Below are 68,611 nucleotides of genomic sequence, written 5' to 3'. Positions count from 1 at the left end.
ATTGAATACATATTTTATTTTATTTAAAGATTAATTTATTTGAGAGAGAATGAGAGCAAGAGAGATTGGAGAGGGAGAGTCAGAGGGAGAAGCAGGCTCCCCACGGAGCAGGGAGCCAGATGTGGGGACTCAGTCCCAGGACCCCGAGATCATGACCTGAGCAGAAGGCACATGCTCAACCGACTGAGCCACCCAGGTGACCGTAAATACGTATTTTAAAAGTCATCCGTTAGCACCTCTCACTCATTAGGGTGGCTACCATCAACAAAACAGAAAATAGCAATGTTGGCCACAATGCGAAGTTAGAACCCTCGGCCTCCGTTTGCGCGACTGCAAAATGGTGCCCTAGCTGTGGAAAACAGCTTGATGCTTCCTCAAAGAATTAAATATAGAATTACCACCTGACCCTTCTCAGTGTGCACCTCAAAGAATGAACAGCCAGGTCTCGAGATATTCGTACACTTACGCTCATGGCTGCCTTATTCACCAGAGCCAGGATGGGGGAAACAGCCTATGTGCCTGCCCATCGGTGAATGAACGGATAAGCAAACTGCGGTCTATCCGCGGAGCGGAATATTACTCAGCCTTAAAAAGGAAGGAAATTCTGACATATGCCAGGGTGCGGATGAACCCTGAAGACATGCTAAGCGAAATAAGCCGGTCACAAAAAGACAACTCCTGCCTGATTCTCCTTGTAGGAGGCCCCTAGAGTAGCTGAATTCATAGACACAGAAAGCAGCATGGTGGTTACCCTGCACTGGGGGAGGGGAAGGGGGGGTGATTGTTTGATAGGTGTAGACACCCACTTTTGCAAGATGAAGCATTCTGGAGATAGATGATGGTCATGTTTGCAAAACAGTACGAATGTACTTAAATCTACTCAAAAACGGCTAAGATACTAAATTGTACATGATGTGTATTTGACCACAATAAAAAAAAATGGGGGAAAAAAGTGTCACTTGTCAAATGTAGAAAGTAATAAAGGTGCTGACTGTCGCCTGGGATTGTAGAGAGAGTAAATGACCCAGTGAAGGCGGAAAGGCTTAAGGTGTGCACCGGACTGGGGGTGGGGTGGGGTTGGGTTCGGGTGGGGTGGGGTGGGGTGGGAGGGGCTTGTTGGTCTTTGGCAAAGGCCTCTCGTCCTACCTCGGAGCCACTGACAAGGCTCCCCCTGCCGCTCAAGGATCTTGGAAGGGGGATGTGGACTCTGGGAATTCTCATGCCAAGACACTCTCCTCTCTGGCTCCTAGGTTTTGAGGTTCCTGGATCTGAAACAAACACAGCCCCGGCCAGCAACCCAGCCCCACCAAGGCACAATCAGTGAATGGTGCCCCGGCCCCGTTTCCAGCCCGCCCCTTGGCTCCACCTTTATGAAGAGGTGGGGAGGGGGCCGTGTCGCCACTCCGGTCCTGGGGTCCCGCCGTCCTGCCTTTACCCCTCTTGCAGGTGATGAACCCTTGGAGAAGCTCTTACCTTGGGAGGCCGCAGCTGGGAGGCTAACGTGGAGACCGTGTTCACTCCAGGCAGAAGTGGGTGGTGATGGCCCAAAGCCCCACCCCCTCCCCAGGAAGGGGTCTGATTGGTGGAGGGCTTCGGGGGCGGAGCAGCGCCAGGAGTATATAAATCCCGGCTGCGGGGCTGGAGTCATGCTGTAGGTAATCCCCTAGCTCAGGTAAGGCTGTTTGGAGAAGGGTGGGCGGCTTGGCTTGTAGGAGCCTAGGTGGAGGTCCCCAGGTTGGCCACAGGGTGGTGCGCGGCAACTTCTGAGCCCCGGAGTTGGTGCCTCTCCCCGTAGCGTGAAAATTTTGAGGTGACCCCACTTCACATGACTCTAAATGCAATTATTGGTCTAATCACATTCCCCACTCTGGGCCTCACTTTCCTCTCCGTGAAGAAGTGGGTAGAGTCCGTAGTAGTCCTTCCAAGTATGCTGCTTTGGTGAGGGGAGAGTTGGGGGGCCAGAGGAGCAATTAAACTCCTGGGCTTTGAGGGTCAGGCAGGCAGCGTATTTAAGTGGCCATGAGACTTCCGCTCTTCACTTCCATGTTTGCGCGATGGGTATTGACCTAGACCCACCTACCCGGAGGAAGAGAGATAATGCTCTTAAAGAATTTAGCACAGCTCCAGGCACTTAGGAAGCCCTCCACGGGGCCCTGTTGCTGCTCGGCTTCCTCCCTGGCCCGGCCTGGGGTGCCGGGATGGAGTGGGGTGGGGGGTGCTGCTGCTGCTGCGGGCTCCAGGGACTCTGCTTCTTTTCGGGCCTCCTCACCCCACACAGAGGCCAGTTTCTGTCTGCTCCTGGCACCGCCCCGCCCCCCATTCCAAGTCTCCACGCCCATCTCCCCACCTCCTGGAGGTCCTCTGTCAGGCCAGCCTCACCAAACCCCTGGATTTGTGGGGGGCGAGGAGGGTAGGTGCTAAATCCGGAGGCTGCTTTCTCTGCAGGCCGTCCTGCCCCGCCGCACCTGCTCCCACCCGCTTTGAGATGAGCGACACTCAAGACTTGGCCACTTTGCCCGAGGTTGCCACCCAGGTGAAGCTGGGGGGCTGGAGCCATCCAGGTGGGGGGAGTGGGTCTGTCCATCAGCGCCCGCACCAGGAGCTCCAGGCCTTTCTCAACCTGCTGGGTGAGTTCACTTGGGGGCCGGCATGGAAGGGGCTGTGGGGCCTGGCACTGACATTAGGATGAGAGGTAGGATCTCCCTTGCCCACGCTTGCCTCTGAAATCTCTGTCCCTTCCCTTTGCAGGTGACCCCAGTGTGGCAAGGGGAAGGGAGGGGTCCTGGCAGGATGTGGGTTCAGCCGAGGCTTGGGCTTTGGAACCCTGAAGCCGCTCTTGTCTTATGGGGGCCGATGGTAACCCCAGTCCGCCATCTCTCTTCTCTACCGCAGAGCACAGCTTCCTCCAGGAATTCCTTTCCAAAGATCCCTGTTTCCAGATTTCAGATAAGGTGAGGTGACACCGTGGGAGTAGAGCCCCCCCTCCCCTGTTCCTCCCTGTAACCTCTCCCCCTTTCTGGGTCTGCAGTATCTTCTGGCCATGGTGCTGGTCTACTTCCGGCGCGCCAACCTGAAGCTCCACGAGTACACCCACAGCAACCTGTTCCTGGCTCTGTGAGTGGCCAGGGCGGGCGGTGGAGACGCTAGATGGGGGTTGTGGGATGTGGGGGCGGGGGGGGGACCCACAGGCTTATGGCCTCTGCTCGCTGCCTGCCAGGTTTCTCGCTAATGACATGGAGGAGGATGTGGAGGACCCCAAATGCGTGATTTTTCTGTGGGCCCTGGGAAAAGACTGGCATCTCCGGGTGGCGGATTTCCTGCATCAGAGGGATAAGCTATGGGCCCGGATGGGCTTCCGGGCCATGGTGAGCCGCGAGTGCTGTGAGGAGGTGAGGCCCCACCATCGTTCTGGGGTGGGGGGCACAAGGCTGGACCTCCCACCCCCTATTTACTACGGACTCTACTCACGGCAGGTCATGGCCAAGGAGCCGTCCCACTGGGCCTGGACTCGAGAGCGGCACCCCCAGCACGGTGGGGCTCAGAGGGGTCCAAAGGCCCAGGTCCTCCTTCCTGGGCCGCCCAGCCCCTCGCCACCTCCCTGTTCCCTCCACGGCCAGCCCCCTTCCCACAGCCAGTGCTGCCACCAGCCCCACCCGGTGCCTGTCTTATCCAAGTGCCCTTCCCCAAACCCTGAGTGGCATTGCGCTCCCCTCGAAGCTTGCCTCTCAGTGGCTGAAGACCCCTTGGCGGGCGGCTTCCTCATCATCCCGCCCCCCCAACTGCAGCTGGAGCCGGGCACCTACACTCTCCACAGTGAGTTGGGGACAGCAGCTGGGGCTGGCCTTGGGAGCCTAGGAGGCAGGTGCGGGGCCTGATAAAATGGGAAGAAGGGACCCAGGACCTGGGGTCCAGCAGGCTTGGGCCCCTGGCCCAGCCCTGCCACCTCCTAGCTGTGTGCATGCGGTAAGTTTCTTCTCTGATGAGCCTCTTCGTCCTTTCTCCGCAGTCCTCCCGAAGCCTCCACCGTGCCCTGGGTGCTGACACTCGCTGGGTGAAGAGTAGCCCACCTGCTCGCCCGCTGACCCAAGGTCCACTAGCTGTGGGCCCCCCACCCCAGCCTTCTGTCCTATTGACGTCAGGCTGGCTGAGCTGCCCAGGCCCCCTGTCACCTCCTCCCAGATGTACCCACTCTGACCCTGGCCCCTCTAATAAACTCGTGTCCATAGGACACCGACTGTGCTTAGGCCCTGGCCTGGCTCCTTGACCCAGGGCAGGGCTGGGGAGGGAATGGGAAGAGAAGGGGGTCTGCCAACTTTAAGCGCCAGTGATGGAGACTCACGAGTAGAGGCTCTGATAACAATTCCCCTTTCCAGTGACGACCAGTCACCCAACCTCACTTTCCCTTCTATAATATCACCTGTGCATGTTGTCTGTGAGGTTGAATGACAAGAGGTATTCTTTTTTTTTTTTTTTTAAAGATTTTATTTATTTATTTGACAGAGAGAAATCACAAGTAGGCAGAGAGGCAGGCAGAGAGAGAGAGAGAGAGGAGGAAGCAGGCTCCCTGCTGAGCAGAGAGCCCGATGCGGGACTCGATCCCAGGACCCTGAGATCATGACCTGAGCCGAAGGCAGCGGCTTAACCACTGAGCCACCCAGGCGCCCAAGAGGTATTCTTTTTTTAAAGATTTTATTTGTCAGAGAGAGAGAGAGCACAAGTCAGCCGAGTGGTAGGCAGAGGGTAGAGGAAGAAGCAGGCTTCCCACCGAGCAAGTGAGGAGTCCCATGTGGAGTTTGATCCCAGGACCCTGGGATCATGACCTGAGCTGAAGGCAGATGTTTAAGCGACTGGGCCATCCAGGTGTCCCTGTTGTGAGGTTTGAGCACAGTAATCCTAGAAGTGTTTAGAAGTGTCTCAAGAACAGAGCTCAGAGGCAAGCCCTGGGTGTCACCAGTAGAGTGAATGGCTACCTAGGGAAAGTCTGGAGGGGAGGGTGTGTTTGGGGGAGCTGCTGGTCTGAAGCTGGTGAAATCCACCAGCGTCAGACAAGGGGATCTGCACACCATTTCCCTGCACACCGAGTGGCTCCCAGGAAGCATGGAAATGAGAAAGCTGGGGGATTGCAGGCATTAAAAGCTAAGACATGGGCTACAAAGTCCTTTTCATTTGTTTTTCAGAGAGGTAATATATTCACGTGTACATTTTACATTTTTTAAGGATTTTATTTATTTATTTGACACACACAGAGAGAAATCACAAGTAGTCAGAGAGGCAGGCAGAGAGAGGGGGGAAGCGGGCTCTCCGATGAGCAGAGAGCCCGATACAGGACTCGATCCCAGGACGCTGAGATCATGACCTGAGCTGAAGGCAGAGGCTTAACCCACTGAGCCACCCAGGCGCCCTAGACTTTAAATTTTGAACTAAGAGTTACCTCGTATCCCTGGTTCCCCTTCCAGAGAAAGAGTATAAGCAGACCTAACCAAATGTAGTATGATTAAAAAAAAAAAAAAATGTATGGATTTGGTCCTTGTCCCCCGTCCCTGGTTCCTGGCCCGGAGTTACTAAAATCCTTACAATGTTCTAAGTCACAGGAGTGAATTTGGTTCTCACCATGAGCCCCTTTGAACCACACCTGAGTTCATGCTAATGAAGTGACTCCATGTGGGACCCCTCCTTACCCCAGAAAAACCAATCAGGAGCAGGAATTTTCAGCTTCCCCACCTCCTGCAGGGAGGAGAGGGGGTCAGGAAATCGGAGCAGTTCTGGATGGGTGGACACAGAGGTGCTGGGTTGGTGGGCTGCCGAGAGAGGGCACAGAAGTTCTGTGTCCTTCCCTGCCATTCCTTGTCCTAGGCACATCTTTTATTTGGCTGCTTCAGAGTTGTGTCTTTTAAAATAAAACTCCTAAGTAAAGTACTTTCCTGAGTTCTGTGAGTCTAATACCAAATGATCAAACCTGAGGAGGGGGTTGTGGGTACCCCAGGTTTGAAGATGGTTCCTTATCCATACATTCCTTTTGATGGCTGTATAGTATTCCTCTTCATAGCCATACCAAAATATAGTTTGTTCCTTATCCATTGACATTTAAGTTGCTTCCAGAATTCTGCTATTCCAAGTCGTCCTACAGAGAGTCACCAAGACTTTGTAAGGACATCATTATTCAAATATGAAAAGATACCTGTAGTAGGAATTCCTTGAAGAATTGCCCCAAGGCCATGTCAAAATAGTCATTTTTACAATTTTTGCCAAATGTCCCTTTATAGAGGCCGTGCACATACCGATCGCCACCTCTAGCAGTACATATAAAGGCTGTTTTCCAGAACATTCACCCATCAGTGACATACCAGATTTTTTTTGGGGGGGGTTATTTATTTGACACGGAGATAGAGTACAAGGAGGCAGAGCAGCAGGCAGAGAGAGAGGGAGAAACAGGCTCTCTGCCTGATGTGGGGCTCGATCCCAGGACCCTGACATTATGACCTGAGCCAAAGGCAACTGCTTCACCGACTGATCCACCCAGGCGCCCTGACATACCAGATTTTTTTTATCTTTGCCAAACTGTTAAGTGAAAAATGGTCTCTTGGTGAAGTTCTAATTTGCATTTCTCCTTAGTGAGTTAAAGTTCATACAATTAAGAGCTGTTTGTCTTCTCTGTGAACAACCCTATTCTTTGTCCATTTCTCCCATTTTTTTTGTTTCTGATTGACGTACAAGGGTTTGCAGGAAAAACAGCTCTTCAAGAAGTCAGTTGTAAGTTTCTTGCTGACTTTGCTGGGTAGGTTTTTTAATGCAGTAAAATAAGGTGGTTTTTTTTTTTTGTGGCTTCTGGATTTCATATCATAGTTAAAAAGAACTTTTTCACACTGAGATGACTAAAGAATCTTTTTCCTTAGCTCTTGGCTACATATAAAAAAATATTTTATTTATTTATTTGACAGAGATTTCAAGTTGGGGGAGAGGCAGGCAGAGAGAGAGAGAGAGAGAAGAGGATGCAGGCTCCCTGCTGAGCAGAAAGCCGCATGAGGGGCTCCATCCCAGGACCCTGAGATCATGACCTGAGCTGAAGGCAGAGGCTTTAACCCACTGAGTCACCAAAGCACCCCTTGGCTACATTTTTATTTTCGTTTTTTTACATCCAGATCTTGAGTTCATCTGGAATTTATCATATGCAAAATTCCTTCCCATTTTCCTATTGCCTTTCATTTAAACTCATCTTTTCTCAACAGACTTGAAATGCTACTTTTATTAAAAACTAAATTCCCATGTGAATTTAGATCTAATTCTAGATTTTTCTTTCTTTTTTTTTTAAAAAGATTTTATTTATTTATTTGACAGACAGAGATCACAAGTAGGCAGAGAGGCAGGCAGAGAGAGAGGAAGGGAAGCAGGCCCCCCGCCGAGCAGAGAGCCCGATGCGGGACTCCATCCCAGGACCCTGAGACCATGACCCGAGCCGAAGGCAGCGGCTCAACCCACTGAGCCACCCAGGCGCCCCTATATAGATTGCTTTATGGAAAACTGACATCTTTATGAAGTATCTTGGTATCCAGAATAGAGTGTCTGTCCCCTGACCTCTTCTTTCAGGTGGCACGAATGGCTAATGACTTCCAAATTTGTACCTTTCTTCTGAGAGCTGTTCCCACTTTGGGCTTGTCTGCTTGGAGGAGGTGTTCCCCCAAAGTCTTGTACTGTTGTCCCCAGCTTGATGAGCCATCCCCCCCTTTTATTTACTCAGGTGGTCAAGCCAGGTCAAGGGTTTGGAGTTGTCTTTGATTCCCTACTGTGTTCCAAGAGCCATGTCTAACCCTAAGTCCTATTCGTGTTTGTTTGTTTGCTTTTCTTTTTTTTTTTTTAAGACTGATTTTCTAGGGGCACTGGGTGGTTCAGTTGGTTAAGTGTCTGCCTTTGGCTCAGGTCATTATCCCAGGGTCCTGGGATCGAGCCCCACATTGGACTCCCTGCTTGGCAGGAAGCCTGCTTCTCCCTCTCCCACTCCCCCTGCTTGTGTTCCTGCTCTCGCAGTCTCTCTCTGTCAAATAAGTAAATGAAATCTTTAAAAAAAGAAAAAAAAAGACTGATTTTTTAAAAAAAGACTTTTTTAAGAAAGTAGTCCTATATTCACATAGGGCTTGACCTTACAACCCTGAGCTCCGGAGTCACGTGATCTACCAACTGAGCCATCCAGGCACTCCAAATCCTATTGGTGTTTTCAATAGGTTTGTTGAGGTCTGGCTGGCATACAATAAACCACACACATTTAAAATATACATTTTGTTTTGACAGGTATTCACCCCTGAAACCGTTACCATAATGGAGTAATGAACATGATCCATCCCTCAAAAGTTTCCTCCAGCCCCTTTGTAATCCTCCCCACAATTTCCCACCTGCTGGCGCCCTCTCCCTACCCCCAAGTAACCACTGATCTGCTTTCACTAAATTGGCATCCTTTTTCTAGACTTTTCATAGAAGTGGAAGTATATAATATATATTTTTGTCTGGCTTCTTACACTTGTTATAATTATTCCGAGATTCATCTGGTCCTTTTTATAGCTGGGTAGTATTCTACTGTGTATGTATACCACCTTTAGTTTATGTATTCACAATGCACAGATGAAGATTTGATTGGTTCTAGTTTGGCCTGCTATGACTAAAATTGCTGTGAATAGCTTTCTGCTCTGTGCTCTTAGGGGGGCCCGGTGCAACTTCCTGGTTCGTCCCAAATCTGGCTTCATCTGGCACTAGCTGCCTCCACCCTGCTGTTTAGGTTTGACCCCAAGGCAATCAGAATTGTACACCTGAGATGCACTGGCGGAGAGGTCGGGGCCACATTGGTGCTGGCCCCCAAGATTGGCCCTTGGGGTCTGTCCCCCCAGAAGACTGGAGATGACATTGCCAAAAGCAACAGGTGATTACAAGGACTGAGGACACAGACAGGACCAAATGGGGGTGGCACCTTCTTTCTTTTGTGTGTGTATGTGTGTGTACAATAAGTTTTATTTAATTTAGTGAGTCACATGTAACTCAGGCTATGATATTCCTTTGTTCATTGGTTGGGGTAGTACTTTTTGCCTCTGCCCTGATCATCAAAACCCTCAAGGAACCACCAAAAGACAGAGCAGAAAAGAATTAAACCCAGTGGAAACATCTCTTTCGGACACTATCTATCCATCAACATTGCCGGACAGATACCACACCGATCTTTAACTAGAATGCTTGGGAGCCATTACAGAAATCGTAGGGCTTGCCCAGTCTGTGGGCAGCGGGGTTGACGGCTGCCAACGTCATGACCATGGATGATGTCAGCAGTGGTGCGGTAGGATGCCCGGCTACAAAGGAGAAGACTGGGGGCGCCTGGTGGCTCAGTGGGTTAAAGCCTCTGCCTTCAGCTTGGGTCATGATCTCAGGGTCCTGGGATCAAGCCCTGCATTGGGCTCTGTGCTCAGCAGGGAGCCTGCTTCCCCTTCTCTCTCTGCCTGCCTCTCTGCCTACTTGTGATCTCTCTCTCTGTCAAATAAATAAATAAAATCTTAAAAAAAAAAAAGGAAATATTAGTAAAGAAAAAACAAACAAACAAAGGAGAAGACTCCATGATCTTTTGACCACCAAAAGGAAGAAAAATCTATGACTATTCACACACTAGTCTTGGTGTGGACCTAAGCTTTTATCTCTCTTGGGTAAATGCCTAGGAGAGGAATAATGGGTCCTATATGGCAGGTTTATGTTTAACTGTTTCCTTTTTTAAAGACCATTTTTAAAAAGATTTTATTTCTTCATTGGAAAGAGGCAGGCAGCGAGAGAGAGGTAATGGTTTATGTTAGGATTTACTCTTAATGTTGTACATTCTATGGGTTTTGACAAGTGCGTAATGTCATGTATCTACCATTATAATATACAGAACTTTTACTGCCCTAAAAATGTCCTATTCATCTCTCCCCTCCTCCCGCAAACCCCTGGCAACCACTGGTCCCTTATTTCTCTCTCTAGTTTTGGCTTTTACAGAATGTTATGTAGTTGGAATCACATACTATACAGCTTTTTTTTCTGGCTTCTTCTACTGAATAACCGGCATTTGAGATTTTCTACTGTCTTTCTGAAGCTCTATAGGTCACTTCTATTTATCGCTAAATATATGTTTAGGAAACATATTTTGAAGAAACTGTCAAACTGGTTTCCAGAGTGGCGATGTCATTCTGAATTCCCACCAGCAGCATTTGAGAACTTCAGCTCTTTCACATCCTTGCCAACATGGTCAGTATTTTTCTTTTCTTTTTTCTTTTAAAGATTTTATTTATTTATTTGACAGAGATCACAAGTAGGCAGAGAGGCAGGCAGAGAGAGAGGGGGAAGCAGGCTCCCTGCTGAGCAGAGAGCCTGATGCGGGGCTCAATCCCAGGACCCTGAGATCATGACCGAAGCTGAAGGCAGAGGCTTAACCCGCTGAGCCACCCAGGTGCCCCCCTCTCTCTGGTCTTTTATCTGCGCCCCCTGCTTCCTCTCCTGCCCCCTCCAACCCACTCCCTTGCAGCCTCCTTCTTCATCTGCACAAATCTGACAGCCTTCTACCCCTAGGAGAATAAGATGGAAACTCCTGTGGTTCACCTAGTCCTGCTATAACTCTCTCTCTCTCTCTCTGCTTAAGTTACATTATGCATATTTTAGTTTCTCCACTGTGCCAACACAGTTCCCCAGCCTGGCATCTCCCCTAGCCTCTCATACCTCCCTGTGTCTGATTTATGCCCACTCCTAACCCCTGGACTAGATAGGACTTGGCATCAATTCTTCCTAATTATGGGGATCATAATTACATGAGTGAGCCCCTCCTTCAGAGGGGGTGTGGCCATGGGGTCTTCACCATCTTAGGCTCAGGTGAGCCCAGTCTGTGCACATACAGGAGATGGTCGGTGCCTAGTTCATGAACAATCAAATACAGTAGCAGTGATAGCTTTGTGAAGGTGATTCTGGGGACTGTGGGATATATAGGTCGACCCACGTACCTCTCCAGAGCTTCTTTCTTCTTGAAGGCCCCCTTATTCCTGGTCATCTAGTTACAAGGAACACCTGCTGTTCCCCTCATTGCCATGTCCTCTCCCAGCCTGCGGCCCTTTGCATAAGCTGTGTTCCCCTGGGACACCCTCTCCAGCAATTCATTGCCTAGTTAACTTCTACGTGTCCATCAGGACTCAACTTCCCAACCACCAAAACCAGGGGACCAGGAGAGCCCACTCCCCCAGAGGGGGCTGGTGTGTCTTAGTCATGGGTCTCTGCTGCGCAGAGAGGCTTTGGCAAGAAGGTTTAGCCAAGAGTGGACACATGAATGCTGAAGGGAGAAGAGCAAAGAGCCCTGGTTCCGGCCCCAGGTGAGGGGACTCGGCAAGTCGCATCCTTCGGCCTCAGTTTTCCTCATCTGTAAAGTGAGGCTGTGAATGAGGTCGGGTTAAATCAGGGGCTCTCACCCTTCCGGGGTCCATGTGTCCTGGAATTCTAGGAAAGGTAATGCACTGTTTCCCCAACAAAATGCTCGTGTATACATGCTAGGAGAGCGGCAGCGGCTGCTGGGCCTGGCCCCCGTGGTCAGCGAGAAGCCCTGAGCTGGGCGAACGCCGCAGTCCTCCACCCTCGGGCTCCGGGCTCTCCGACTTCTCCCAGCACAGCTCGGGAGGCGGGAGGCGGATCTGTCGGTCCCGCGTGGGCCCGCCGACCTGCCTGCAGCCTCTGCCGCCCCCTCCCGGGTAAGGCGGCACAAGGACGCATCCAGGTGGGTGGGCCGAGGACTCGGGGGCGCGGGCACAGACGCCCACCTCTCGCCGGTTCCGGGTCCAAGAAACCCCCGAGCGCAGGAGGAAGATGGGTTCCCGCCATTGCCGGGCTCCGTCCCATTCTCGCCGCACACACCCGGGAAACCGAGGCCGGGAGGGGCCGGGACTCGCTCAAGGTCGCGCCGCGAGCCGGGGCCGGGGGGCGCGCGGAGCCGCTCGGGCCGGGTTGGAGGCGCCCCGAGCTGGAGCCGCGGGGGCGGGTAGCGGGGTGGCGGCGCGGAGCCGGGCTGCGGCGGGGCCCCGGCTGCCGTGTGGCCCGCGTCCGGCAGGGGTGCGCCCGCCGCCAGCCCGGCCCCTCCTCCGAGCGGCCGCCGCTGCCAGAGGCAATCTCTGCCCCGCGCTGGGGGCGCGGCGGGGCTGGCGGGGGGCGGCGGGAGGCGAGGCGAGCTGAGCCCCGGGGAATGCCCTCCGGGGGCGCCGCCTGGGGTGGGGCGGCCCGGCCCTGCAACCCGAGCCGCGGCCCCGGGTTAAAAATACCCCCGGCCCTGCCCTCCCCCGCGCTCCCCTCCCCCGCCCCCGCGGTGCCCTTCCGTCTGGGCCGCAGCGGCCCCTCCCCGGGCACCGCTGTGCCTTTCAGTGATCTGTCCTCGCGCGGGCGCGGCGGCGGTGGGAGGGGCGGGGAGACCCTGGGAGAGAGATAGTCGGAGAAGGGGACGCCGAGATAAGGGGGAGCCGAGGGGAAGCCGGGTAGGAGGCCGAGGAGGAGCAGGAGGAGGGAGGGGGAGAGGAGGGCGGAGGGGCAGCGGGAGGAGGGCGGGGAGGAGCGCTCTTCCTGGTTGGGCCCTGCCCTGAGCCGCCACCCGGGAAGGCAGCCGCAGGGACTGCAGCGATCCCCCAAACACTGCTCCCCCAGGTAAGGAGCTGGGTGTCCCGGCCAGGATTTCCCGACCTCTGGCCACTGCTCTCGGGCTGAGGGGCTGCCCCCCTGCGCCGGGTCTTCTGAGTGCCCGGGACAGGGGCGGCGGCTCGGGAAGCCGCTCAGCCCAGGCAGCCGGCCCAGCCTGCGCTCACCACTGTCTCCAGGGGCTGGGCTGGGGGAAGGCCGGAGGGGTCGGGACGGAGGCCCGGCAGCCCTGGATCACCCAGCCCGTCTCAGGGCGCTGGGGAGGGGGACCCTGGCTGCCTGGAGTTCTCAGCCTCCCAGTCCGGTAAAGGGGCCAGTGCCTAGGGAGCTTGGCTGTTTGGGGAAGGGGTTCCTGTGTTATCTCCCGGCTCTGCCTTGCCCCACCTGCCTGGCCCGCTGAGCCCAGCACTGCGGGCCCGCGACCATGGGAGTCTGGGAAGGGGAGGGGTTAGCATTATGTAGAGTTGGGGAGGGGGTGGCCAGTGCACCGAGGGGCGGAACATCCCTCCTCCTGGTTTCTGGGGGCATAAGGAGGTGGCAGAGAGTCCTGGGTTCTATGAGCGGAGCGGTGAGGTGGGGAAACCCCAGGTTTGGAAAGTAGGGGTGGTCTGGGGCAGGCAGGAGACCCAGTTCTAGCTCTGGAAAGGCCTGGGTTCTGAGCACGCTGGTCTGTCCTGCAGGATGGCTGAGGAGCTCATCACCCCCGTGTACTGCACCGGGGTGTCTGCTCAAGTGCAGAAGCAGCGGGCCAAGGATCTGGGCCTTGGGCGCCATGAAAACGCCATCAAGTACATGGGCCAAGACTATGAGCAGCTGCGGGCTCATTGCCTGCAGAGTGGGGCCCTCTTTCGTGACGAGGCTTTCCCCCCGGTGCCCCAGAGCCTAGGCTACAAGGACCTGGGCCCCAACTCCTCCAAAACTTATGGCATCAAGTGGAAGCGCCCCACGGTGAGAGGAACCCCCTCCCCGGGGTGGGCTCAGTTTACCCCTGTCCTGGGGGAGGAGTGGGAATAGGACTCCAGGTCCCTGGTGGGGAGTGGGCTGTGGGGCGGCTGGGTTCCAGTTTCGGGGGGGGGGGGCTGGCCCAGAGACAGGACTCGGGTCTCTTGCAGGAGCTGCTCTCGAATCCCCAGTTCATTGTGGATGGAGCCACGCGCACAGACATCTGCCAGGGAGCACTGGGTAGGCCTTTGGTTGGGGGGGGTGTTGGGATTCTGAGTGTTTTTTCCAGAGTAGTTCCCCCTGCCTGTTCCTTCCGGCTCTGCCCTAACCCCTCCCTCCCTCCTGCAAGCTCAGGCAGGTTCTGGCTATCAGCACTGGGCTGGTTTGCCTAGATTCCTAGGTCAGGTCTCTTTGTTGAGGGACAGGGTGCCCAGGGAATCCCAGGTTCTCCCAGGAATGGGCATCCATGCTTCCCGGGGAGCAGATGTGCAGAGCAGTCCTGATTGGGTCCCTCCCATCCCAGGGGACTGTTGGCTCCTGGCTGCCATTGCCTCCCTCACCCTCAATGACACGCTTCTTCATCGAGTGGTTCCACACGGCCAAAGCTTCCAGAACGGCTATGCCGGCATCTTCCATTTCCAGGTGAGGAGCCCCGGATCCACCTAGGACCAGGGGAAAAGGGGGTAGCAGGCCCTAGAGGAGGTGAGGACCGGTGACTCACAGCACTCTGATGTTAGGGCAGCTTAAGTCCACACCCTGCGGGGATCGGTCCTCCCTCTAGAAAGAATTTGACCTCTTGATGCCATCTCAGATCTGTCATGTGTGAAACGGCTGGGCAAGGCAGGTATTTCGGCTGGCGGCTTTCCCGTGTGGTTGTGGGTATCAGGAGGAAAGTGCTCGGAGGAATCGAAAGATCTCTGTAGTATTTCCTGGGGGACAAATGCTTTTCCTCCACAGGGTCTCAGTGTCCCATCTGAAGAATGGATAGTGATCCCCTGTGGGAAAACAGACCAGCACAGGTGGCCATCCCCACCGGTGGCGCAAGTGGCCCCTCTCCCCCACCTCCTCCTGCACTTTGGCAGCCTCTAGCCTCTGACAGAGCCCTGCAGAGAAGAAAGAAGGGATTAAATCTGTTTAAACCTGCTACCCCGCTCCTTTCTAAAATATTTTACTTATTTATTTGACAGAGATCACAAGTAGGCAGAGAGGCAGGCAGAAGGAGAGGGGGAAGCACGCTCGCTCCTGAGCAGAGAGCCTGATGTGGGGCTTGATCCCAAGACCCTGAGATCATGACCTGAGCCAAAGGCAGAGGCTTAACCCACTGAGCCACCCAGGACACCCCCCCCCCCATTCCCTTTTTGCACACAGAGCCCATTTCTCAAGTCACACTAAGGAATTCTCAGTCAGCTGATGCTGGGAGAGAGAAACCCCCCACCAACCCTGGATTAGACCCTCTGGCCCTAGTGGCCCCAACCCTGCCCGGGGGATTCCAGGGCCTTCTCCCCTCTGGCCTGTTCAGGGGGTCCTTTTCCCTGTTCCATCCTGCCCTGGGCCTGAGCAGAGCAGACCAGAGGGTCCTAGGGTTGCACCTGCAGGGTCCCGCTCGCAGGGGTGTGGCCTCTCTACCCCGCCCCCTTCCCGCCCTCCTCCAATCCGCTCCTCCCTGGCCTCCTGATTGGCCTGTTCCATACGCCTGCCCCCAAATCCTAACTACTTGGGCCCGCTTCCTCTCCTTGCAAGGCTGTTCTGCACTCCTTCCCACCTACCTGGCACTCCATCGCTTCTGGCCCCAGGCTCTTGATGTCTCTGGTCCTGGGAAGGTCCTGGGCCTGTTTCTCCCGCCATCTCTGAAGCAAACCCATGAATGCAGAAACCGCATCCATCTCGTGGTCTAGATGCCATGTTTTTTGATCCACACTTCCTTTACATGTGTATCCTGTCGCGCACCGCCTCCAGACACACATCCGGACCTACAATGACCTAGAATAAGACCTAGAATGCAGAAGGGAGGGGACTAGGTCCACGAGAGCCAAGCCCCCAGGGCCTTCCAGCCTCTCCATACCTGAGAAAGCACCTTGGTCTGTTTCCAGAGTATCAGTAATGCTGCCCTAAAAACTTTTTAGCTCTGTGAGCATGGTTTGTTTTCCCTTGAAGAAGGCTCCACTGTTCCCTTTTCTGGCCAGGGAAACTGAGATTCAGAGAGGCCACCTCGTTCAGGCTCCTAGATCTGGGGTGCGTGGTCCGGCATCTAGCAGATGGTGGGGCTCAGGTGCTCACCGTGCTCTCGTCCCCTCCAGCTGTGGCAGTTTGGGGAATGGGTGGACGTAGTCGTGGATGACCTGCTGCCCATGAAGGATGGGAAGCTGGTGTTTGTTCACTCTGCCCAAGGCAACGAGTTCTGGAGTGCCCTGCTCGAGAAGGCTTATGCCAAGTGAGTAGGGGCCATGGGCCATGGCAGGGGACCCTGGGGCCTTGTTTGCTGCCAGAGCGCTGACCTGGGGCTGCCCGCAGGGTGAATGGCAGCTATGAGGCCCTCTCCGGGGGCAGCACTTCAGAAGGCTTCGAGGACTTCACAGGCGGGGTCACCGAGTGGTATGAGCTGCGCAAGGCACCCAGCGACCTCTATCAAATCATCCTCAAGGCCCTGGAGCGGGGGTCCCTCCTGGGCTGCTCCATTGACGTGAGTGCACCCAGCCTTGACCCCTGAGCACCCCTCCCCCGCATGACCTGTCTTCTCTTCCAGCGGTTTCCTTTTCCAGCCCAGCCCGGGGCCTTGTCCTGGCCCCAGACTTGGCTCCAGACCCATCACCTCACCCCATCGCTGGATTCTCACCCAGCCTCATCTGTCACCTCAGTCCTGTCTGCCTCCTTCGAGGCTGGTGTCGTTCCTGTCCCCCAGACCTCAGACAGACAGCTTGTTTTCCTGCCCTTCTGCTGCCCGGTGCTGTTGGCCAGTGCTGTTCATCACCTCCCCTGCTGCTTTTCTGTCCTCACCACTTACCCTTGACCTCGGGCTCCTCCCCCCACATCACTGTGTCCTTAGCTCTAACCCCATCCCTGCTCTTGCCCTTCTCCCCCAGTCCTCGCTGACTCAGTTCTGTCCTCACCCCCTTCTCCACCTCACCGCATCCCTCTCCGTGAGGGCCTTGGGGCTCTGGGAGAGCACACGCTATGTGTGTGTGTGCACGTGTGTGTGTGCATGGGTCTGGCCAGCTCTGGCCAAAGCAGTGTCAGTGGGCTGCCCAGGCCCCCCTCCGCCAGTGGTGGCATTGGAGGAGTGACCCTCCCCTTTCAGAGGTGCAGTGTATGTGGGGGCGTTAGGTAGAGTCAGGGTCCCTGCTTGCCACTCTCAGTGGCCGTCGTATGTGTTTGGGGGATGTCTGGGACCTGTGATGCTTGGGACTCACCTCCTGACTGGGGATGCGGGTGCCTGTGGTCCCTGGAACCTGGCCCCTGACCACGACACTTGTGTTGCTGTGCAGATCTCCAGCGTTCTGGACATGGAGGCCATCACCTTCAAGAAGCTGGTGAAGGGCCATGCTTACTCTGTGACAGGGGCCAAGCAGGTAGCAGCCCACATGGGGTTCTTCCCTGGAGGGTGGTTCCCGCCTCCTCTCTTGCCTTTGCCTGTTTGGCTTGCGCCCAGGGCTTGGGGGAAGGGCTGGCTCTTTGACCTCCCAAAGCATGTTACTCGTGGCCCCTGATCCTGAAATGTTTATCTTGCTCTGCCCTGGTTTTCGGTAGCTTGTGTGCATAGCTGCCTCCCTCCACGGTAAATTCCTAGAGAACCGGCTGTATTCCCCCTGCTGCGGTGCTGGGCGCTGAGCAGGACTCCTGAGGGTGACGGGGCGGGAAGTGACTTTTGCTCGAAGCGGGCACTGACGGGAGCTCTGGGGAACAGGTGAACTACCAGGGCCAGATGGTGAGCCTGATCCGGATGCGGAACCCCTGGGGCGAGGTGGAGTGGACGGGAGCCTGGAGTGACGGGTGAGGGGCAGTGGACCCTGGCTGGGGAGGCTGGTCGGGGCTGCCCGCGTCTGTGCTGGGGCTGTGCTCAGGACTGACCGGGGAGGGGGGTTTTGGAGGGCATCTCTGTGTTACTGGTTCTGGGGGACTGTCCCGACACAGTTCAGGCCGAGCATCCTTGGAGCTGGTCCTCCTGTGACAACCCCTGGAATTGGGACATTGGGCTGGACCACACGGAGGCCTTCTGACCGGGGCTCAGGGAGGATGGGCCCCAGGGACGGAGGTCGCGGGTCAGTCCTGCCGGCACCTGGCAGCACCCTCTCCCCCCAGCTCCTCGGAGTGGAATAATGTGGACCCTTACGAGCGGGAGCAGCTCCGGGTGAAGATGGAGGATGGAGAGTTCTGGTGAGCGGCCCCTGCCCTGTCCGGCCCTCTGGGGTTTGCGCTCCAGTTCCCGAGCTCCACAAACCCCACACCTGCACCCTCCCTCTGTGCCCTGGCTGGGGACCGGGGCTCAACTGTGTTCCGGGACCCCAGGATGTCCTTCCGGGACTTCATGCGTGAGTTCACGCGCCTGGAGATCTGCAACCTGACGCCCGATGCGCTCAAGAGCCGGTCCATCCGCAAGTGGAACACGACGCTGTACGAGGGCACCTGGCGGCGGGGGAGCACCGCGGGCGGCTGCCGGAACTACCCAGGTGACCTGACCTCGAGGCCCGCGGGGCACCCAGGGGTGGCGTCTGGGCCTGGCTGCCTCCTGGTTCGCTCACCTTGCTTCCCGCGCGTCTCCTCCCCAAGCCTCCCCGTTTTTCTCATTTGTGAGATGGCCTGGTTGTGCTGACCTCTGAGATTTTCCTCGGGGAGTATCCTTTACTCCTCTTTCTGGAACCTTCCCTCCTGGCTTGCTGTCTTCCTGCCTGGGCCTCCCGCCACTGTTCCCTGAACTTCTGAATCCATGCGGGTGACGTGGGCCACAGCCTGGGCTCTCCATTCCTCCCCACCCACACCCGCAGAGACCCTTTCTTCCACCTTAGTTCAGGCACCCCCCCGGAGGCCCACCGGAGCCTGGCCAGACCTCGCACCCTGACCTCTGCCCTGACCCTTTGGGCCCCCTCCTCCGGCAGCCCTCAGCCTCATCTGACCGTCTGGTCTGTGAAGCCCACTGTTGCTCTGTCCTTCCCCAGTCATTGTGCCTTTTCTTCTCACCAGTTAGAGTCACCATGGCATCTTGTCCCCGCAGACACTCTGGCTCCTGGCTCCCTCTGCTCCTCCCCCTCCCCCGAAGAATCCTAGCTGAACCCTCTCCATCAGCTGCAGGACCACTGAGAGGGGCTGCATATTCCCTGTCACGCAACGGGGGCAGCATTTTCCCTGTAAATTCACAGCCGTGGCCCTCAGAGGACCACCTTGCATGGTTCCCGCCAGTTCCCTTGCCAGTTAGGAACATCTCCACTCCCTCAGATCTGCCTCCGCGGTTACTCCCATCTGCGGACCTGGCCTTGCACTTGAGGGATACCTCTACTTCCCGCAGGGCGCCTCTGGTGTTCGTCCTGCCTGTCTTGGCCTATGCCCGTCATTACTGCTCTCTTGACTGTGACAATGACAGAACTGCCCGTGCTCATGGGGGGCCACCCTTGCCCCTGCTCTGGCTCCTGTTCTCCCACGTGTCTGAAAGCCTTAGGCTCCATCATCCATCACCCCCGGCCTCTGTTCTCCGTTTCCCCCGTCTGAGAGCACCTCTCGTAACCAGACTTCCCCACCCATTGCTCTGCTCCCCTTCAAAGCAAAATGTTCCGGTTCGCTACACTCCCCGTTTCCTTTCAGCTTCCAGTTCAGATTTTTAACCCGCTGTGGTCTAGCTTCCGTCCTCACCGTGCGATCTCTTTGGAAGGCCACCCGTATCTTTGGCTTACCCAGACCCTCCCCCGCCACCGCTCTGTTCCCATGTCCCGTGTCCTCCGTGTTCCCAGCATGGCTCATAGCCCTGTTTTGAAGCATTTTTTCCTCCTTGTGGGGATCCAGTTCCAGTTTTTCCTCAAATAGGCAATAGCTGTGCCCTGCATCATTTATTAAGAAAACTCTCTCCTTTTCTCGCTGCGGTGACGCTCCGTGCGATTGTTCCCGTATCTGTGTGCGTCTCCTTCTGGACTCACCATTCCATCCCTTGGTTTTCTGCTTCTGTGGATAGCACGTTGATTTCATTGCTAGAGATCTGCGAGAAGTCCTTTGGGGGTGGGACAAACGCCTTCAAGAGTCTCTTAGCTATTCGTGCCCTCTGTTTTCCTGTACGAATTTTAGAATCAGCTACTAAGCCTTACAGAGAATCATTTTGAGACTTTATGTGGAATTGCGCTGACACTGTGAATCGATTTGGGGAGAACTGACATCTTTAAAGCTTTGAGTCATCTTATCCAAGAATGTGGCATGTTTCTGTTTTGGTCTTCTTAGTGTCTTTCAATGAAATTTTATAATTTTCATCTAGAAGACTTAAATATCTTTGAGCTTAATTACTAGGTACTGTATCATCTTGTTGCTATTATAAATGGCGTCTCTTCAAATTCTCTTTCCCAAATAACACAGTAACATGCACTTGACCTTTTAAATTTATTTTGTATCCAGCAATCTTTTTTTATTTTTTTTCCCAATAGTGCATGGGGCAAGAGAGTAGTTGGCGGTGGGAGGGGGACACAGGAACAGAATCTTAAGCAAACTTCATGCCCATAGGGCTCCATGTCCTGTCCCTGAGATCATGACCTGAGCTGATATCCAGAGTCAGACACTTAACGGACTGAGCCACCCAGGTGCCCCTCTAGCAAATTTTTTAAACTATAATTTTTTAAAAGCTTTTATTTATTTGAGAGAGAGAGAGAGAGAGACAGAGATAGTTAGAGCAAAAGCAGGGAGGAGAGAAAAGCAGGCCCCCTGCTGAGCAGGGACACCTATGCGGAACTTGATCCCAGGACCCTGGGATCATGACCTGAGCTGAAGGCAGATGCTTAACAACTTAGACACCCAGGCACCAGTGATTTTTTTGTATACCTGCAGTGTTGGGCCATCACCACCACTATCTAATGCCAGAACCTTTTCACTACTCCCCAAAGAAACCTTGTATCCATAAGGATCACTCCCTCTCTCCCTCTCTCTCCCTAAGCCCCTGGGAACCACTGCTCTACATTTTGTCTCTGTAGATTTGTGTCTTCTAGGCATTGTAAATGGGATCATACAACATGTGGCTTTTCATACATGGCTTCTTTCCCTTATTATAATGTTTTCAAAGGCTGTCCCTGTGGCAGCATGCTCCCAGTACTGGATTTCTTTTTTATGGCTGAAAAATACTCCACGGTGTGTATAACACCACCTTACGCTCATTCAGTCATCAGTTGTTGGACATTGAGATTGTTTCTAGTTTTGGGCTCTTATGAGTCGTACTGCCACGAGCATTCATGTACCTATATTTGTGGGAGCAGATGTTCCCTTGGGTCTCTTCTTAGGAGCGAAATTGTTGGGTTGCATGGTAACCCCATGTTTGACTCTGAGGAACTGCCACCTATTTCCTAAAGTGACAGCACCGTGATACATTCCCGCTAGCGCTGTCGGACTTCCGGTTTCTCCACATGCTTGTCAACACTTGTCATTGACCAGGTTTTTTATTGTAGCTGCCCCTGGTGGGTATAAAATGGCATCTCATTGACAATTTGCATTTCCCTAATGATGAATGATGTTGAAAAGAATGTCTTTTCATGTATTCATCGGCCACTTATGTATGTTTTTCAGAGTTGCTATTCAAATAGTCAGGTCATTTTAATTTAATTTTATTTAAGATTTTAATAATTTGACGGAGAGAAAGAGCACAAGCAGGGGGATTGGCAGAGAGAGGGAGAAGCAGTCTCTCCACTGAGCTTGGAACCCAATGTGGGGCTTGATCCCAGGACCCTGGGATCATGACCTGAGTTGAAGGCAGATGCTTAACCGTCAGAGTCACCCAAGCGCCCCCTAGAAGAATTTCAGTTAACTTTGCCAAGATCCATCAGAGGAATCACTGTCTTCTTACAAAATGTATTTCTTAAGTAGTAAGACTTGAAAAGCGTAAGCAGAAAGACTTGAAATTACTCCTTGATCCGGCAGCTGCATTATGGGTACTATGCTAGGCATGAAAACAGCATTAATATCATTGTGTGTCCCCATCAGAGTTCTTGGGTGACCAGGTGGATTGTCAAAGAGCAGTCATATTTCAAAAGGAATCTTATGACAGGAGATCTCAGCAATGGTCTTGAAATGTTCATAAAGCATGTTATAAACAGATGTGCTGTCACAGAGGCTTTGTTATTCCATTCAAAGAGCACAGCTGGGGGCATCTGGCTGGTTAAGTAGGAGGAGCGTGCAACTCTTGATCTCCAGGTCATGAGTTTGAGCCCCAGGTTGGGTGTAGAGATCATGTAAAAAAATTAATAATTTAGAGGGCACAGACAGAGTAGGTTTGGCATAATTCTAAAGAGCCCTAGGATTTATGGAACAATAAATGAGCACTGCCTTCAACTTAAAGTTAACAACTGTGTTAGCCGCTAATGAGAGAGTCAGCCTATCCTTTGACGCCTTGAGAGCAGGCATTGACTTCTCCTCTCCAGCTATGAAAGTCATAGATGGCATCTTCGTCCAATAGAAGGCTGCTTTGTTTACACTGAAAATCTGTTGGTTAGTGTAGCTGCTTGCATTCATGCTCTCAGCTTGATCTGCTGGGAACTTGCTGCTGCCGCTCCTACTTGCTGTGTCTCCTGGCACCTTCATGTTACGGAGTTGGCTTCTTTTCTCAAATGTATGAACCAACGTCTGGTGCCTTCAGACTTTCCTTCTGCAGCTTCCTCACCTCACTCAGCCTTCCCAGAACTGGAGAGAATTAGGACCTTGCTCTGGATTAGGTCTTCGCCTAGGGAACGTTGGGGCTGGTTTGATCTTTTGTCCGGACCACTAAAACTTCTTATCAGTGATAAGGTTATCTCACTTTCTTATCATGTGTTCACTGGAATAGTGCTTTTATTTATTTATTTATTTAATTTTTTTTTTAAGATTTTATTTATTTATTTGACAGACAGAGATCACAAGTAGGCAGAGAGGCCGGCAGAAAGAGAGATTGGAGGAAGCAGGCTCTCCGCGGAGCGGACAGCCCGATGCGGGGCTTGATCCCAGGACCTTGGGATCATGACCTGAGCCGAAGGCAGAGGCTTTAACCCACTGAGCCACCCAGGCGCCCCAGTGCTTTTATTTTTTTAAAGATCTTATTTATTTTGAGAGAGAAAGAGAGTGCACACAGGCCCTTGAGCTGGAGAGGGGTAGAGGGTGAAGCAGATTCCTCACTGAGTGGGGAGCCCCATCTGGGGCTTAATCCCAGGGTCCTGGGATCGAGCCCCGCGTGGGACTCTCTACTCAGCGGGGAGCCTGCTTCCTCCTCTCTCTCTGCCTGCCTCTCTGCCTACGTGTGATCTCTATCTGTCAAATAAATAAATAAATAAAATCTTAAAAAAAAAGAATTTTTCCTTTGTCGTCACAACTTGGCTGTTTGATGCAGGAGGCCTAGCCTTCTGCCCCTTTTGGCTTTTGACACACCTTCCTCATTAAGCTGAATCATTTCTAGTTTTTGATTAAAAGTGGGAGACATGGGACTCTTTCATTTGAACACTCAGAGGCCATTGTAGGGTGATGCACTGGTCTCATTTTAATATTGTTGTGTCTCCAGGAATAGGAAGGCCCCAGAAGAGGGAGAAAGGTGGACAGCTGATGGGTGGAATTGTTAGAACACGCATGGCATTTGTTTAAGTGGGTACAACTTGTAGTACCCCCAAATAAGCACAATAGTAGTGTAAGAGATCACTGATCACTGTAGTACCATATATGGTGTGAGATAGGTGCCCAGCTGAATTCGTGTGCGTGTGGACATCAGTTGTTTCAGCATGATCTGTTGACAAAACTACGTTTTCCCCATTGAATGGTCTTGGCACCCATGGTAAAAATCAGTTGGCCATCTATGTATATGGGTTTGTTTTGGGACTCAGTCCTTTTCTTTTAGTTTATATATCCCTTTTTTATTTTAAGATTTTATTTATTCATTCATTTACTCATTCATTCACTCAGAGAGCATGTGTGAGGGAGAGAGAATCCCAAGCAGACTCCATGCTCAGCAAAGAGCCCAACGCAGGGCTCGATCTCACAACCCTGAGATCGTGATCTGAGGTGAAATCAGGAGTCAGATGCTTAACTGACTGAGCCACCCACACACCCCTCTATATCCATTCTTAAGCCTGTACCACAATGTTATAGTTACTGTAGCAATTACTGTAGCTTTGTAGTAAGCTTTGAAATCCGGAAGTGTGAGTCTTCTACCTTTTGCGTTTTTTTTCATAATCATTATGACTTCTGGGCCCCTTATAATTCCATATGAGTCTGAGGATAATGCTTTTCCACTTCTGTGAAGAAAGGTGTTGGAATTTTAGTAAAGATTATATCGAATCTGCAGATCACTTCCGATAGTGTTGACATTTTAATAATACTAAATTATCTGATCCATGAACTTGGGGTATCTTTTTATTTTTTCATTAATTTCTTTCAGCAATGTTTTGACGTTTTCAGTGTTAAGTTTTTCAGCTCCTTTGTTAAATTTATATCTAGGTAGTTTATTCTTTTGTATACTGTTGTAAAGGAATTATTTTACTAATTTCCTTTTTCAATTGTTCATTGTTGGTGTATGGAAACACAATTGATTTTTGTGTCTTGAGCTTCGTAATCTGCAGCTTTGCTGACTTTGATACTAGTTCTCGTAACTTTCTTGTGGATTCTTCATGTTTTTCTATATACAGGATCATGTTATTTGCAAATGGAAATAGTTTTTTTCCTTTGCAATTTGAATGCCTTTTTTTCTCCCCTTGACTAATTGCTCTAGCTAGAGCTTCCCATACCATGGTTATATAGCAGTGGTATAAGCAGGCATCTTGTTCCTGGTCTTAGGGTGAAAGTTGCAGTCTCTGAGTATGATATTACTGGCTTTTCTATAAACATTCTTTGTCATATTGAGGTCATGCCATTTTGTTCCTAGTGGGTATTTTTTTTTTTTAAGATTTTATTTATTTGATAGAGAAACAGTGAGAGAGGGACACAAGCAGGGGGGGTGGGAGAAGGAGAAGCAGGCTTCCTGCTGACCAAGGAGCCCGACATGGGGCTCGATCCCAGGACCTGGGATCATGACCCGAGCCCAAGGCAGATGCTTAATGACTGAACCACCCAAGCGCCCCTATTCTTAGTTTTCTGAATTTTTTTTTTTATCATGAATGTGTGTTGGACTTCATGAAATGCCTTTTCTATATCAATTACGATGATCATGTAGGTTTTCCCCCTTTCTTCTGTTAATGTAATATATATATTACATTGGTTGATTTTCTTATGTTGAAACTATCCCTCATTCCTGAGATAAATCCTGTTTCATGGGGTCTGATCCTTTTAAGATACCTTTGGATTTGATTTGCTAGTATTTTGGGGGGATTTTTACTTTGATATTTATAAGTGATGTCCTGTGATTTTCTTGGGATGTCTTTATCTGGCTTTGGTGTCAAGGTAGTGTCACATAGAATGAGTTGGTTTATCAAAAAGAAATGATCATGTAAATGAGAAATCATGTAGAATAGTAATTAAAACACTATGTGCCTGTATTTAAAACAAAATCTGAGATCAATAACCTGTAAAATTGCAAACTAAACCCAAAGCAAGCATAAGAAAGGAAATAATAAGGATGAAAGTCCAAAGAAAGGAATCAGAGAATAGAGAAACAATAGAGAAAAATCAGGGAGATCAATAGTCAGTCCTTTGAAAAGCTCAGCAAAATTGGCAAATCTTTAGCCAAACTAAACAAGAAAAAAGAAGACTCCAGTTAGTAAAATCAGGAATTAAAGAGAGAACATGACTACAAACCCAACAGAAATAAATGGATTATAAGGAGATACTGTGAATAATTGTGTGCCAACAAATCAGCTAACCTAGATGAAATGGACAAGTTCCTAGAAAGAGACAGGCTACCAACATTGACTTAAGGAAAACAGAAAATCTGAATATGCCTGTATTGAGATTGAGCCTATAACCAAACCTCCCAGTTATAACCTGCTAATTATTCTTTTACAATCTGTATGAGATCATTGCTTTGAAATAAATAGAAGCTGGTTCTGCAGGCCAGCACGTGGTGAGTTTTCCTCTGTGTCCCCACATTCTCAATAAGACTGGCCAACACTTACCTGTTTTGTATTATATGCCAAGCATTCCTCTAAGTATTTGAAGTGCAGTAACTTGCTTAACTTTCACACTGACCCTACGAGGTAGGTACTTTCATTATTACGTGTTTAACAGTTAAGGAAGGTGGGTCACTAAGAAGTGGCGGAGCTGGGATTTGAACCCAGGATTGCAGCCCTGCAGTCTGTTCTCTTGACCATGACACAGTTCTGAGGGCTAGGGGGAATGCTTTATAATTGTTCACCATATGAAACTTAATCTGTTAATTACTGGAAGAGGGAGGATAAAATCAAACCCCCTCCTGATGGTTTTGCTGATTTTCCCTTTATATGTCAGTTATTTTTCTCTACATGTTCTGCATTATGATATTAGGTGCATCAGGCTTAGAATTGTTTTCAGTTGCTAGTGAATTGAACCTGTTTTGTTGTTACTTAATGGCTACCTTTTTTGGTAACAATTTTTTTTTTTTTTTTAAGATTCTGTTTATATGTTTGACAGAAGAAGAGAGAGCAAGAGAGGGAACACAAGCAGGGAGAGTGGGAGAGGGAGAAGCAGGGTCCCCGCAGAGCAGGGAGCCCAGTGTGGGGCTCGATCCTCGGACCCTGGAATCGTGACCTGAGCCGAAGGCAGATGCTTAGTGACTGAGTGACCCAGGCTCCCCCTTCAGTAACAAATCTTGTAGTTTTAAGTATATTTCACTCAATGTCACTATAGCAATTACAGTTTTCTTCTGGTAATTTTGTGGTATGTTTCACTATACTCTGTGATGTCTGATCTTTTCTAAAGCTCAGTGTTTTAGTTGTTATCTTTCATAAACTGACTGTAGCTGGCTTTTTAATAATCTGTTTGAAAAATTTTGCCATTTGATTAGAAAAGTTTAATCCACTTACAGTTACAGTGATTACTAATAACTTTGCATTTATTTCAGCAGACTTACTGCACATTTTATTTGTCCCTCCTGTTATGCCTTATTTTGGATTGAATTCTTTAACCTTTTTCTCTGCTGGCTTTTCAGTCTATGAATTTGGAAGATATACTTTTTTTTTTAAGATTTTTTATTTATATATTTGACAGAGAAAGAGACTCAGCGAGAGAGGGAACACAAGCAGGGGGAATGGGAGAGGGAGAAGCAGGCTTCCCGCTGAGCAGAGAGCCTGATGTGGGGCTCTATCCTAGGACCCTGGGATCCTGACCCAAGCTAAGGCAGATGCTTAACGACTGAGCCACCCAGGCAGCCCCGAAGATATACGTTCTTAATACATTCTGAAGTTAGTTGATCAATATCTTTACCCTCCTCCTGAACGATGCAAAGACCTTAGACTACTTAACTTGGCTCACCCCTCCCTTTGTTTAATATGCTGTTTTTAGATTTTAATTCTAAACACTTTTCTTAATATCTTTATATTTAATTCTTAAATATCATCATCATCACTATTTGATATAGTCCATATTCATTAGATTTTCCACATAATTTTTTTCTCACCATTTTCACAACTTTCGTCTGAGACCATTTTCCATCTCCCCGAAATACACCCTTTGTGTTTCTTACTGTCCGTCTCCTCCTCCCTCTCCTTCCGTAAACGTTCTCAGTAGCTCTGTAAAATGCCCTCATAGGGTGTTTATTCTCAACAGTTCTCTGAACACAGAATTCTGGATTGTGAGACTTCCCAGCCCATTGAAGGAAGTTGTTACTCTTCATTCTGCTTCTGTTGCTCCGGGAGTCAGACTCTGTCTCCCATGCCTCCTGCGATGCTTTGTCTTTTCTGTTTTAAGATTGTTTACCTTTGATACTCTGTCATTTCACCATGATGTACTGAAGTGTGGATTTGTTTTCATTCCTCTTTGGAGTCATTGGACTTTGTCCATCTGCAAATTGATGTGTTCAGACAATTCTAGAAAATTTTTAGTCATGAGCTTCTAGAATAGCAGCTCTGTCTTACACTCTTCGTTTTTTTCCTTTTAGAATTCCAATCTAATGTAAGCTGGAACTTCTTGCTTTGTCGTCTGTGTCTCTTAACATCGCTTCAGTTTTCCATCTAATCTCCCTGGGTCACATTTTGGAGCGTTCCTTCCATTCTCAATACTCTAATGTCTTTTTTTAAAAAAAAATATTTTATTTATTTATATGACAGACAGAGATCACAAGTAGGCAGAGAGGCAGGCAGAGAGAGAGGAGGAAGCAGGCTTCTTACTGAGCAGAAAGCCTGATTCAGGGCTCGATCCAAGGACCCTGAGATCATGACCTGAGTCAAAGGCAGAGGCTTAACCCACTGAGCCATCCAGGTGCCCCTGTTGGTTAATCCTTCTAACAAGTACTTAATTTTGTTTAAAAATTTATGTCTAGAAGTTCTGATGTCTCTTTTTCAAATCTGTTCATTCTTCCTCATATTTTCAAGTTTTTCATTTATTTCTTTAAATATATGTCTAGTCTTTTTTATATGCTGTGTCTGATTATTGCAATATCTGAAGTCTTGGTGGGTTGGTTTTTGTCCACTGTGGCTGCTGGTTTTTACTCCTCATGCCTTCTTTCCTTGTGAGATTTTTTTTTTAAATTTTATTTATTTGTCAGCATAAGCAGAGGAGCAGCAGGCAGTGGGAGAAGCAGACACGCCACTGAGCAAGGAGCCTCACGTGGGTCTCGATCCTGGGACCCTGGGATCATGACCTGAGCGAAAGGCAGATACTTAACCGACTGAGCCACCCAGACGCCCCTGCATTGTGAGATTTTTGACCCATTTGGCCTACAAGTTCATGGGTGGGAGGTCTTGGAGTCCTTGGGTAAAGTTGGGTTCCTCGAGTGTTTCTGTCAGTCACCTGGGATGCTGCTAACCCAGGACTCTTTCAAAAACAAATTCTCTCCTTAAGATTTCCTTGATCCCACAGGCAGCATGAAGTAAAACCCAAGTTTGGGGCTCCTGGGTGGCTCAGTGGGTTAAAGCCTCTGCCTTCAACTCGGGTCATGGTCCCAGGGTCCTGGGATTGAGCCCTGCATTGGGCTCTCTGCTCAGCGGGGAGCCTGCTTCCTTCTCTCTCTCTGCCTGCCTCTCTGCCTACTTGTGATCTCTATCAAATAAATAAAATATTAAAATGAAATAAATAAATAAATAAAACCACAAGCTCTCTTGAAGGCTTGTGGGTGTAAATTCTCCGGGAGATTTTCCCCCCTTCTTCCCAATGGGGTTTATTTTTCTTTCACTATTAACACTGTTGGCATTCCTCATAGGGTCTCAGTTATATCACCAGGATCTCCTATTAGATTTTTTTTTTTTTTAAGATTTTATTTATTTACTTAGAGAGTGAGCAAGAGGGAGAGAGAGAAAGCGCATGAGCCAGGGGAGGGGCAGAGAACCAGACTCCCCGCTGAGCAGGGAGCCCGATGCCGGACTCCATCCCAGGACCCTGGGATCACAACCTGAGCCAAAAGCAGGCGCTTAACTGCCTGAGCCACCCAGGTGCCATCCTATTAGATTTGGTCTCCTGTGCCAGAACCCAGGGCTCAGGGTTTCCAGGAGTCAGCAGAAGTCCTTTGGCGTTATTTACCTTGTAGGCTCCTAGTGTCCTTTTTGTTTGTTTGTTTAAAGATTATGTTTATTTATTTGAGAGAAAAAGCATGAGCAGGAGAGGCAGAGGGAGAAGGGCAAGCAGACTCTGCTGAGTGGGGAGCCTGACATGGGGCTTGCTTGATCCCAGGACCCCGAGACTGTGACCAGAGCCGGAGTCAGACACACAACCTGCCGAGCCACCCAGGTCCCCTACCTCATGTCGATTTTTTAAAAAGGCTTTACTGGGTGCCTGGGTGACTCAGTCATTAAGTGTCTGCCTTTGGCTGGGGTCATGATCCCAGGGTCCTGGGATCCAGCCCCCAATCGGAATCCCTGCTCAGCGGGAAGCCTGCTTCTCCCTCTCCCACTCCCCTTGCTTGTGTTCCCTCCCTAGCTGTGTGTCTCTCTGTCAAAAAAATAAATAAAATCTTAAAAAAAAAATAAAAATAAAAAAAGACTTTACTGAGATGTAGTTCACTTATGATACAATTCACCTACCTCAAGTATAAAAATCACTGTTTATTTTCATATATTGTAGATCTATCACCACATCAATTTTAGAACATTTTTTTTTAAGATTTATTTATTTGACAGAGATCACAAGTAGGCAGAGAGGCAGGCAGAGATAGAGGAAGGGAAGCAGGTTCCCTGCTGAGCAGAAAGCCCGATTCGGGGCTCGATCCCAAGACCCTGAGATTATGACCTGAGCCGAAGGCAGAGGCTTTAATCCACTGAGCCACCCAGGCGCCCCTAGAACATTTTTTAGCCCCCAAAGAAACCACACACCCCATGGCTGTCACTCCTGAGCCCTTCTTCCTCCTCGTTCCTCCGTAACCCCCCACACCCCGTTGCGTGGATTTGCCTGTTTGTACACTCACCCATGTTAAGAGTGTGCATCTGTGCTCCATTCCTTTTTTGTTGCTGAGTAATATTCCATCATTTGGTTATGCCACAATTTTCCTGTCTGTTCCTCAGTTGATGGACAATTGGGTTATTTCTGCATTTGGATATTATAAATGATGCAACTAAGAGCACTCACATGCAAGTTTTTGTGTGGATGTACATTTTTGCTTACTTGGGGATGTACCTCAGATTGGAAGTGCAAGGTCATAGGGTCATTCTGTGTTTAACCATTCGAAGAACTGGCGGACTGTTCTGCGCAGTGGCTGCCCCTTTGTGCACCCCCACCAGCCCTGTCGGAGGTTCTGCTCTCCACATCCTGGCTGGCACTTGAGCGCATTTCATTTTGGTTAATGTCACCTTGTGTGGGGGGGAGGGGAATGCCGTGGCTTATTCGTGTCTAAAAAGTGGTTTCGAGTATTGTATCCAGCACCTGGTTGTTTTAGGGGCTGTGGGCCGCTGAATCACCCAACTGCCAGAAATGTCTTTGTCACCCTTGCAGCTCTGAGGCCTCCTGTCAGACCCTGCTTTCTCTTTTTCTTCCCTAGGTCATTGTCCACACAGCAGTTACCCAAATCTTTTCGGGCCCCTTCTGGTGCAAGCCTGTTGGGGCTGGGGAGGTCCTTTTGCTCTTCGATTCAAACCACACTCCTTACCACCCACCCTGCTCCTGCCCCTTTGCCACCTTTCTGGATCCCCCGTGCTCGCTGGAGTCCGATGCTGCCTTAGATCCTGGCTGTCCCTCATGTGTGGGGCTCTTGGTTCTCTCTTCTGCTGCCCAGGGTCTTCCCAGGGCTTCTCCTTTCCATCTCTCTCAATTATCACCTCCTCGGAGATGCCCGGCCTGACGACCTCCAGCTTGCTTATTTTTGTAACTGTTCTGTCAGTTACACTGACTTGCTCATACTTTGCTCCCCTCCTGGAATGCGAGCTTAGGAGGGTAGGGACCGTGTGTCCCCGCTGCAGGGCTGTCACAGGGCACACGGTGCACACTTAGAACTGTTTGTTGGATGACTGGGTGAACAGACACGCAGAGGGGCCACTCCACCCTGTTCCTCCTCTGATTCCTGCCGACCACCCACCTCCTGCAGCGACCTTCTGGGTCAATCCCCAGTTCAAGATCCGGCTGGAGGAGACGGATGATGCAGACGACGACTACGGGGGTCGCGAGTCAGGCTGCAGCTTCGTGCTCGCCCTCATGCAGAAGCACCGTCGCCGCGAGCGCCGCTTTGGCCGGGACATGGAGACCATTGGCTTCGCGGTCTATGAGGTGAGCCCGGGGAGTTGGCCCAGAACCAGCGGAGAAGCCTGCTGGCGAGTTCCAGCAGGGGGCGCCAGAGGACCCTGCTGCCATAGCGTTCAGGCAGGAGGCCTGGGACACTGTCCCCAGAGGCACCTGCTGAAGTCGCTCTTGGGTAGAGGGATTTGGCTTAGTTGACAACTGGGAGGTAGCTTTTAGGGGACAGGCTTGGGCTTGGCTTCAGAAAGAAGTAGGCATGTGTGTGTCCTGGTGGAGTAGTGAGCTCCCTGTCTTAGAAGTGTATAAGCAGAGGCTGGCTTGGGAGGGCCCCGCTTCACCCCTTATGTTTAAGACACAAACTTCTGGACCTTGCTGGTAGGGGCAAAGAATGACTGCGGTCTTGACCCAGGCCCAGAGCTCCTGGTCGCAGACTGGTATAGACCTCTGATGTCCCTGGCCTTTGGGACATGGCAGCTGGCCACCTGGGGTCTGTCCGGGGGTTCTCTGATTCAGAGCCAAGGCCCAGGGCATTCTGAGGATGAAGAGAACCCTGCCTCCTGCCTGAAGAGGACCAGGCTCCCTTTCCTGAGGTCCTGCGATCCCGCTCTGCTGTGATGATGGGTCTGCGGCCACCAGTGGTCCTGGGCTCTGCCTCCTGGTGTCTTCAACCCATCATTCTTAAGAACTCAGGACCTCTGCCCAGGAAATGCTGCCCCCCACCCCCAGCTCTGGGCCAGGCGCAGGTCTCTTAACTCCTCCATCTCTCTGGCAGGTCCCTCCGGAGGTAGGTGTGACACCAGAACCACCTGGATTTCCATACCCCTGAACACAGGGGGCCTGACGGTGCCCAGAGGGGAGCAAGATGGCTCGCGCATAGAGAGTTAAGAAGTCACCTCCTCTTATGGCTCGCTAACTGCCCTCCTCCCCTCTCCCGGGGCTGGGGGCAGACACTGCTGTTCTGGGCGCCAGGGCAGGTAACAAGTGAGGGAGCTGGATTTGAACCCTGGCCCTCAGAGCAGTTCCCCCCCCCACCCCGCCCTCTCCCACACACCTGAGGCTCTTCCTGTCTTGCTGTTTCCCCTGAGTGAGCGCTGGCTGCGGCTGCCCGGGATAGCTAAATACTCCGCAGCCCTCAGCAAGCTGCCTTAGCTCCAAGCCTCAGTGTCAGCGAGAACACCAGCTCACATGGCCCGCGTGAGCTTTAAACGAGGGCCCCACCCCCCGGAACGTACCTGTGTTGAGTGACTTGGGGAATAATCGTGGGAATGTTTCTTCAGTGGTGCCCTAGAATCCCCGTCCACCTCCAGAGTGTCTCCTCGCCGCCGCCCTGTGCGGTAGGCAGGGTTGTCGCCTGCGCCGGACCCATGAGGAAACAGACGAAACCATTTGTCAGAGTTGTCAGGGTCTGGGTCAGTGGGCGGCTCCTGGGGGGACAGGGGCGTGGCCATCTGCAGCCCCGCCCCCTCCTTGCTTCCGGCCAGCTGGTGGGCCAGCCCGCAGTGCACCTGAAGCGGGACTTCTTCCTGGCGAACTCCTCGCGGGCGCGCTCAGAGCAGTTCATCAACCTGCGGGAGGTCAGCACCCGCTTCCGCCTGCCGCCCGGGGAGTACGTGGTGGTGCCCTCCACCTTCGAGCCCAACAAGGAGGGGGACTTCGTGCTGCGCTTCTTCTCGGAGAAGAGCGCAGGGACCCAGTGAGTCGAGAGCCTCTCGCCAGTGCCTGCTCCCCACCTGCTTGGGGTCTCCCTGCGCCCTCCTGACTGGACCCCCCCTCTCCCCACCCCTGCAGGGAGCTGGACGACCAGATCCAGGCCAATCTCCCTGATGAGGTGCGTGCCCTACCCACCCCCCACACTCCCTACCCCCTGCCTTCCTCTTCTGCCCTCAACCTGGGTGTGTCGTGGGGACCTGGGCGTCTTGGCTCCTGCGAGGAGCTGTGAGAGGGATCCTGATCCCTCATCCGCCCAGCACCTGACAGTTTGCAAAGGCTTTTGAGGTAATAGTGGTGCGAGATCCCTGAGCTCGTCTCTTTCGGGTTTTTGCTGAGCTCCTTGGTCACCCGGTTTCCTCCATGACAACCGTGTCAGGATGCCGTCACCCTGTTCCCCTTCAGCGAGAAGCTCAAGTTCAGGGAGGTTCGGGAACTTGCCCCCCCATCACAGATCTGAAGGGTGCCCAGTTTGGGCCACAGAGCCCTGGGCAGGTGGACGGGCCGCGGGGGGGGGGGGGGGGGCGGGTCTAGATTCCCACTTTCCAGGTGAGAAGAGTGAGGCTCCGAGACGTGATGAGGGGGCAGGTGGTGACGAGTGGTCCCAGCCTCGCTCCTGACCTGCTCTCCTCTGCTCTCCATCCAGCAAGTGCTCTCAGAAGAGGAGATTGACGCGAGTTTCAAGACCCTCTTCAGGCAGCTGGCAGGGGAGGTAGGCTGGGTGGGCTGGGGTGAGGGGCTCCGGGGCAGCAGGGGGCAGCCTTTCCCCAGGGTGGGTGGTGCCATCCGTCTCCCCCCCCAGGACATGGAGATCAGCGTCAAGGAGCTGCAGACCATTCTGAACAGGATCATCAGCAAACGTGAGCGTCCCGGCACCTCTCCGCCCTGGGTCCTCGCTTCCTCTGAACTCCACAATCTGGGCTTCTGCTCCCACATTGAGCCAAACCCAAGTCCTCGGTGTTCGTGGGCGGGGCAAGCCCCCACTGCCTTTCTGAGCCCTGCTCACCCCACTTCCCTCTCGGACTCCTTCCACCATCTGGCCGGTCCCTGTTCTCTGCCCGAGTGCCGGGGCTCAGTGTTGTTCTAGAAGCGGAGCTGTTGACAAGCACCATAGTATGAAGGAGAAGCCCACCCCCCTCAAGAAGATACACCCCAGGGCCGGGCCAAGTGGCATCAAGCAGAACGAGGCTGGCTCCCCCTCCACTCCCCCCCATGTGCACAGCCAAGGGCAGCCACCCCCGACCTTCCCTTTGCCCCCGCCTCCGACCTCCTTCCACGCTGCTCCCTCAGCCCAGAGCCCTCTCCTCTGGCCCCGCGGTGGGGCCCGTGGCAAACCCCAGCCCTGCCGTGGCCGCCTTGGCCTCACGTTCGTACTGCGTCTGTCCCACGTCTGTTTGGCACTGACTCCCTTTCATTTGTGGCTCTTCTCTGGCAGGGACATGGCTGATGGCACACCAGCTTGATTGTTCTAGTACTTTAAACCGTGCTAACGATAAAAATGACCTGACGCACCCACTCTGCTAGACTTTCCATGCCAGGCGCCAGGAATCGTGCTCGCCTGGTCCCCGTCCCCCTGGGGACCCCTGCGCGGTGCCGCAGAAGCTTGCGGGGTTGAGGTGTTGGAACTGGTTTTCTTGCAGACAAGGACTTGCGTACCAAGGGCTTCAGCCTGGAGTCGTGCCGCAGCATGGTGAACCTCATGGACGTATCCTTCGCTTCTGTTTCCTGAGGCTGCTTGGGTTGGGCAGCGAGTGGGAGAGGGACACCCTGTGACCTCTCCCAGGAACAGTGCAGAGAAAGGGACAAAAGCCCTGTCAAGTGTGGACAGACAAGCTCTTTTCTCGGGCAACTTCCCGTTGACTGGGAAGGGGAAACGGAGGCACAGGCTTTGTGTTGAGTGAGCGATAGAGCAGGGTCTAGGTCCTTGAGTGACCTTCAAGTTGGTGCTTTTTGTATCCTCTGAACCCAACCCCCCTGGCTTTGCAGGTTCCTGCCTCTTCCCGTCTCCCCTCACCTTGAGGTCAGTCTCCCCTTCTTCCCGGTTGTTCTCACCCTGTGCCTGGTTTAAGCTGCCCTTTTAAAAATATTTATTAGAGAGCGAGGGTGCACACATGCGCACGAGCAGGGAAGAGGCAGAGGCAGAGGGAGAAGCAGGTTCCCTGCTCAGCAGGGAACCTGATGCGGGGCTCGATCTCTGGACCCCGAGATCATGACCTGGGCTGAAGGCAGATGCTTACCCAAATGAGCCTCCCACGCGCCCCTGGTTTAAGCTTCTTAACAGTAGCCACCAGCGGGACGGCAACGGGAAACTGGGCCTGGTGGAGTTTAACATCCTGTGGAACCGAATCCGGAATTACCTGGTGGGTGGTCCCTCAGCCCTGCTGGTGCCCGCCCTCTGCTGTGGCCTCGATCCCAGGCAGGGCCTGTGCCCACCCTGGGGCCACGTCTCCAGATCCCAGCCCCTGGCCCACCTTTCGGGTCTTTCCCCTGCACCCTCATCAAGCCCACACCCTGGGGGGTGGCGGGAAGGGCTGGGTGCCTCCCTCGGCCCGGCCCTCACCCTCTGCTCCCTGCTCTAGTCCATCTTCCGGAAGTTTGACTTGGACAAGTCGGGCAGCATGAGCGCCTACGAGATGCGGATGGCCATAGAGTCTGCGGGTAAGGCCTGAGTGCCAGAGGCCCGATGGCCCCAGGCCGATTCCCCACTAGTGACCCAGGGTGGCAGGCTAGCACACTGTCCTTGTCCCTGGGATGGTGGTGATGATTGGTTGTGGCATCCTGTGGGGACTGAGCTAAGTGCTTTGTCAGCATTTCCTTTTGTCCTCTGCAGCCTGACTGGGCAAGGGTCTCTTACTATCTCCACTGTACGCCGAAGAAAGTAGGGCTCAGAGAGGGAAAGTGACTGGCCTGCTGCCACACAGCCAGGGTGGGGTGGAGCTTGGTGCCTGAGCCTCGAGTGAGGGAGGTGCGTGTCCGGATGAGGCCAGGGCTTTCCGCACAAATAAAACTTGACCCCTGGGCCCTCTGGCCCCTGATTCCCTGGGGCTGTCAGGCCCTCGCTCCCTCTGGGGCTGGCACTTGCTTGCCCAGCCCCTCCCAGCAGCAGGCCCTACTCAGGAGGCCTTCAGGCCTTGGAGCTGCAGGGCTCACCCTGCCCCCTGCCTCCAGTCCCCCTCCCTGTCCCCTCGGGCCAGGCCATGCCTCCCTGGCCCTTACCCACTCTCCCGGGCCAGGCTTCAAGCTCAACAAGAAGCTGTATGAGCTCATTATCACCCGCTACTCGGAGCCAGACCTGGCCGTGGACTTCGACAACTTCGTGTGCTGCCTAGTGCGGCTGGAGACCATGTTCCGTGAGTGCCCCGTCGGGCTCCTGCCTCTGGTTCTGTCTCTCATCAGCTGTGGGGGAATGACAGGGCAATAGGGAGAGATAGGACAGACGTGCCATGGCGTGTGCCAGAGAGGTGAAGGGCGCGGCACTTGGGACCCTGCAGGCTGAGTGCTGGGAGGTTAGGGGAGCGGGAACCTGGCAGCAGCGGGGCTCGGGCAGCAGGAAGAGCGGTTTCCCCGGCAGGCACAGGTGAGGGCTTGGGGTGCTGTGGGGATGGGGAATGAGGGGCAGGGTGGGTCCTGGTCTTGTAGGAATGTTCTACTGGGTTCTCAGTGCCAGAACATCTTCTTTTGAATGTAGGATTTTTCAAAACTCTGGACACGGATCTGGATGGTGTCGTGACCTTTGATCTGTTCAAGGTGGGCACTGCCCTTGGCTGTGGCAGGGGAGGGCATTTAGGGTTGGTGGAACTTCCTTACCTGCTCGGGGGGTAGCAAGCCTAGGGCTTCAGACCCAGCTCCAAAGGCCAGGCCTCCTGGGTCCTTGAAGGAGGGGGTGGGGTCGCCTGGGTCCAGGGAAGGGAGCAGGGAGGGAGGGCCGGGCTCCGGGAGGTCTCTGCGGCGCTCCTTCCCCCAGAGGGCCCCCTCCCACCTGCCCTCAGTGGGTGAAGCGACAGTGTCTTCTGGGGCGGGAGGCTGGACTTGGCGTCTCTGCTGTCCCCGCCTGACCCGTCTCTCCACCCCCCACCCCCGGCAGTGGTTACAGCTGACCATGTTTGCATGAGGCAGGGGCTCAGGCCCCCTTGCTGTGTTCCTCTCGCTCGTCTGCCAAGCCATGCCTTCCCGCCATGCCACAGCAGGCCACACCAGCTGCAAGTGCCTTCCTCGGAGCGGGAGGTGGCCTCGTCCTCCTGTCCTACATGTCCCAGCTGCCGCGGCTCATCTGCTCTGCGCAGAGCCGTGTGGCCTTCCCTGCCTTTGCCCTCTGTGGGCTGGGGGGAGGCAGGGGGGGACTCGTCTGCCCCTCCGGTCTCCAAACAAGGAAGGCAGCTCTCGCTTGTCCCTGCCTCAGGATGGGGCTCCAGGGGGAGCCGACAGCCCCCGGCCTCCTGGTGTCCCGACGGTGTCCAGAGCCCCCCTCCGCCCCGCCACCCAGTGTCACCTGCAGACCTTCAGACAGAACCACTAGCTCTGCACAGTTACAGCCCAGCTGTGCAGGGCCCTTCCCAGCCGAGGCCTCCTCCTGGGCCTGGGAAGGCCCGCTCCTTCCTGCGCAGAAGCCCGTGTCCCTCCTCTCTGTGGCCTGCCCTGCCCCACCTGCCAGCCAGGAGTCGCTGGGCCTGAGGGGTAGTCGGGTGCTCCCTCCCCCGCTCCTTCCTTTTTTATATTGGTGACTTTAACGGGGACTCTTCAGGGACTGGTGTACCAGTAATGGGGGTGCCAGAGGCACCTGGGTATGGGGTGGGGTGGGGATCTCACATTTCCATGCCGAGAAACCCCAAACAATAAAGGAAAAGGCCCCACCCCTGTGTCCGGAGTGTATTTCTGCCCCAAGCTGCTGCCCAGGAAGGCACCAGCAAGCCTGGAGCTGGAGGGACAGCCCAGGGCCTCCCACCATCCCCTCGCTGCGGCTCCTCCTGGGGGGGCTCACACCCCTGCTGGAGTCCGGGTACCTAGGAAGCTGGGGAGGATGGGGCTCCCAGCTGCAGGGGCAAGGCCATACTGGGGAGGTCCCCCTGACCAGCCTTGCTGGTCCCCTGTGCCCTAACTCGAAGCCCCAGAGGCCTGACCCCTGCCCTCCATGTACGCTCCGCCCGGAAGGTTCCGGCTGCAACCCGAACTCCCACTGAGCACAAACCTGACCCCCCAGGAAGCTTCCAGAACACAAGGGCCTCCTTCACCCGGACACCTGCAGCTTATGTAAGCTGCTCAGCCCCTCTGGGTCGCAGCTTTTCTTACCAGAGATAAGAGTGGCTTGCGGTGAGGGTAGAAGAGAGAGGACAGTGGGAAGCGGGGGGAGGTGGGGGTACGCCACAAACTAGGATGGTGTCTGCAGGGCAGAGGCTGACGGAGCCTGGGGTGGGGATGGTGGCTGCCCTCGGCGGCTGGGGGAGGCCCAGATAGAGCCCCGAGTGGCAGACGTCCTGGGCACTGCTTGCCACAGGCTGGTTCAGGGCCTGGACTCCCTGTCCCGAGCAGCATTTGGCCCCCAGGAGCCCTAGAGCTGGGCCTGGGCCTTGGTGTCCCGTCAGTAGCAGGGGGCGGGGGTGCCTGTCACTTGCTGGGAGTCTGGGCTGGTGAGGGGGGCCAGGTGGGGGGCTGGCAGGACAGTCTCATGCCCCTCCACCCCCTTGTAGTTCTCTGTGTTGGGGTTTGGTTTGAGAGCGCATTGAGGTAATAGTCTGGACGGTCTGGTGGCCTTACCCGCCCACACACCCCACACTGAGGCTGAGTGCCTGCGACAGAGGCGGGGAGACCCCGGCTGCCTCTGAGCGCCCCTGCCCCAGCATTCCCATCCTGCCCCACCCCAGTTGATCCTGTGCAGCCTCTTCTTGGGGGCTGGGGCCCAGGGACTGGGTCCCCTACACTGTCTGGATTGGGCTCTGGAAGGTGCCTCTCGGTGGCCCCCAGGAGAGAGGGGAGCGTGGTGATGGGCGGCAGGGACTGCTGGGGTCTCGCAGGTGGGGGGGGCGGCAGGGGCGGGGCGGCTGGGCCTGCGGATCCCGGCGGTGGGCTGCAAGGCAGTGCTCTGGGACCCCCGGTTTTCTAACTGGGAGCAGAGATGGAGAGAAGTGAGGACCGAGGCCCTGGAGGGAGGGGGAGCCCTGCAGGCCTGGGGACTCCCAGGGCCTCCTATGAGGTGTAACTGGACCCCTCTGACCTGCCGGACGCAGGGCATGCGGTCCTGACCTCCACCTCCCGGGGGGGCCCATCCTTTATATAAGGCCCCAGCAGGCTGGGCCATAGCCCGTGGCCATGGCCTTCACGGACCTGCTGGACAGCCTGGGTGGTGTGGGGCGGTTCCAGCTCGTCTACACGGCCCTGCTCCTCCTGCCCTGCAGCCTGCTGGCGTGTCACAACTTCCTGCAGAATTTTACGGCCGCTGTGCCCAGCCACCACTGCCGGGGCTCCGCCAACCACACCATGGCCGCCACCAACCACTCGGGGGCCTGGCTGAGGGCCACCGTACCCCTGGACCAGCTCGGGGCCCCTGAACCGTGCCGGCGCTTCACGGAACCTCAGTGGGCCCTCCTGAGCCCCAACACCTCTGTCCACGGGGCAGCCACGGAGGACTGTAAGGACGGCTGGGTCTATGACCTCAGCACATTCCCGGCCACCATCGTGACGGAGGTCCGCGGGGGAGCCAGCGCGGTGGACGGGTTGGGGGGCTGCTGCCCGAGGCCGAGGCTAGAGCGCCCCTCTCCCTTTCTCCCCTGCAGTGGGATCTGGTATGTGAGGCCCGCCCCCTCCGCGACCTAGCTCAGTCCATCTACATGGCCGGGGTGCTGGTGGGCGCCGCTGTATTCGGCAGCCTCGCGGACAGGTGAGCCTTGACGTCCCAGCCACCTGAGCCTCTTCATTCATTTTACTTTATTGACGCTGATTGGTAGAGAGATGACGTATTCGCATGGTTCACCGTTCTAGAAGGTGTGGGAGAGTCTGCAGGGAAGCGTCCCTTTCCCGCTGCTGTCCCACCGTCCACTGATATCTAGAGGGCAGCCTGGTTTCTGTGTCTCTTTCCAGATATATTTTATGATTCTTTAAAAGTTTTTTTTTTTTTTAAAGATTTTATTTATTTGACAGAGATCACAAGTAAGCAGAGAGGCAGGCAGAGAGAGAGAGGAGGAAGCAGGCTCCCTGCTGAGCAGATAGCCCGATGTGGGACTCGATCCCAGGACCCTGAGATCATGACCTGAGCCGAAGGCAGCGGCTTAACCCACTGAGCCACCTAGGCGCCCTCTTTAAAAGTTTTTATTTATTTAATTGACACAGAGAGAGGGAACCCAAGTAGGGAGAGCAGGAGAGGGAGAAGCAGGCTTCCCACCAAGCAGGGAGCCCGATGCAGGGCTCCATGCAGAGACCCTGGGATCACGACCTGAGCTGAAGGTAGGTGCTTAATGACTGAGCCACCCAGTTGCCCCAATATTTTATGATTTTATGTCATCCGTGCCACGGGTACATATGCTCTGTCTCACCTTTGTCATGCCAATGCTGGTGCACCCCACGGGTGCTTCTGGACCTGGCTTTTACTTCCCCTCCAGGCCTCTGCATGTTCCTTTACAAAGAACTTTCTGGTCCTTCTTCCTACTGTCCCTGCTGAAATTCTATGGTATGGATGACCGGAACTAAGAAGAACGGCCCCTGAGGGTAGCTGGAAGCCCTTCTAGAGGGACCCCAAGATACCCAACCCTGCGCTTGGCCACGATGGAGTCGGCTCCGCACCTGTCTTCTTGCTCCCGCCTTCCAGCTCGTCCGCCCCTTCCCCCTCCCCATCTCCCCTCCCTCCCTGCCAGTTCCAGAGGGCCCCCCGCCCCGGGCTCTGTGCTTTAGGCCCCTCGTGGGCAGCTCTGCCATGACTGTGGCCGTACTAGGTCATGGCACAGCCCGCCCTTCCTGTGGACGAGCTTGTCTCTTACCCACGGTGTCGTGTTTGTCACCAGCCCCCAGTGCAGGACGGTTACTTACCTCGAGGTGATTGAGGCATGTTTGCGTCAGAGAATGAATGCGTGAACAAGTGAATGGGTCGGGGGGCGAGCAGCGTGCGGCCCCCTTCCTGGCCTGCTGCCCTCCCAGCCGCGCCAGGGCTCCGGCCCCGGACCCTCACTCACACATGGGGCAGGGCCAAGGCTGGACCAGGATAACCCTGCTACCCTGAACCCTGACCTTCGACCCATTTGTGCTGTGACAAGCCCCCGTCCCACCTGGACCTCCCCAGCATGACCAGCTCAAATGAGGACTCGACGCTGGGGTCCTGCTCCCACTGGCCCCTGAGTCCTGGTGTGAGGCCTCTGTCCAGCCAGAAGCTCACTCAGGGGGCCTTCTGACCACAAGCCCCGAAGATCAGGAGCGGGGTTGGGGCAGGGGCAGATACACTCCTCTGGTGAAGGAACAAAAGACAAAAGACAAGTCTTGGGGCGCCTGGGTGGCTCAGTGGGTTAAGCCTCTCCCTTCGCCTCAGGTCATGATCTCAGGGTCCTGGGATGGAGCCCCGCATCGGGCTCTCTGCTCAGCAGGGAGCCTGCTTCCTCCTCTCTCTCTCTGCCTGCCTCTCTCCCTACTTGTGATCTCTATCTGTCAAATAAATAAATAAAATCTTAAAAAAAAAAAAGAAAGAAAATATGTTTAAAAAAAAAAAAAAGACAAGTCTTCGTGTCCGGTTTTCCCTCCCTGACCCTCGGCAGCCAGCACCTGCGTCCCAGCAGGTGCCCCTGGCTCTGTTGGAGGGACTGGCCTGGGGGAGCCGCTTCCTCTCTCCCTCCCCCGGCAGCCCCCACGAGAGATGCGGCTGCTGCCCCCGGAAGCTAACCCCAGCCCGGCGCCTGGCTCAGGCTGGGCCGCAAGGGCCCCCTGGTCTGGTCGTACCTGCAGCTGGCAGTTTCCGGGGCCGCCACCGCCTACTTCGGCTCCTTCGGTGCCTACTGCGTCTTCCGGTTCCTGATGGGCATGACCTTCTCTGGAATCATCCTCAACTCCCTCTCCCTGGGTGAGTCCAGCTAAGGAGGGCCCTGGCGGGGCGGCCGGCTTGTGGAAGTGGGGATCACGCCAGATCTGTGGACGTCTTTACTATTGTGTTGGGATGCACGTCCAGTGACTTCCACTCAGAAACACTCGCCACCCCCACCCCGCCCCGGGGTTCTCGGGCTATCTGGGCTCTCCCCACCGGCCGTGAGCCGCAGACCCTGGCAGCAACGCGTCCCTCCATATGCTGAGAGACTTGGGTTGTTTCCTGTGTGCTATAGTCCCTAGGAACCACTTAGTAAGCACCTACTGTATGCCAGGTTCAGTGTGGGGTCACAAAGGGAGCTGAGATGCAGTGGTCCCCAAGGCTCCAGGCTGTCCTAAGATGCTGTGGCTCCAAAAAGGGCAGGGCTCACCCAGGCTCCTTAGCCCCAAGGTGGAGACCTGGCCCCTTGGGAGCCAGATGGGAATGTCCCCCACGCCCAAAGTGACAGGGTCAGTCCTCACTCCAGGCTGGTTTCCGGCTGCTGCTGGTCGCTCCGGCATGGAGCGCCGTCAGGCAGTAGAAAGCCTATGGTGCACACAGGCCGGCCACCGGTTTGTGCTAAGGGCTAGCTGGGACACCTGGGACACTACCAGGCTCAGGGAGGGTCTGAGGGATCCAGACACTGCTGCCGAAGACGGGATGGGTCCTTCATTTCAGGGATGGGGGAAAATCTTAGGGCTGGAGAACCAGGCCGCACCAGGCTCGCACACCTGACATCCCCCTCTCTGAATCAGGACCCTGAAGGTTGTTGATCTCACGCGTGATCCCCACAAATCCCAGCCCACTGGCCTCAGCCTCCAGGGCGGGCGCCCAGCCACAGCTGGTGGGATCGGAAGGCGGGATCGGACATGCACGGCCCGTGTCGTGCTAGAATTGGGTCTGTGAGACACACCTCCTACGAACACATAAACTCTCCTACCTGTGCACGCACCCATATACGCATATCCCTGCGCGCACACACACACACACACACACACACACACACCCTGTACTACCACTACATACCAGATGCGGCTCTGAGCGCCAGAGATGGAACAAGGTACATAGCAGATTTCTGGTCCCACGGAGCCTCTGTTTTGTGCAGGAAGAAAGCCGCACAAACAAGCGGCTTATACAGTGTGTGTGAAGGGCACCCATGCTGCAGAGGAAACTAAAGCCCAGAAAGGGAATGAGCGAGCAGGGAGCTGGGGGGACGGTGGAGCGGCCAGGGCAAGTCCTCGCTGAGAGGGGTCACTGGGCAGAGCTTGCAGGAGGGAGGGGGTGTGCCCCGCCGCTATCTGGGAGAGGAACATTCCAGGCAAAGGCCCCGAGGGGTGTGTGTTTCTAGTGGGGTCAAGATGAGGGGGTTCTTTTTTTCTTTTTCTTTAAAGATTTTATTTATTTATTTGACAGAGAGAAATTACAAGTACACTGAGAGGCAGGCAGAGAGAGAGAGAGAAGGAAGCAGGCTCCCTGCTGAGCAGAGAGCCCGATGCGGGACTCGATCCCAGGACCCTGAGATCATGACCTGAGCCGAAGGCAGCGGCTTAACCCACTGAGCCACCCAGGCGCCCTCTTTTTTTTTTTTTTTTTTTTAAAGAATTTATTTATTTATTTGTCAGAGAGAGAGCGAGCACGAACAGGGGACCGGCAGGTGGAGGGAGAAGCAGGCTTGTCGCTGAGAGAAGGAGCCAGATTCGGGGCTCGATCCCAGGACTCCCCGATCATGACCTGAGCTGAAGGCAGGCGCTTAGCTGACTGAGCCACCCAGGCCTCCCGAGGAGGGGGTTTTTGTGGCGGGAGGGTGGGAAGCAGGGGGTGGAGTGGTGACAGGTGAGGTCAGGGAGTTGGGGTTGTAGGTCCTTAGGGCCTGTGACCACTTACAGACTTTGGCTTTGACTCTGAAAGGCAGGAGAACCTGGAGGACCCCAAGCCGAGGAGAGGCCTGACCTGATCTGACTGAGTGTTTGCCACCAGGGCGGCCAGTTCCAAGCCTCATGCCTCCCCGCCAGCCAGCCAGCGGCAGAGTGGCTTGGCTGCAGGGGTGGGGTGGGGTGGGGTAGGGAGGTGGGGGGAGTGGCTAGCTACTCCCCCAGGTGCGTGCTAGCAGGAAGGGCTCAACTGGATTCTGTTGGTAGAAGCAACAGGATTTGGTGATGGACAGGACGCAGGAGCTGCCTGCTTCTGGGAAGGGGAAGTGTCCTCATTAATGGGCTACGGTTGCCTTGTAAGAGCGTGCGTGATTTCTTAACCAGTGCCCCATGCGTGGACAGCTAGGTTGTTTCCAAGTTCTGCTATTTACAAAAAAATCATATAATTAAGAGCCATAATATTTCCTTTCCTACCAACCATTTATATCTTTTGCTGGTTTTTGTGGGCTTTTTCTTTTTTTGTTTTTTTCTTTTCTTCTCTCTGTTTTTTTTTTTTTTTTTTTTTTTTTTTCCTTTTGGTGGTTTTCCTATAGATATATAAGAGCCCTTCCAATATTAAGGAAATGTACCTTTTATCTATAATTTGAGTTGCAAAGTTTTTGTTTGCATGTTTTTGTTGACATTATGACTTGATTTATGGTGCTTGTTTGTTTTTGTTAAAGCCAGTCAAGGCGTTGGTTTTTATATGCAGACACTCTTATTTTTATAAAGTCAAATTTGTTGATTTTCCCATTCGTTGCTTTTGGTTTTTTTCTGGGTTTTCTGGCATTCTTAGAAAAGATTTTCCTGACTCTAAGATTGAAAAAAAATTGCCATGATTTTTTCTAACATTCTTGTGGTTTAATTGGTTATATGTATTTTTTAATTTTTTTAAAGATTTTTAAAAAATTTATTTGTCAGAGAGAACACAAGAAAAGGGAACAGCAGGCAGAGGCAGAAGCAGGCTCCCCGCTGAGCAAGGAGCAGATGCAGGGCTCGATCCCAGGACCCTGGGATCACCACCTGAGCTGAAAGCAGATGCTTAACTGACTGAGTCACCCAGGTGTCCCTTACTGGTTATATTTAGTTCTTGGGTGCACCTGTGTCTCAGTAGATCTCTGGAAAAATTTCAAGTGGCCACAGAGTCGATATGAGGGCACAGGTGCATTAGACAACCTTGGGGGCTGTGGTGCCACTGATCCTGCCCTGATTCCCTCTGCAGTCGTGGAGTGGATGCCCACCCGGGGCCGGACCGTGGCCGGGGTCTTGCTGGGGTACTCCTTTACCCTGGGTCAGCTCATCCTGGCCGGAGTGGCATACCTGATCCGCCCCTGGCGCTGGCTGCAGTTTGCTGTCTCTGTTCCGTTCCTCATCTTCTTCCTCTATTCTTGGTACGTCCCGACATGGAGGGGGGTTGGGAGGGTGCCCCTGTGTGACTGAGCCTTGCCGGGCATGGTGGGGACTTGAAAGGGGGTGGATGCTTGTGGGGACCACAGGCTCACAGGCATTGCCCACGGCTGTCAGGAAGCTCTGATAAAATCCCTTCCGTTGATGTAGGGCTCCAGAACGTTCGAGTGGTTTTGCTTTGCTCATCAGTTCCTTTGCAACTCCCAACAGGAGGGGAACTGAGACGCAGCCCAGAGAGAGCCATGACTTATTCAAGCCACACGGCAGGGTCAGAACCAGATTCAAAACTGAATCTGTCACCGTTTTTTAGGTGCCTTTCAGTGGGTCCCTGTCCGCTGTGCTTTGGGAAAGGGAAGCTGGTGTGTCCCCAGTCTTCCTGAGTCTGGAGGCGGCTGGAAAGGAAAAGAAGGTGCATTTGCGTTTGGAGAATGGAAGGCGCTCTACTCACCCCTGCGGTCCTTCATCCTTCTCTTGGTCCCAGGTGGCTGCCAGAGTCATCCCGCTGGCTCCTGCTGCACGGCAGGTCGCAGTTAGCCGTGGAGAACCTGCGGAAGGTGGCCGTCATGAACGGGAGAACGCAGGAAGGGGAGAGGCTGACCAAAGAGGTAGGCGGCGGGGCTGGAAGAAAGGGGAGGGACCGTTTCTAATCTGGCTGGTGGCCTCAGGATGTGCCAGGACTCAGTAGCTTGCCGGGACGCGCCCCACCATCCAGGTGGAGAGGCTGGGAGTGAGGAGAGAGGGAAGACTTCTGGGGAGGCGAGAAGGCATCACCATCGAAGGGCTGGGCGGTCTGCGAGAAATCATTTAACTGCTTTGTTCATCGGTCCATCCATCTCTGCCATGGGGAAATAACCCCATTCCCATGGAATTGCCGAAATTTAGATAAAATAATAAAGTGAAAATATTGAAGTAGAAGCCGTAAGAGGAAATTATCAAAGAATCAATAATAAAGGTACCCTTACGATAAATACCAGCATCAGAGAATTACCATTTGTAAGATCGTCACCATTTATTATGAGTAAGTAGGGTTTCCTCGAGCCCCATGCTAGGCACTCTGCTGAGGGCTTTATGCCCATAATCTCATTTAATGTGTTACTTTTGTGGTTGAGGAGGCCAAGTTTGAATGGGCCGGGTCATTTGCCTAAGAACACACAGTGGAAAGTGGCAGAACCGCTCAGAACCCCTGCCTTTAACCACGACCCAGGCCTATCTCAGAGTCTCTCCTGGGAGTGAGGTGTGAGGGTCCCTCCAGAACCACAGGTGGCGATTTCAGCCTAATCAGCAGGCAGCTCAGGAGCCCTGGGACTCACACTGGAGCCTCTGCTTCATCCCGAAGCTCTGGAAACAAATCTGTTGAAAGCCATCAGTCCCAGGATGCAGAGACTAGAACCAGCCATCTTGCCGGGGACCGCAGCCTTGACCTTCCTCTCCCCAGATGAAGGGACTCCTCGCAGGAAAACAGGGTCCCAGATCCTTTCCTTTTGCTGATCAAACTTCCCGTGTCCAGGTGGTGAACTCCTACCTCCAGAGTGAGATCGCAAGCGTGCGCACCTCTAACTCGGTCTTGGACCTCTTCCGAACCCCGGCTATCCGGAAGGTCACGTGCTGTCTCATGGTGGTCTGGTAGGTGATGTGCTCGAGCCCACGTCTTTGACCTGAGGCAGGGCCAAGCCTCCTCTTATCGCCACTTCCAAACTCTGTTCTCAAATACTCTTAATGCAATGAGCAGGTGAGCCTCGTGAATTCGACCTTGTTCCCTACCCTTTCTCTACGGTTCTCTGGCCCTCTGCTCAGTGCTAAGATGTGGTCATAGATGAGACATTTGTGCTGATCTGGGGACCCCACATCTGGACAGTGGGTCTCACCTTGGTGGGGCTGGGGGCGCCCGTTGGAATTACCCATGCAGCTTTTCCAAAATGCACCTTGTCCCCTCCTGATAGGCCCTTTGGGGCTCTCCAGGAGATTCTAGGAAGTGTCCAACTCTGGAGAAACACTTGTGGGTCAGGAAGGGACAGACAAGGAGACAATAATGTCTATGAGGTATGACAAGTGTCCTTACAGCAGTTCTCCTGACTGGAGCTGCCGAGCACATCATGCAGGAGATGGCGTCTAAGTGGGTTTTACAAAAACGGTTGTGGAGTTTGCCAGGGGACCAGGAAGGAATTCAGAGCGGCCACCTAGATAAACAGGAAGTGTAAAACGGATCAAACCACAAGGACAACTTGTTCCCATTAGCACAGACTGGAGCTGGCAAATCCTAAGATGAGGAATGGATTTAGAAAGGGGGTAGAGGGTATTTTAAGGACCAGGACTAGGTATGTAAATAGTAAGGGTTTGTGAAGTAGGGAACACAGGCTACAAGTCATCTGTTCTCAGGAGGACACCCAGCATTCTTACTCAGTGGTTACCAGCCAGGCTGTGGTAGATGACCAGATGACCTGGGTGACCTTGAGCGAGGCAGCCAGCCTCCTGGTGCCACAGTTTCCAGCTTAGATGCCTACCACTAAGGTCCTTTTGAGAACTAAATGTTTAGACATGTAACCCCCCACACCTGGCCAAGTTAAGTGCTCAGGTAGAGTCTAGTCTCTGATTTAAGTTTGGAGCTGTGTCCCCTATGCACTGGTGGGATTGTCCACCACTCTGGACCTTTGGAGGGCTTCTGCCCTGGGCAGCCAGAGGGCTCCTCAGAACCCAAGTTGGGGCCCACCCCCTGCTTCGCTCTCCTCTTCCCACCGGGAAGAATCATCATGAATGAAAAATTCCAGGGTTGAAAGTCCCCTCTTGGATCCTTCTGGAGAGAATAAGCTAAGGCCCGTTTCTGTTTGAAGGAAGTAATTCGGGCAGCTAGGGACTGGGTCAGCCGGATGGAGTTTCTGCAGGCAGGTGGGGAGATTTGGGAGGAGGAAAAAGAATTTTGAGGAACTGGTAGGCTTTCACAAGCTCCTGTTGTAAATGCCTCCTGTAACGTGGATTTCTTTTTCTCTACTGGTTGGTTGTTTTTTTATTCCTAAATTACAAAACCACTGCATACTCATTGGGAAAAAATTTGATTTTTCAAACAACCCAGAAACGTAGACAGGGTCATGTATTGGTTGTGAGACTAGACTCAAGTGTAGTTCAATTTAAAAAACAAGACAAAACAGGGGCGCCTGGGTGGCTCAGTGGGTTAAGTCTCTGCCTTTGCCTCAGGTCGTCGCCCAGGGTCCTGGGATCGAGCACCGCATCGGGCTCCCTGCTCAGCGGAGAGTCTGCTTCTCCCCCTCCCTCTGCCTACTTGTGCTCTGTCTCTCTCTGTCACATAAATAAATAAAATCTTTAAAAAATTAAAAACAAAATAAAAATTAAAAACAAGACAAAACAAAAGGCAGGACTCTGGAACCCGACTGCTTGGATTCGAATCTCAGCTCTGCCACTTATCTGCCACAGCTCTGTCTGTGTCATCTTGGGCGAGTTCCTTAACCTCTCTGTGCCTCAGTTTCCCCACCTGTAACACTGATATCATAATAATACCTACCACATAGGGCGGTTGTGGAGATTAGAAACATTCACGTATAGAACAGTATCTTGGTAAACTCAAGACTCGAACCTGCTATCACTGTACTGAAGAAAACCGAAAGCTTCTCCTCCCACTCTGCTCACCCCACCCCCCCAGCAGCAAGCCCTGCCAAGCACGAGTCCATATCCTTCCAGACCTTTGTACACAGAAGACGCCACATGTATTCTTACAAAAATGGGTCAGTACCACACAGATCCGCTACTTGCTTCTAATAACGCAACCGTCTCTGTAAATATCTTTGCGTGTTACATGAACCCAGACCTGCCTAGAGTCAACAAGAATAACTGTATCAGCTTTCTAGAAGGGTCTTTTCTTCTCCATCTCCCCGACTCAAGTAGCTGGGGGTAGGTGGGAGGAAGGGAGGCGTTTCTCAGTAAGCACTAAGGGGGCAGAGGCCGGGGTCCTGCTTGGAGAGAGCCCCCTGCCAAATTCCATTTTTCCACCTCCCTCTGCCCCCAGATGTCCCAGAGCTTGTGTCGCATGAGGTGTTGCAGGGAAACGTGGCCAGGCCGACCCGCCGGGTGCATGAGGGCCTGTCCCATGCTTTTATTGTTAAGTGGGCTCAATGACACCTAACGAAGTGTGGCATCAGGATGGCTGATCGCTGTGCAGTTCAGCGCCTGCTTCCTGCTTCGGAAGGCTGAGTAATCACCCGCGTTCCCCACGTGCGGTTTATCTACCCGTCAGTTGATGGACACTTGGGCTTGCTGCCACCTTTCCACTCTTGTGAACAGTGCTGCTATGAACACGGATGTACAAATAACTCTTTGAGACACTGCCGCAGGGACATTTTAAATTTCTCTAGAGCCCCCCCACCCCTCCCCGCAGTGTGGGAATTCCAGACCTTTGCCATCAGATTGACTGTAAACCCCGCCTCGGCAGAAGCAGCCATCTACGGGTGCAGACTTCTCAGTAAACATCGGGAGACGCTGTGAGGGTCCGAAGGGGTCTTCGCCTGGTTGGAAGGCTCTCGTTTTCTCCTTCCAGCTCTTAGATGTGAAGTTCAGATCAGCCACTGAAGGGAGGAGGAGGGGCTGGAGCAGTGCAGATAGGGAAAAACACTCACACTCCGGAACCCACATTTGGTCTCGGGGAGCAGGTGCTTAAGCAGGGACATGGAGGGAGGGTAGCCTGGGCTCTAAAACCCAAGTCAGAGACTTGGATTTGGTGAGGGGAAGGGGAGAGGGGCATGTTAAATTCAGGGGATTTTCACTCCCTGAAAATGGAGTCCTATGTCGTTCATCCTGTGTGCCATCTCCTGGGTCCAGAACTGTGGACCTTGGGCTGAAGCAGGACCATTCTGCTGCATCTTCCAGGTTCTCCACCTCCATGGCTTACTACGGGCTGGCCATGGACTTGCAGAAGTTTGGACTCAGTGTATACCTGGTGCAGGTCCTGTTCGGGGTCATAGACATCCCGGCCATGCTGGTGGCCACCACCACCATGATTTATGTGGGCCGCCGGGCCACCGTGGCCTCCTTCCTCATCCTGGCTGGGCTCATGGTGATCGTGAACATATTTGTGCCCGAAGGTGAGCCATCTGCTCTTGCCGTGACTGCCCGGGAGTCTCTGGGGTCTGGTGAGCCTTGACTACAACAAGGGAACAGGACTGAGGGATGTTCTTCAGGATCTGGAAAGGAAGTGACTATCTATTAGCAGAGTTTTTACTAAGCACTCAGGGCTCAGTATCAGGGTCATGGTGGAGAATTGGCAGAGACATGAGTCTTTGCCCCCAAGGCATTTACCATCTTGTCAGGGAGATCAGGTTGATGACCTTTGAAATTCCCAGTTCCCAGGGGTTCCAGTGTCAAGGAATGGGACCCAAATGTAGGTATCTAATAAACAGTCCAGTGATTCCAACAAGAAGCTGGGGTTGAATGTCAAGAGTCCTAGAGCTTGTGGGAAGCCAAGGGCTCATGGCCTTGGGCCACTTGTCTGATTTCTCAGTGTCTTATTACCTTCCTATGGAATGGTACATTACTACTATTGGTATTTTGACACATTTTATCCAATCTTTTTTTCTTTTTGTAGATTTTGTATTTGACATAATTGAGATAATATTATATGTGTGTATACATATGATTATATTTATATGTATGTGTATATCTTATTTATATATATAAAATATATCCTATTTCACTATATAACATAAATGTGCTTTTTCATTTTATTTATTTATTGTTATTATTATTTTTAAAGCTTTTTTTCATTCAGTTTAGAGAGAGTGCCAGAACATGGTAGGAGGAACAGAGAGGGAGGGAGAAACAGACTCCCTGCTGAGGAGGGTTGACCCCAGGATCCCAAGATCATGACCTGAGCTGAAGTCAGTCGCTCACCCGAGCCACCCAGAATCCCCTATTTATTATTATTATTTTTTAAGTAGACTCCATGCCCAGTGTGGAGTCCAGCGTGGGACTTGAACTCATGACTCTGAGGTCAACACCTGAGTTGAGACTGAGAGTTGGATGCTTAATGGCCTGTGTCACCCAGGTGTCCCGAGATGCTTGTTCCTGTTCATACAAATGTCCCATGACCCCAGTGTTGTATTACTGTATGACAATTCATCCAGATTGGTGTTTTACAACTCTGGCTGCTTGTTGGAATCTCCGAGGGACCTTGAAAGAAATACCCAAACTTGAGGCTCTCCCCAAGAGGCTTTAATGTCATGGAGGGGGGTAGGGTCCAGGTGTGGGTATCTTTTACGTCTTCCCTCCTGGACCCAGTGCACAGCCGGAGGATGTACCATAATTTCCTTGACCGTTGCTTGGAGGTTGGGCGTGCCGTGGGGGTTTTACTGTTCATAACCAACAGCAGGACAAGTTAATAATGGTAAGAGCAAACATTGAGTGAGCGCTGAGCCCTTTGCACTCCTGACGTCATGGAAACTTATGACAACCCGGCGAAGCAGGTGCTGGTATTTTCCTCATTTTATGGTTGAGGACACCAGAGAGGTTAAATGCAAGTGACCAAGATCACCCAGCTGGCTCAGAGCTGGGGTTTGAACCCAGGCCTCACTCCAAAGTTTGTCTTGCCTCAGAAAGGGGAAAAGGAGGCAGAAGTGAGAGAAGAGCAGGGTGGGGCATTCCGGGGCCTCGGGGGGCAACATGAGGTGATGCGGATTCCAATCCGTGCCGCCCGCTGCTTGGCCTCCCTCCTCCCTTTTCGGGCTCTGAGCCTCAGCCTCAGCCTCTTCCCCATATCCCATCCCCTCCCGAGCACCCCTGCTCCCACTGCTACCCCTCTGCCTCCCTGACCCCTTTGGGGCTCTGAGCTCCCCCTAACCCCTGGCTCTGTCCACCTCTCTGCAGATATGCAGACCCTGCGCACGGCCCAGGCAGCACTAGGCAAAGGCTGCCTGGCCAGCTCGTTCATCTGTGTGTACCTGTTCACTGGAGAGCTGTACCCCACAGAGATCAGGTGGGTCCATGGGGTGAGGGGAGCAGAGCAGCACCTGCCCCAAGCTGGGAGACCCCGGAGCCCCAGGCCTCAGCACCTGCTGAGTTTGGTGAAGCAGGACCCCTCCTTCTTTCCATCTGCTCCCTGACACCCGGGGCCCGGCCCTCTAGGCAATCTGGGCCACAGTCACTGACCAGTCTGCACTTTTTAGGCAGATGGGGATGGGCTTTGCCTCGGTCAGTGCCCGCTTTGGGGGTCTGGTTGCACCCCTGATCACCACGCTCGGGGAGTTCAGTGCCATCCTGCCCCCCATGGGCTTTGGGGCCACTTCGATCCTGGCTGGGCTGGCTGTCTGCTTCTTGGCTGAGACCCGCAACGCGCCCCTGCTGGAGACCATCGAGGCCATGGAGAGGAGGTAAGGAGCCTCTGGGCATGGTGGGGTGGGGGTGGGGCCAAACAGGCTGCAGGTTCCTGTGAAATGACTTGGGGCCATGAGGGTCCTCCCGATGCGGTACCAATGTCATGGTGGGTGGGTGAGAGCCACACCGGGAAGACCAGCCTCGCCCACCCACCTTTGTGTAAGAGGCTTGGCTTTCATCAAGGACAGACCCAACCGTGAATGGTGACACAGAACAAAGAATAAATTGGAGACCAGGCAAAACAGGGAATGAGTTGAGGTCAAGCCTGGCAGAGACATGGGGATGACGGTTTGTAGGGAGGAGAGGTGCCACATTCAGAAGCAAAGACAGGCCTGTGTGGCTGCCGGGGTGGCCTTCCAGATTGGCCCAGAACACCAGAAAGGGAAACGCCCCTTAATGACTTTTGTCGTATTGTCAGAAAGGAAAAGCGCTACCAGTTCTCTGGGGAAAGTGGAACTTTCCTCAACAATTAACATTGGAAAAAATTTCTCCCATGGATCTCCTTGGGGCGGTCACTGAGTAAGGTGATGTCCTTGAGGATCTTTCTGAAAATGCGGTGGACTTGGTGCGTTTCCCAGCAACAGTGAGGTCACCGAAGACCCTTAGATGGGGTAAGGGAACAGGGCCCGAGGCTGTAGCTTTCTCGGGGTCCAGCTTGATCTGGCAGCTGGAGCCGTTGCTCTAGGGACCTGCGAGGTGGACTGTGTTTGAAATCCGAGCTCTAGAAAAATCTCAGTAATGCCAAATGAATTCTAGTTTTGAGTAACAGAGCTCCCTTTGATCCTGCCAGGAACATTTATTATAAAGCTACTGTATGTTGTTACAGATGTGAACCAATTACATGATGGAGACCATTTACTAAAACTAATTTAATTTAATTTATTGAGAGAGAGAGTGCAGGGGGAGAGTGAGGGAGAGAGAGAATCTCAAGCAGACTCCATGCCGAGCACGGAGCCAGACATGGGGCTCAATTCCACAACCCTGAGATCATGACCTGAAGTGAAATCAAGAATCCAATGCTTAACTGACTGAGCCACCCAGGCGCCCCTAAAAATAATTTTATTTTTTTAAATTGTTGAGGGGCACCTGGGTGGCTCAGTTGGTGAAGCATCTGCCTTTGGGTGAGGTCATTAACCCTGGGGTCCTGGGATTGAGCACCAAGTTGGGCTCTAGGCTCCGTGCTCAACTGGGAGTCTGCTTCTCCCTCTGTCTGCCGCTTCCCCTGTGTTCTCACTCTGTATCAAATAAGTAAGTAAAATCTTTTTTTTTTTTAATATTTTATTTATTTATTTGACAGAGAGAAATCACAAGTAGATGGAGAGGCAGGCAGAGAGAGAGAGAGGGAAGCGGGCTCTCTGCTCAGCAGGGAGCCCGATGCGGGACTCGATCCCAGGACCCTGAGATCATGACCTGATCCGAAGGCAGCGGCTTAACCCACTGAGCCACCCAGGCGCCCTAAAATCTTTATTTTTTTTAAAAAGATATTATTTATTTACTTGAGAGAGAGAGAGAGAGAGAGAGCAAGAGAAGGGAGAAGGTCAGAGGGAGAAGCAGACTCCCCGTAGAGCTAGGAGCCTGATGTGGGACTCGATTCCAGGACTCTGGGATCATGACCTGAGTTGAAGGCAGTGGCTTAACCAACTGAGACACCCAGGCACCCCAGTAAGTAAAATCTTTAAAATAAAATAGAATAAAATAGTTGGGAGAAAGCCATTCTTTCTCACAACGATTTGCTGATCAGATCTGACCTAGCTGGTCCTACAGGAGCCCGGTCATCCCGGGGGTGTGGAGACCTTGACCATGTGGCGAAACTAACCAACATCTAAAAACAGAGTGTTCTCTGAAGCTTCACAAATGCTGCAGAGTCATCCCAGATTTTGTATGGTTTTATCATTTATTTTTTACATTAACATATGTTTGAGGGTGTTTGTGTCTGTGTGTGTTGAGCGAGGTCTGGGGCAATCTCAAAAATACCCTCTTTGTCTGAACCCTAGAGGAGAACGTTGTCGAGACCCCCCTGGCAAATGCTCTAATGTGTAATTCTCTCCAACAAGGATGTTCTGTTACACAACCTCAGTGGAGCCATCCCAGTCAGAAAGCTAATATTGATAAATGATTTCCATTTAATCCTCTGGCCTTGGTCAAGTTCTGCTTGTCTTCCCCACGCCCATCCCTGGCCCCACCCCCAACATCCTATAGAACAAGAGGATGTGGTTCAGAATCAGAAGAGGCATTTAGACGTTGTATTTCATTTGGGCTGGACGAAGTCCTCCGGTGTTCTCGGACCCTCTAGACTCCAACAGATCGACAAGGTTTTATACTAGGAAGGACAAGTGTGAGGCCATAAAGTACACTTATAAAGGGCTTTCAGGAGATGAAGGATGCAAAACAGTTAAGAGGGGAAAAAATGCAGGCAACCATCAGGAAGGCCCAGGGTATCCTGGTGCACCACCCGGGGGTCCTGTCTGCCCTCTGGTCTCTGTCACAGGCTTTCAGCATGAAAGGGAGATACCGAAATCTCAGGGAAGCCTAGGCACATATGCCTGTTGAGGGGTTTTCTCGGTATCCCATTGGTCACAGCTAAAATCAGATGGTAGAACCAGGTAAACCAACTGCAGACCATAAGTTCATAATTTTCAACACACCATACTAGACGGGCTGGGAGAGGCGTCCTCCAGAGGGAGAGCCCCACTTTGACAGCACCTGATGAATTACTGGCTAGTCTATTTCCTCCTTGCTGTGGTTGATGGTCAGTGTCTTGGCTCCAGGTGTCTTTGAAGTTGAACACGGAGCTGCCACAGACTAGCTGTGAATTCACCATGACCTTGACCGTTTTGAAGATGCCAGACCAGTTGTTCTGTAGATTTCCCCCCGGGTTGGGGTTTTCCAATGTTACCGGTTGCAGCTTAGACATCTCTGGCACGGTTATCACAGGCATGAGCCCGAGTCCTGCTCATTGTATCCCACCAGCTGGTACAACTTTCTGACTTCTGTGTTCTTTCACGATTCTTTCAGTATGTCCTTGTTTTCTGGCTAGTCTAGCTCATTTCCCCATAGCTGTCTTGGTAGCAACCCTTTCCCTGACTACTTGGTTCATTTTAAGAAAGATTGGTATTTAGAAGCCAAGGTCCTTGGGGCGCCTGGGTGGTTCAGTTGGTTAAGGGTCTGCCTCTTGATTTTGGCTCAGGTCACGGTCTCAGGGTTGTAAGATGGGCCCCCGCCATTGGGCTCAGCAGAGCGTCTGTTTGAGATTCTTTCTCTCTCTCTGCTCCTCCCGCACCCTTCACTCTCTCTCAAATAAATCTTAAATTAAAAACAATCCAAGATCCACGTATGAGGGACTCATTATTATGGTTTTTTTTCCTGCTCTCAAGCCCTCTCAGCAGACAGAAGTAGGGAATATATGAATATACATATAGATACAGAGAGCAGTACATCTTTTTTTTTTTTAATATCTGTAGATCATACTGAAAACCATGAGTCACACCATTACTTCCAACTCCAATCCAACAGCACCCACCACCAGGTTTATCCCAGTTTGGTCCCTTTTCATATTTAACTCCCTTCTCTGACAAGGAGAAACCTGCCTTCCCTCCGCCTTAACCTAGTTGCCTAACTCATCAATCCCCCAGCATGTAACCCATCCCTCTCCTCCGCGGACCCCTCTACACCCACCCTGGGCTCCAAAGGTCCATCCTGGTCCCTCTATGTGGACACCTACCTTGCTTTGCCCCACATGATGGCTTTAAGATCGAATTGTTCAGGAAGAGAAGGGAAGAAAAGTTTTTCCATATATTCTTGATGGGGTTGTCATTGTCATAAACAGATAAAGGGCAATCCCCCTGACCTCCCCACTCCGCCAACCTCACATCCCTCTAGATGCCCCCTTGAGATAATAGCAAGTATAACAAGGCCAAAAGGTAGATGAGCCACATTCAGAGCCTGTTTGCATCTTGTATAAACTTTTGCATAAGAAATCTAAAGCTGTGAGTGATTTTTTGGTTAAGATTGTGTTTGTTTATTTATTTGAGAGAGAAAGAGAGAGAGCACGAGCAGCAGGAAGGGCAGAGGGAGAGGGTAAAGTGGACTCCCCACTGAACACAGAGCCTGATGGGATCTTGGGGCTCAGTCCCAAGGTCCTGAGATCTTGACCTGAGCTGAAGTCAGATGCTTCCCTGTCTGAGCCACCCAGGCGCCCCTAAACCTGTGATTTATTAAGGAGGAAATAGCACGATGCTTTTTTAGCAAATAGAATGGGCTCACATCTTGGGGAACAAAACCTGCTCTTGGGTTGGAGCTGGACGAGCAGTTGCTTTGGGACAGTTTCTCAACCATTTCTCATTATCACCCCTCCCCTCCCCACTGCGGGGCTTTTTCTATATATACATTTCTTTCCCCCTAATCACACCCCCACCCTCCCAATAACAATGTAATACCACAGATACACTGTGTATCTGTTGACATACTGTAGCCCTTTGGAAGGCCACAAACCATTTAATATCTTGGATTTTTTGTGTCCCCCTCTCCCCCCACCAAGAACCAGTTTTTGCCTCCTGGAAACAACATCACCCCCATGAAGAATGAGTGTTCTTCATGATTACCTGTTCCAACAGTCATGGGACCTCTTGCAGTTAGGATTTTTTTATTTTTAAGATTTTTATTTATTTATTTATTTGAGAGAGAGAGAGAGAGAGCTTGAGATGGGAGAAGGTCAGAAGGAAACACAGACTCCCCATGGAGCTGGGATCCCAATGCGGGACTTGATCCCAGGACTCCGGGATCGTGACCTGAGCAGAAGGCAGTCGCTTAACCAACTGAGCCACCCAGGCACCCGCAGTTAGGATTTTTAGAGCCCCTGAGGGGCTTATAATCAGATAAAAAATTTAATATGCTCCTGCATGATTCTCAGGGGTTCTGGTCCATGTTCTTCTTTAATAACCTGTCCAGGGTTCTTCTTGACAATTCCCCCATAACCAAATAAGAGACAGAGACAACTCAACTTGTTTTGGTTTTGTAGGAAATGGTGATGTTGGGGAACAGGAGGCAAGAAACAGCCTCTGTCGAGCGGAATTTTCTTTTCTTTTCTTTTTTTTAAGACTTTATTTATTTATTTGACACACAGAGAGAGATCACAAGTAGGCAGAGAGGCAGGTAGAGAGAGAGGGGGGGAAGCAGGTCACTTTTTTTTTTTTAAGATTTTATTTATTTATGTATTTGTCATAAAGAGAGAGAGAGCACACAAGTAGTCAGAGAGGCAGGCAGAGGCGGAGAAAGAAGCAGGCTCTCTGCTGAGCAAGGAGCCTGATGCGGGACTCGATCCTAGGACCCTGGGATCGTGACCTGAGCCGAAGGCAGCAGCCTAACCCACTGAGCCACCCAGGCATCCCCCTGGGGTGTCAAAGATTAAGATGAGAAGAAAATGTCTCTTTCCAAGGTTCACGTTACCCATCTCCAAGATGGCGGCAAACCAAGAGGGATCAGCAGTAACACACCTTCTACTACTGGTTCCTGGGTTATGTAAAGATGTAAGGGAACCTCCTCCGTTTTTACTTCACAGGCTGCCAAAAATCCATTTGTTAATGAATAATTTCTATGTAAATTGTTCCCATCCTTCATGAATCACAAGAGCAGATACTGTTTTTCCAGAATGGTCTGTATGCCTGGTGTGGGGCCAGGTCAGCCTCTGTGACCCAGCTGGGCTTCTGCCCCAGTTTGTTGGGGCAACACAGCAAAGGAAGAGTGGACGAACCCTGCTCAAAAAGTCCTCTTCTGTAAGAATAGAACATTCACAAAAGAGGAAATGCTGATAGAAAATAAACAGAGGAAAGCTATTCACGTCAGTCATAATCAAATAAATGTAAAATAAAATGGGAAAGAGGTCATTTTTAAATATCCAATAAGGAAAATGTTTAAAACATAATAGTAGTCAAGGAAGACGTATAAACAGGAAGGAGGAAACTCCTGCAAGTTTCTGGAAGTTTCTTTGGCATTACTGATCATGAGATGGCAAATTTTCATATGCTTCTAAGTAGCAACAACATTTGCAGAACTCTGCAGTAAGCAAATAAGCTGAAATGCGGACAAAGGATATTGACAAGGATATTCATCACCATATTTAATACGCCCGGAAAAAATGTAAACTCTCCAGCTCTCCAACAATTTCAATCAATTATAATATACCGTGCAATAGTAAAAAGTTATGTTGATTAAGACGTTTTTTAAGATTTTATTTATCCACTTCACAGAGATCACAAGTAAGCAGAGATGCAGGCAGAGAGAGAGGGGAAGCAGGCTCCCTGCTGAGCAGAGAGCTGGATGTGGGGCTTGATCTCAGAACCTGATGCAGGGCTTGATCCCACGACCCCGAGATCATGACCTGAGCCGAAGGCAGAGGCTTTACCCACTGAGCCACCGGGCGCCCCGATGAAGACTTTTTAAGGGCCTGGGGAATGTTTATACTATATTTTTAAACAGTATATTAAAATCAATTATGATATTTCCTAATTATGTCAAGAAATAAGAGACTCGGGGCGCCTGGGTGGCTCAGTGGGTTAAAACATCTACCTTCAGCTCAGGTCATGATTCCAGGGTCCTGGGATCAAGCCCCACATTGGGCTCTTTGCTCCGTGGGAAACCTGCTTCTCCCTCTCTCTCTGCCTGCCTCTCTGCCTGCTTGTGATATGTGTCTGTCAAATAAATAAATAAAATCTTAAAAAAAAAATAAAGAAGAGACTCAAGGGATGTCTGGCTGGCTTAGTGTATGGAACATACAACTCTTGATCTTGAGGTCATGGGTTTGAGCCCCACATCAGGTGTGGAGATTACATAAGCAAGTAAATAAATAAATAAAATAAAAATAAACTTCAAAAAAAAAATAGAGACTCGCAAGAAAGAAATATCTTAAAATGGTGACAATTGGTGCCTCAAGGTATGAGTGAGAATTTTTTTCCTGGTTACTTTGCTTTTTCTTTTTCTTTTTCTTTTTCTTTTTTTTAAAGATTTTATTTACTTATCTGACAGAGAGATCACAAGTAGGCAGAGAGGCAGGCAGAGGAAGAGAGAGAAGCAGGCTCTCTGCTGAGCAGGGAGCCCGATGTGGGACTCGATGCCAGGACCCTGGGATCATGACCCGATCCAAAGGCAGCCGCTTAACCAACTGAGCCACTCAGGCACCCCCTGGCTACGTTGCATTTTAAAAAATTATCTACAGGGGTACCTGGCTGGCTCAGTCAGAAGAACAAGAGATTCAGTCTTGGGGTCCTGAGTTTGAGCCCTGCACTGGATAGAGATTAGATAAATGAATAAAACATTAAAAATATTTTAATAGGAAAATTATCTCCAAATTGTCTATATTGAGCAGGCTTTCTTTGGTAACCTAGATGGAGAGGCACACAATGAAAATAATTATAAGAATTCAGTTAGGTCGGGGCACCTAGGTGGCTCAGTATTGAGTGTCTGCTTTTGGCTCAGGTCATGATCCCAGGGTCCTGGGATTGAGCCCGCATCAGGCTCTCTGCTCGGCAGGGAGCCTGCTTCCCCCTCTCCCACTCCCTCTGCTTGTATTCCCTCTCTCCCTGTATCTCTCTCTGTCAAATAAATAAATAAAATATTTAAAAATTAAAAAGAAAAAAAAAAAGAATTCAATTAGGTCATTTCCCAGGCACAGGGAAGCCCTTCTCAAGGCCCAGAAGCTAGGGATGGGTCTGGGAAGAGGTTAATGCTCCTTAAAGCCTGCCAAAATGGTGGAAAGACCCAGATGAGAGGCCACAGGGCCTGGACACATTTGTGAGGCTCCCGTTAGTGACCTTCCATGGAGTTTCTTCCACTGGTAGGGGGGGGGGGGGTGAGAGGGGGGGGGGGGGGGGGATGGGTTGCAGGCTTTCAGCAGGAGGTCTGACGCTCCACCAAGACTAAAGCCCAACCCATTGGTCAGCTGGGACCTCCTGCCACCATCTCACGCATGGTGAACACCAGCGGCATGGCTGACCCCAGTACACTTTTATTTTATTTTATTTTATTTTTTTAAAGATTTTATTTATTTATTTGACAGATGGAGATCACAAGCAGGCAGAGAAGCAGGCAGAGAGAGAGGAGGAAGCAGGCTCCCCACTGAGCAGACAGCCCGAAGCGGGGCTCAATCCCAGGACCCTGGGATCATGACCTGAGCCGAAGGCAGAGGCTTTAATCCTGAGCCACCCAGGCCCCCCCCCCCCCCCGTACACTTTCAATGCTTATTGTATTATATTCCAGAATTTAAGAAAAGAAGACCATGGATTTCAGGTCCCACAACAGGCCTTCTGGTCATCTTTGCTCATATGATAAATTTTAAAAATGGCATTGAGCCAGTCTAACCATTGGAGCAGTTGAATCTGGAGAATGTCTGCCTCTGGGTTTTTAGGAATTGTCTTTGGAAGGGATGGGGAATCCATGGGTGGGAGCTGAGGAGACAGAGGCAGGTGGGACAGGCTTCTGTCCCTCAGCCCCCACCTGGCAGGCACACAATGGGTGAATGGACCCAAGAGACAGAGTCAAAAGGGCTACAAGGCAGGGCACCTGGGTGGCTCAGTGGGTTAAGCCGCTGCCTTCGGATCAGGTCATGATCTCAGGGTCCTGGGATTGAGTCCCACATCGGGCTCTCTGCTCAGCAGGGGGCCTGCTTCCCTTCCTCTTTCTCTGTGATCTCTTCCCTTCCTCTCTCCTACTGTGATCTCTCTCTGTCAAATAAATAAATAAAATCTTTAAAAAAAAAAAAAAAGGCTACAAGGCTTCAAGTGCAGAAAAGAGAGACATGGCGGGCAGTAGAGGGAGTAGAAAGAGACGTTTCTTTGGAATTATGTGAAGAGATAATCACACCCAAAAATGGCTTAAACCATTGGACTAAAAGGTTAGCAATAAAAGAGTTACAATCCAGGATGAAAGCTCTGATTAAACATCTGGAACATTGAAAACGTTCTCACACCGGAGCCCACGAAAATAGACTAGAGAAATTGATGAGAGGTGTAAATGACGAAAACAAGAAATCAATGAAGACTAACAAAACTATGTAGAACAAACCATTCTCGGGCTGCACAATTCCAGGATGAAATAAAAGGGACCAAAACACGAATTATTTCAAAGATCGAGGAATACAATCGAAAAAGGCAAAACTGCACCTGTTCAAAGGATGGAAAGCCCCATGGGGCAGCCCTCATACCGTTTGGGAGGCCCAGCCCCTGACTTTCCTCTCTGCTCCTGCCTGACTGATTCTCTACCTGGGGAAGAGGGAGAAGGGCCTTGGCAGTGCCCCGTCCCCCCATGGTCTCTGGGGGTGTCCTTGGCCCGCAAGGGAGCCAGGCCCAGCCCCAGCAAGTTCAGTGAGCCTGGTGCCCCATAAACCAGTTGAGAGACCTTGGGTGTGTGTCTGGCCTCAAATCTTCGTTGGAAAACTTTTTAACCTTGCAGTCTTTCCCTGAGGGGCCCCCATGAGGACTAGCGGAAGGGCCGCTGTGGCTTCTACCATCCTTGGGGGTTTGCAGACAGTAGAGACCCAGGTCTTGAAGGCTGTGCACACACAACCTGCTTCTTGCCACCTCCTTTCTGCCTTTTTGTCTTATTTTTCCATTTGCCTTTTCATTTCAACAGAGTCAAAGGAGGTCTTTCCAAGAAGGATGAAGAAGAGAAGAGGGAAGAAATTTCTCTCCAGCAGCTCGGAGCTTCTCCCCTCAAAGAAACCATCTAAGCTGCCAGAAGCCTAGTGCTGGCTCACAATACCTCTTTGGATGTCCAGACACCCCCACGGCTGTTTCTGACGCTGATGGGGGTGAGGGAGGCCAAAGACCGTCCCAAAGAGCCAGCCACAAGCCAGCGCTCTGGTTCCTAGAAAGAAACTGACCACCAGCAGCTGACTGGCATCACAAATGTGTAGAAAGTCAAGAGAGACCCTGTCCAGGTGCCAAACATTGTGTCTTTGCAAGGTTAGGGTGGCTGACACTTGTGCCCCTGGTTGTCCCTGGGATGGCCCCACCCAGCTTGTCCTTGCGACCTCACTCTGCTCCACTCCTTTGGCATTTACTCTGTCTTGCCCATATATGCAATTAAACTCTTTTCTCCTAGTTTGTATGACTTACCTTCTCGACTAGCAAATGTGGGATTTGCACGTGGCACATGCTTAGTAAGTAGTTAGTTGAATATGTGATGAAGCTGGACTCAGGCACTGGATGGAGACCTCAACCCCTCCCGCGCATTCCTGGCAATACCACCTTGCAGAAACAGGATGTGGCTTGGTTCTCCAAACATCTCACAGGGAGGTGAATTCATTCCATTCAGATCCATTCCCAGTCCAGATGTTGGACAGGTACCTGCACCCCTGACCTTGGCCTTCACTGTCATTCAGATTGGATTCATGAAGGATTCAAATCCTGGTTCACTGAGTAGTCTTGAGCAAACTTCCCTGTCTGATCCCTTCCCCTGGAATTACCAGAGAATCGATGAGATCAGGGCTCCACCCCTAAAGCTCTAGGAAAAAAGGACAATCTGGGAAAAAAGTAAGAATATCACAGTTTGGGCAGGAACCACTGCAACATGTCATTTCGCCAAGGTCAAGTCTTTCAGCAGCTTACACTTTGGAACAGAGCTTGGAGAATCCTCCAGAAAGCTGTCCCAAGGCATGAGCCCTGATGCACCAAAGCCTCAGTTCCTCCCATAGATCTCACCTCTCATTCAGCGATCTTTGATGTGAGTTTCCTTTCTGAGTTGTTCTCAACCCACAGCCCCCAGTGGATCAGTAATTTGAAAGGCAGCAGGCTGCTGTCATGCCTTAAGATCCACCATGACAGTCCCCGCCTCCAGGCAGCAGCATTCCCTACCTTCCCTGCCTGCCTCTGGGTGATTCTGCCCTCACCGTTTGTGATGGATTCATTACAGGCTGATCTAGCATCGTGGCCCCTTGAAGACAGTTATGTCAACTTCGTGTGTAGCTACCATGGTCCACTCAGAGCAAGAACTCAGTTCATGTTGACGAGTAGACGAAACGGTATGAGGATTTTTTTTTTTTAAAAAGTGACATGTAGGGCACCTGGGTGGCTCAGTGGGTTAAGCCACTGCCCTCAGCTCAGGTCATGATCTCAGGGTCCTGGGATTGAGTCCCACATCGGGCTCTCTGCTCAGCGGGGAGGCTGCTTCCTCCTCTCTCTCTCTGCCTGCTTCTCTGACTACTTGTGATCTCTCCCTGTCAAGTAAATAAATAAAATCTTAAAAAAAATGATATGTCACTGCTGAACTCTGAGGGAGGAGGCAGAAAAGCAAAATGGAAGACCTGAATAGAGAAACAAGATTTTGTACATATTTTATTGAAAAGCAGAATTAGGGGGCACCCGGGTGGCTCAGTCAGTTAAGCATCTGCCTTCGGCTCAGGTCATGATCTCCAGGTCCTGGGATCGAGACCCGAATCAGGCTCCCTGCTCAGTGGGGAGCCTGCTGCTCCCTCTCCCTCTCCTGCTCCCTTTGCTTGTGCTCACTCACTCTATCTCTCTCAAATTAATAAAATCTTTTTAAAACGCCCAGAATTTGAGTAAATTTGAAGGTCTAATTGACTTTACCCAACATTTCATGAATCAGGCAACAGCTCATCCAGAACACAGAAAGGAGCTCTGAGGATCTACACAGAATGGAAAGCTTTTGTGGGCAGAAAAGGAAAGGGATATGGCAGTCATAAACAAAAGAAAGGATTATTTCAAGAAGGTCACCTTCCTTTAGGAAAGGCAGGGTGTCAGTGGGGAGGGGCTTTATCAAGCAGATGACCTCACTGGGGTTGATCAGGAAATTCCAGACTGATTGGTTCCAGCCTCTCCCAGAAGAAGCTAAAACTGCCATTTGGTTAGGTATTAAGTCTTGGTTCGTTGGTGTGGGGTTTGGCACAAGTGACTCTATTTTGGCCTGTTGTTCCTTTTTTAAATGATTCTGCCCTTTTGATTAGACTCCCAACCTGAGAGGATGTAATCAAAATTTAAGGCATGGGTACCACTCTCAGCGACTGCTCTGTACTTGTCCCAGCCTGTACTGATCCTCTGGGTGACACAGAGGCCACAAGTCAGGATGGTTTTTGCAAGGTTTTTTACTGAATCTCTGGTATTCACAAATCATGACTTCAAGTTTACAATTTTTTAGTCTTTATTCCTTTCTGATGTTCCAGTCTTCGAGAGACGATTTGCTTGGTGATTAGTAGCTGCCAACATGAATTTAAACTTTTGAGAGAGGGATGCCTAGGCCGCTCAGTTGGTTAAGCATCTGTCTTCGGCTTGAGTCATGATCCCGGGATCCTGGGATCGAGTTCCGCATCAGGTTCCTCACTCGGCAGGGAGCCTACTTCTCCCTCTGCCTGCCGCTCCCCCTGCTTGGTGCTCTCTCTCTCTCTCTGACAAATAAATAAATAAAATCCTTTAAAAATAAACTTTTGAGATAATGTAACATGCCAGGGAGATTACTCTGGTTATTATAGACAGGATAATTCCCAGTGACTGGAGCACTCTTCAGAGCCATGGTGCCCGGGATCCAAACCAATCCAAATCCCGAGGAGTCAAAGACCCCTTTGAAGGAGTCACCTTTCTAAGCCAAGCAGCTGGCTCAGTGTAATTATGTCATGGTACGTAATTAGGTACAACTGGGCTCATGTAATTGAGTTTCAACTTCCCCAGAAGTTTCTTTCTTTTTTTTTTTTTTTTTAAGATTTTATTTATTCACCAGAGAGAGAGAGAGAGGGAGAGAGAGTGAGCACAGGCAGACAGAATGGCAGGCAGAGGCAGAGGGAGAAGCAGGCTCCCTGCCGAGCAAGGAGGCTGATGTGGGACTCGATCCCAGGACGCTGGCATCATGACCTGAGCCGAAGGCAGCTGCTTAACCAACTGAACCACCCAGGCGTCCCTCCCCAGAAGTTTCGATCCGGGTGTAGCTGGTAGTGTTGGCCTCAGCCCAGACACCTCGCTCGGCTGAAATATAATCCAGGGTCATCCTCTTATCAAGAACAACTTGGGCCAGAGAACCTAAGCCTTTTTCTTGGGTAGCTATCGCTTTAGCAGCAAATCTGCAATAATTTCAAGAGTTAAGGAGACGCTCCTGATTATAGCCTCATTTACATTTATTCCTAACCGGGGAAGTAAGGCTCTGCATGGAGGCATGAAGGACTCATAAAGGCCTTCTGGGAATTTCCTGCTGGATTCTGGACCAGAAAGGTGACATCCACAAGGCATGGAAATATTTAAAGGGCTGCATGCCACACAGGGAATTTTGTTCTGGTTACCTTTGCCCTGTGTCCCTTTCTTCGCATACAGCCTCGACACGCAGTCCCTCAAGTTTGGCACTGTTAGCCAGCAACAGCAAAATGGACCAGGAGGCCTCTGGCATCATAGATAGGTTAGAGTTTTTTGTTTTTGTTTTTGTTTTTAAGACTTTATTTATTTATTTGAAAGACAGAGATTGCAAGTAGGCAGAGAGGCAGGCAGAGAGAGAGGAAGGGAAGCAGGCTTACTGCTTCGCAGAGAGCTCCATGTGGGGCTCTATCCCAGGACCCTGGGATCATGACTGAGCCGAAGGCAGAGGCTTTAACCCACTGAGCCACCCAGGCGCCCCAAGGTCAGAGTTTTTGATGACCAATCCAGCAGTCTGAAAGATTAGCACCCCCCGCCCCCCGCCCCCCACCCCCACTGTAATGGCCTGGGAGATCCCGACGATGGTGTTGTCTCTTCAGGCCAAGGCCAGCGTAAATGAAAGAAAAGAAGGAAGGATTTCATGTGTAGCTGAACTTCGAAGTTTTGACTCAGCATCTTGGGTAGACACACTCACCTTCAAGATCAGCTGCTTCTCCTCTTGGTCAGTTCGCTTTGGAGGTCTTCCGGGTCTGCACAGGACCACACAGACCTCGGAGAGTCCCTTTGAGAGAGATTCAAGGGGAATTCCAGATCAGAAGGGTGGGAGAAAATTAGAACATTTGGGGAGTCATCGCCAGATATTTGAGGAAACTAGAAGAATACAGGATTGCGTCCATTTTACAGGTGTGTCCCAAAACCTCAAAGGCAACGAGCAGGATGAGAATCTAATATCTAGGCAAAGGTGCAAACATAATTTTTCTCTTGGCGATCATTCCCCCCCCGTCTGCTTGTTTTAAGCCAAAGATAATCACAGTAAAACTAATTTATTTGTATTAAACTTGGCCTGATTATCTACATAAGCAAAGCAAAAATAGTGATTGACCATATAAGCTCTTTTTAAGACAGCTTTCCTGAAAACTTTTTTTTTTTTTTGAGATTTTATTTATTTATTTGACAGAGAAAGAGCGAGCAAGCACAAGCTAGGGGAGCAGCAGACAGAGGGAGATGGAGGCTCCTTGCTGAACAGGGAGTCTGATAAGGAACTTGATCCTATGACCCCGGGATCATGACCTGAGCCGGAGACAGTGCTTAGCCAGCTTGGCCACCCAGGCGCCCCTTTGCTGGAACTTTCTATAACGAAACTCAGATTGAATTCTTAAAAGCCAGAGGCCAGGAAGCCAAGCCAAGGTTAAAACAGCTCCTTAAAGCTATCTGATCATATCTGAGGCTTGCATATCTCTCTCAAATATGACGTTCCAATCAAAGGTTTGGTAATACACCCAGTGTCTCCGGTTGTGTCCTGTTACGAGGAGAATAGATTCTTACTGAGCTTACACACATAACTAAATATATTACCATGGAAAGAACAAGAGTTTCTGGCAGGATCAGGGAGGGAGAGGAAATTAATGTTTCGTCTTTGTTTATAAAGGTATACCTTAGCAAATCACCATGAGCCATAGTAAGAGAAAAGAGAACAAAATTTTCTTAAATCTGGAAAAAAAAAAAAAAAACAAATGTTCAAGAACCAGCAACGTTTCAAATAAAAAGTCATAAAAATTATAATCATCCTCATCAGTTTCTTTGGTCCCACTTTATTCATTCTTGTTCTGCTTGAACCCAGTTTTTCCATTAGTTCTGTAAATTCTTACCAGTTCACTTTTATGAACTTAAAGTGATTTTTTTTAAACTTAAAATGATTTTGAAAAGAACAACAGCCCTGCATTCTAAAGTACTTCCCAGGAGTTTCCTTGAATATGAAGCAATTTGTTGGAACACTTTTATAAAAGCATCAGAGTAAAATAAAAACTCTGTAAATGACAAAGATTTTTAGATGTCCATTATTAAAGATCTGATGAAAGTTCATTATAATGGAACTGACAAGAAAGTCTGGTTGTTTCTGTGACACAATATTTTATTTTTTATTTTATTTTTAAGATAGATTTAGTAGAAGAGGGGGAAGAATGCTACTGGGGGGAGGAGCAGAGGGAGAGAGAGAACCTCAAGCAGACTCCCCGCAAATCATGGAGCCCGACACGGGGCTTGATCTCATGACCCTGAGATATGACCTGAGCCAAAATCAAGAGTTGGATGCTTAATCAACTGAGCCACCCAGGCACCCACTAGTGTAACTTCTTATTTGACAATGCTTCCTATGTAATTTAACATATCAAATCAGCCTAATTAGTTTCACATCTCCCTTCTTATAAAGAGAGAGAACAAACCTTTTGAGATGTTCCAAGGACCTCCAAAAAATCTCCAAGTTAGTTTGAGATCAGACTTCACTGGGGTTCTTGGGTAGCTCAGTCAGTCAAGCATCCAACTCCTGATCT

At 51.7% G+C, this 68,611-nt stretch overlaps 3 protein-coding genes across 6 annotated transcripts; all 3 read left to right on the top strand.

Annotated features, from left to right (window-relative positions):
• Positions 1-2,485: 2,485 nt before the first annotated feature.
• SPDYC (speedy/RINGO cell cycle regulator family member C) lies at positions 2,486-4,055 on the top strand. Its single transcript, XM_059386994.1, has 7 exons — positions 2,486-2,627; positions 2,893-2,951; positions 3,029-3,114; positions 3,218-3,389; positions 3,474-3,813; positions 3,951-3,963; positions 4,007-4,055. Exons 1-7 carry the CDS (start codon positions 2,486-2,488, stop codon positions 4,053-4,055), a joined length of 861 nt encoding a protein of 286 aa, XP_059242977.1.
• A 7,600-nt stretch (positions 4,056-11,655) lies between these two features.
• CAPN1 (calpain 1) lies at positions 11,656-38,072 on the top strand. 4 transcript variants are annotated; one of them, XM_059401707.1, is made up of 22 exons: positions 11,656-11,755; positions 13,341-13,608; positions 13,773-13,842; positions 14,126-14,244; positions 15,900-16,033; positions 16,114-16,282; positions 17,085-17,168; positions 17,504-17,589; positions 17,899-17,973; positions 18,106-18,266; positions 31,367-31,545; positions 32,288-32,299; positions 32,997-33,208; positions 33,304-33,343; positions 33,869-33,934; positions 34,025-34,082; positions 34,863-34,927; positions 35,514-35,582; positions 35,802-35,880; positions 36,456-36,572; positions 36,911-36,969; positions 37,307-38,072. In XM_059401707.1, the coding sequence occupies exons 2-22, from the start codon at positions 13,342-13,344 to the stop codon at positions 37,331-37,333; spliced, it is 2,148 nt and encodes a 715-aa protein (XP_059257690.1). In that variant the 5' UTR covers positions 11,656-11,755; position 13,341; the 3' UTR covers positions 37,334-38,072. The 4 variants fall into 4 exon arrangements, with proteins under 4 accessions (XP_059257690.1, XP_059257700.1, XP_059257680.1 ...); XM_059401717.1 differs by lacking the exon at positions 11,656-11,755 and adding an exon at positions 11,805-11,932; XM_059401697.1 differs by lacking the exon at positions 11,656-11,755 and adding an exon at positions 12,196-12,503.
• Positions 38,073-39,257: 1,185 nt separating this feature from the next.
• On the top strand, positions 39,258-63,032 carry LOC132005953 (solute carrier family 22 member 20). Its single transcript, XM_059383518.1, has 10 exons — positions 39,258-39,900; positions 39,990-40,093; positions 42,099-42,253; positions 45,386-45,554; positions 46,052-46,175; positions 47,078-47,193; positions 50,443-50,657; positions 52,435-52,543; positions 52,734-52,937; positions 62,563-63,032. Exons 1-10 carry the CDS (start codon positions 39,526-39,528, stop codon positions 62,657-62,659), a joined length of 1,668 nt encoding a protein of 555 aa, XP_059239501.1. The 5' UTR covers positions 39,258-39,525; the 3' UTR covers positions 62,660-63,032.
• Positions 63,033-68,611: the final 5,579 nt, after the last annotated feature.

This window comes from Mustela nigripes, chromosome 1 (genome assembly GCF_022355385.1).
Source record: "Mustela nigripes isolate SB6536 chromosome 1, MUSNIG.SB6536, whole genome shotgun sequence".
Lineage (NCBI taxonomy): Eukaryota > Metazoa > Chordata > Mammalia > Carnivora > Mustelidae > Mustela > Mustela nigripes.
This window is presented reverse-complemented; position numbering and strand designations above follow the sequence as displayed.

Bases quoted from the DNA above. Each gene is read 5' to 3' on its own strand.
- CAPN1 (XM_059401707.1), top strand. From the start codon at position 13,342: ATGGCTGAGGAGCTCATCACCCCCGTGTACTGCACCGGGGTGTCTGCT. The intron at 13,843-14,125 runs GTAGGCCTTTGG...CTCCCATCCCAG, and splicing joins CATCTGCCAGGGAGCACTGG to GGGACTGTTGGCTCCTGGCT. The intron at 34,928-35,513 runs GTATCCTTCGCT...AGTAGCCACCAG, and splicing joins GCATGGTGAACCTCATGGAC to CGGGACGGCAACGGGAAACT.
- SPDYC (XM_059386994.1), top strand. From the start codon at position 2,486: ATGAGCGACACTCAAGACTTGGCCACTTTGCCCGAGGTTGCCACCCAG. The intron at 2,952-3,028 runs GTGAGGTGACAC...CTGGGTCTGCAG, and splicing joins GTTTCCAGATTTCAGATAAG to TATCTTCTGGCCATGGTGCT. The intron at 3,115-3,217 runs GTGAGTGGCCAG...GCTGCCTGCCAG, and splicing joins AGCAACCTGTTCCTGGCTCT to GTTTCTCGCTAATGACATGG.
- LOC132005953 (XM_059383518.1), top strand. From the start codon at position 39,526: ATGGCCTTCACGGACCTGCTGGACAGCCTGGGTGGTGTGGGGCGGTTC. The intron at 42,254-45,385 runs GTGAGTCCAGCT...TTCCCTCTGCAG, and splicing joins CCTCAACTCCCTCTCCCTGG to TCGTGGAGTGGATGCCCACC. The intron at 47,194-50,442 runs GTAGGTGATGTG...TGCATCTTCCAG, and splicing joins TGCTGTCTCATGGTGGTCTG to GTTCTCCACCTCCATGGCTT.